We start from the raw sequence: 71,917 nt of genomic DNA on the forward strand, positions 1-71,917 counted from the left end.
ATAGATAGATAGATAGTCAGACAGACATACAGACAGACAGACAGACAGACAGATAGATAGTCAGACAGACAGACAGACAGACAGATAGATAGATAGATAGATAGATAGTCAGGCAGACAGACAGACAGACAGACAAATAGATAGTCAGACAGACAGACAGACAAATAGATAGTCAGACAGACAGACAGACACAGACAGACAGACAGACAGACAGACAGATAGACAGACAGACAGATAGATAGACAGACAGACAGACACAGACAGACAGTCTGACACAAACAGACAGACAAACAAACAGGTAGACAGACAGACAGACACAGACAGACAGACAGACAGACAGACAGACACAGACAGTCAGACAGACAGACAGACAGACAGACAGACAGACAGTCAGACAGACAGACAGACAGACACAGACAGACAGACAGACAGACAGACACAGACAGTCAGACAGACAGACAGACAGACAGACACAGACAGACAGTCTGACACAAACAGACAGACAAACAAACAGGTAGACAGACAGACAGACACAGACAGACAGACAGACAGACACAGACAGTCAGACAGACAGACAGACAGACAGACAGACAGTCAGACAGACAGACAGACAGACAAACAGACAGAAAGATAGACAGACAGACAGACAGACAGACAGACAGACAGTCAGACAGACAGACAGACAGACACAGACAGACAGACAAACAAACAGGTAGACAGACAGACAGACACAGACAGACAGACAGACACAGAAAGTCAGACAGACAGACAGACAGACAGACAGACAGTCAGACAGACAGACAGACAGACAGACAGACAGACAGACACAGACAGTCAGACAGACAGACAGACAGACAGTCAGACAGACAGACAGACAGACAGACACAGACAGACAGACAAACAAACAGGTAGACAGACAGACAGTCAGACAGACAGACAGACATACAGACAGATAGACAGACAGACAAATAGACACAGACAGACAGACAGACACAGACAGAAAGACAGATAGACAGACAGACTCATCTTTTTGGGGGAAATGTTTAACTATTCCTTTACAAATATCAACAAGGCGACTATATCTGTTACTGAAACTCAAACAGAAAGCTGTAACTCAGCTGAAGGACTTGAGTTCTTCCTGATGTCTCTCTCTGTGTTCAAGCGAGGGACAGACTTGTTAAACAAGGCTCAGTAAAGAGCCGAGGACTGCAGTGCTGAGTGCCGCTATTGTCTGGAGAGAGACTCAGTCTACAGGCCTGAATGCTGTGTAGTTTACCATAGTAACCGGGTTAACCAGGCGGTTATTTAGTGGACTGAGAAACCCATGTGTTCATGAGTGTGAATGTGCCTGTGTGTGGTGAAAAATGAGAGTACTGAGAGATGGGGTAAACATGGAAATCTGCTTTGAGCAAATGAGAAACAAGCTGATTAGCTTCAGTTGCTGAGGTTGAGAATTAGAAGCAAATTCTGTTATTATTTTTCTGGTTAAAATGTTAGTTTAATATGCAGAGAAAACTATAAATAAGTAATATGTAGGTTGATTTCCTGAAAAGTGTAAACACTGTGCCTCAAACATTGCTCTGTTCATTTGAGAGACCCAACATAACACTGGATGAAGACAGTCTGCTTGAACAATCTGGAAAAATTACACACTTCCCCTTTAATTGTATTTAAGTATCAAGAAATATTTAGTTTAAGGACTGTAAAGTTTAATAAGATGAATGAATTAGGGAAATCAAATTTTTATTGTGTTTTCACCATTTTTAGTTTATTAACAAAAATATATATTTATATACAGTATATATAATCGCTCATAAAAATGGAAAACTTCTCATGCTTTGTCTTGGTAAAAGGTATTATTGCATCTCACATTTTATATGTGATCCTGGACCAATATTTGGCCGAGATATAACTATTTGAAAATCTGGAATCTGAGGAGGTGGGGGGGGGGGGGGGGGGGTCTAAATATTGAGGAGATCACCTTTAAAGATGTCCAAATGAAGTTCTTAGCAATGCATAACACTATTAAAAAATTATGTTTCGATATATTTACAGATTTTTGACAGAGAAAAATATATAATTTTGACCCATACAATATTTTGCTATAAATATACCTGTGTTACTTATGACTGGTTTTGTGCTCCAGGGTCACAAATAAGTATTTATTTTCGTCTGAAAGTCGGGTTTGGAACAAAAGTAAAACAAAGATAGATAAATTAATGTCAGAGTCATTAAAGGCATGATGTGACTCCTTGACAAATTTGAATAGAAAACATATATCATAAATGTAAATGTAATGTAAATGCATAAAGTGGGCAAATTTGAAGAAATACATAAACAACCATTCAAAATTTTGGGGTTTGGTAATACTTTTAAATAACACCAAGGCTGTATTATACAATTATTATACAATAAAACAGTAATATTGTGAAATATTATTATTCAATATATTGTAAAATAGAATTTATTCCTGTGATGCAGATCTGAATATTCTGCATCATTACTCCAGTCTTCAGTGTTTTCATGATTTTGTCAGAAATCATTCTGATATACTGATTTGCTGCTCAAGAAACATTTCTGATTATTATCAATGCTGAAAACAAAACATGTTTCATATTTTTATGGGAACCATGTTTTTGATGCAAGCAAAGTTCAAAAGAACAGCATTTATTTGAAATATACTTTTTTTGTAACATTATAAACTTCTTTTCTGTCACTTTTGATAAATTAAATGCATCCTTGATGAATAAAGATATATAAAATTTTTCTTTAAAAATCAAATCCCACTGACCTCAATCTGGTAGTGTAATTGTGATCGGGTATAACTAATAATGCAGACAGAGGAGACAAACAATGGGAAGTATCAAAATGATTGTTTGTAAGCATGTCTAAGAGCTTTGTTACCAATGTAAACACAGTTAAAGAAAGACTGAGTTCTGGGTTTGGGACGGGGGTCTTGTGGGGGGCTGGATTCATAGCATGGGGTATCAACTTACATTTTCCCCCAGGGACGGCCGCATGACCCAGGAAAAGAGGGTAAAGGAGGGGGAAAAGCTGTAAGGTTATGGTCTGAGCTCTCTCAATGAGAACCACATGCAGGAAGAAAAAAAAAACAGAGGGAGGAGAGGAGGAGGGGACAAAGTGTGACTAAAGCCAGCCTGTGAAACCAGACCGAGTGCCGCGTGGATCTCTCCTCAAAAGCTCGAGTGTCCGAGGAAAGAGAACGTCAGCGTTTGTGAATCAGATTGCACGGAGTACAAAACTTCCAAGAATTCCGAGCTTGGAGAAGAAAGAACAATATCAAGTGCCATCATGAGACGAAGCTCCAGCAAGCAAGGCTTGCAGAACCTCCTGAGGTGAGGACTTTGTGTGCCAGACTTTAACATAAAAAAATAAAATGTAAAGCTTGCAGATGGGATCTCAGGTGTGATGAGGGACGAATGTTTGTTTTGTTTTTTTCACAATTGCTGATGTCTGTTTTATGGGTAAAGATGAAACAATGTTTATTCTTGTTTGAAATGAAAGTGATTCCCTTTGTGTTCTTTAAGAACCTGTCATCCTTTGTTATGGGAAGACCAAAACATTAAACATTTAGACTGTAGTTTCAACTTTGCACATACATGAAAGTAACTAGTAATCATTTCTTTCGTTAATTATGTTGTTGTGAAGTTTTATTATAATTATTTTATATACTTAATCATAAAATTGTTTAAAAGAGTTCAACCACATTTTTCTTTTTATTAGTTTCAAATGGGTTTGTGGAGAATCAATATGAATATATAAACTAAACAGTATAAATATTCCAACAATTCACTAGTAAACTAATAAACTTTAACATAAATGAACAAAAAAGAAATGGCAAGTAATACATTGGGATTTGTGAATATGGAAGCTTATTTCTGCCAAAGGATGAAAAAACTAACTAACAAACAAAAAACAGTAACTAGTCGCAATTACTACAAACTAGAAAAAAATCTGCGAGGAAAAATCTGGATTTTGAAGCAAAAAAAATGTATTTGTTTTTGCAGTGTACCTGTTTACACGTATATTCATGTTTACGTTCTTCATAGACATTTTTTAACAAGAAAACTTGAAATTGTTAGCATTGTGTTTGTTTTAATAGCTTATCAATTACCTAACAAAACGACCTAAAGAAGAAGACTGAAAAACCCCTGATAAAAAGTAGTAAGATCAATTTACATATATTCGAAAAAATACAATAATTAACTAATTAAAGCACATTTTACTACATCTTAACAATTTGTTGCACCTTCATGCGCTGTTGTCTTTATAGAGAAATAGTTCACTGGCACTTTTATAAGCTGGAAAGTTGTCAGGGGTCCAGATGAGAGTTTATTGTCTCTTCCAGAGGTGCTGTGGGATTGTGGATGGATGATGGGACAGGAAAGGGAGGAAGGAAGGGTTGAGGGCACCCTAATTAAACATGTGACCAGTTGACATTCATTGTGACACACAGTAATCTGACCGGTTATGTGTAAAGGTGCCGCAAACCAACTATAATTTAGGTCGAAAACTGCAGTTTGTTTACTGTAAACAATGAAGCAATATACCCATTCAAATACCAGAATCTAGCCGACTGCGTTTTTCCACAAACACAAGCGTGTCTGTTCAGAATTGGACTAAAACGCTTCCGGAAACAGCTTAGTTCAACTAAAAATGAACCTTCAGTCATTGTTTACCCATCACGTCAAACCCCTATAACTGTCTTTCTCCCGTGGAACACAAAGGGAGTGGTTTATTTTTAAAGATTTCAGTTTTAATAGCATATATAGCGAAAGACTAAACAAATAGCATTACCTCTGTGGATGTGTATGTTGTGTTCACATCTGGACAGAGAGGATTTGAGATGGATCAGGTGTGCTTTGTCAAACACAAACAGGTTGCATTAATGGCAGACAGGATTTATTTCCCCAAGGCTTTTCAGAGCTGCCAAAAACAGCCTTTTCTCACACTCAGCAAGCTGCTTTCTCTATTAAAACAGCCCAAATTCATCAGAACTATTGTGTGGTTTGCTTAGACACATACCGGATACATCAATTACGATGCTGCATATGCAATATTTTGTATACTGTACGCTTGTCGCAGTATTTTGAAAACCATCCCAATGCCTGCAGATTGTACAGTTCACATAGCATGTTAAACTGACACTGACCGCAAAACCAGCTGATGAAAATCTTTCTAAAAAAATAAATAAAACAAAAATAGTAAAAAAATAAAAAAATAAAAATAAAAAGCACTATAATGTAAACTCACAATTTTGAGAAGAAAAAAAAAACGTAAAAAATTGTGAGCTGTTCACTCATGATAAAAACTACAAAAATCTGCACAAATACGAGTAATAACAAAAAATGGTAATGCGAGTTTATATCTCACAACTGCAAATATAAAAAACTGCAGTTCTGAGAAGAAAAGTCTGAATTGTGAGATATAAACGTGCGATTTCTAAAAAAAAAAAAAAAAAAAGAGAGAATTGTGATAAAGAAATTCACTGTTTATTCTGAAGCCAAAGAGAGAGAGAGAATTGTGAGATATAAACTTTGAAAAAAATAATTCACACAATTCTGAGAAAAAAGTAAGAATTGTATGATATAAACTTGCAATTGTGAAAAAAAAATATATATACACCTATCCTTAGGTGGAAACGGGCTTTTATAATAGCAATTTCTGTCATTTTTCTCTCATTGTAGATTTGGCAGGCTCTCGGTTTTTAGTTTTGTGATGTTGATTCTGTAAGGTAAGAATCTCACACCATTGTTTTTTAAGTTGCTCGAGAAGTCTCTCTCTCATTGTGGACTAAGCCATGACTTCACGCGAGCCGCTCTTCTATTTACGATACTCTGATAAGAGCTGCTGGAATGCAGGGGTTTAGCCGTTTGACTGAAAGGGTGAATAAACTTTACCATCCCCGTGGCAGTGTGCTTTTCTAAAGCTTTTAGGCAGCAGAGTAGAATTAACACTGTGTTATGTTTAGTTAAGCATTACAAGAGCATTTAGAGAGGTATATCGGGGGGTGGGGGTAAGAGGAGCCACATAGCATAGTCATTATGCAGTGAGATAAAAATTGCAATGAGGTGAAATTAGGGCTAGTACATGTATTCTGTATATCAATCAGTTAACTGAAATGAGAACAAGTGTCTATTCCTGGGCCATAAAAATACAGAGAATCAATCATTTCATATTCAAATTCCTTTTGATAAAGTGATCATTTATTTGAATTTTATGCCATTTATGAACCCATCCTCTCTCTTTGAAGTGTGCCTGGAAATAAACCATTTTTAGAGCTCGACATAATTATTGATTTCGGTTCTCATGATTCATAACGCCACATTCTCCACAGCTTAGCTCAGTGCTTTGACATGTCGTCAGCCGCTCAGGGAACACTGGGAAATCTCTGGGAGGTTTGCAGTGATGCGACCACACACTGACAGCAGGAAGATACTAACATGCCTGGGAAAATAACCCTCCTTTGCTCTTTAAATCTGTCGTTAAGATGACATCATCGGACTCAATAAACCTCACAGCTGCCCTTCAATGCAGAAACAAAATGAGAGAGGAGCAAATAACAGCACCCATCAGTTAGATCTCAAAGCGCAGGATACACAAACACAAAACAAGGACTTGCTTCCCTGCGAACAAGAACACAATGGAACATTTAAACGGTTTCAATTAAGGACAATGAGTTGTTATTTCATACAAAGAAGATCAGAAAAGAGTAGAGTTAAGAAAAAGGTTGTACAGCAGGAACTTATAATAGGACTGAATGACTTCGCTGAGGTAACGTCGCATTTGGCGTAGGCGAGATTTTTAGACATTTAGACACTTTTTGGTGAATTAAAAGCAAGCAGTAATGTAACTGAAATTAAAACAACATTACAGAAGCTTAAATTTATTTGAAAGAAAATCAAGTAAAATTAAAAAACATTTCACAGTGTCAGTGTTGTCAGTTAGGATGTTCTAAAAAGGCTATTTCAAAATACTGCATAAACATCAAGGGCTAATACACAGTCATTAAAATGTTTACCTCTATATTGATATTTTTCTGCTCCTCTTTGCATCACTTACTGCCTTATATATATATATATGACACATTTCTCCCCCTAGTGGCATTCGCACAGAACTTTCATACCGGTCATGCAGCAACCGTTACCTCGGCATATATACCATGGTAAAATTAATGATTTCAATGAATTTAATTAATGTATGAATGCATCGACACATATCAAATAACTCCCAAAATAAAAACATAGTAGGTTTTACGCGGCTAATCAATGTAAATAATGATTTAATAATTATAAAATAATTATTCTAAAGCACCATTTTACAGAAATAGTGTTTAAAGAATAATGTTAAAATGAACGAAATATTGGTAATTGCAAATTGAATTAATTGCTTCGAAAAATTATTCGATGTTTCTTGAAACAGTAAATGCTGAGGACACCTGCTGGTGAAAACAATGTAAAAGCATCAAGAACTCAGACCAAACACAAATATTATTAAATATTAGTGCTTGTGTTACGAGTTTTATTTAAGTTTAATCAAACTCTTGACACACAATGAACTAAATTAATTATTAAATGCCATTCATATGCTCTTTCTCAAATAATATAGTTCTCCTCTTGCTTAATGACCCATAACATCGGGCCCTGAAATCTTTTTTCGTTTATAGTAAATTTTCATGCGATTTCATGTCACATGATTAACTGGGTAACCAGAAGTGGTTCATGGGTTCACTTTGAGATCGACACCCCCTAGTGGTGAACCATCGGGGTTTCGAAACAATCTGAAACAGTGTGACGTAACAAAGCTTTGTTTGCTAATATCACGTGACCTGGCCGGTTTGATACTCGCTCCGAAACGCTGATTCGATACAAAAGATTCACAAAAGTTTCGAAGCATCATGAAGCAGTGTTTCGAATGCGCCCATAACTACTTCTGTGTCTTCGACTGAACGAACGCTTCCAGTTGCTTTGTCAGTGTCAGTGTAAACTAGGGCTTAAAGGAATATTTTACCAAAAACGTATTAATCTCGGACTGCATCCAAATATCATATGTACTATAGTAGGCGAAAAACAAGTATTGTGGATTCTGGAGTGTAAAGGCACTGGACAGTTTACTATGAGGAGAGGTAGAGGTGTTGGTAGCGTGCAACACATCTGAAGTTGGTAGGTCACATTACAATGACAACTTGATGAATGTTGCTGGTGTAAACAGGGCTTAAAAGGAGTTCAATCAACAAACAAACAAACAAAAAATAGATTGTGATCATTTACTCACCTTCATGCCGTTTCAAACCTGTATGCATTTCTTTCTTCTGTGGAACATACAAATATTTACGTATATTACAAATATGTATTCAAAATATCTTGTTTTGTGTTCAGCAAAAGAATTAAAGTCATAGGTTTGGAACAAGGATAAATAAAGACAGTGTAAATAATGCAATTATTTTCATTTTTGGGTGAGCCATCAATTTTGGCCTTCCACCAGCAATAACAACACCCTGTCTGGAGATCATGTAGCAGACAATTGACATTTACTGAGCAGTTTCACTTTAATGATTAGGGTTAAGAGCTGGAAAGGGAAACTCAGTTCGGAGGTCAACTTCTATGTGACCCATTTGAGACTGACCAATCTAGATCAGCCCGTGCTCTTCAAGACCAGACTTGGTTGTGGAAAATTAGGGCAGGCAACAATGGCGAAAAACATTTCCCAATCTGTCAAGCCCTCCAAATCCTTTCAGCCTCAGGGCACCAGGCTGTGGAAGTTTAGTCAACACACTGTCAAGGGAGGTGTTACGTGCTGAATCTAAGCCAGGCTCTTGTTTTCTTTTCCCATTCCCATTCCCTCACTCTCACTTTATTGTTTCCATTTAATTCAGAAATGGGTCTCAGGAAACATTTTGTCAGTCTGCGTTTGACAATAAGCGCACCATGACTGAACTCTTGGAAAACGGTTTTTCCAGACGTGACGGAAAAAGAAAACCAGGCTACATAATCGGGCTGATAGTGGCAAATTAATCAGATATTGCATGACATCACTGGCAGGATTGACATCATTCACGTGGCTTCTGCCAAAAAAATGAAGTAATCCTGTCTGGGTGATTAACAGCCTATAATAATCAGAGGCACGGGAACTGAGTGTGACACATGAGATCTTGCCATAAGCCCTTTATGAAACTGTACGGTTGGTTTCAGATGTGTGTGTGTGTTTATTTTTTGTAGCTGGGTTATGAGTAGAGACTGCTTTATAAAAAAACACTATTGCTGCAGGACGAGAACTATAGGTAACTGCAGCTAGATTACAATGATGATAGCACTTTTCTACAGTGGTTCAATATATCATTGCCTCAGAACAAATTTAGCTAGTTAGATACCCAAGTCAAAGTGAAGTGACATTCAGCCAAGTATGGTGACCCCCTACTCAGAATTTGTGCGTATTTAACCCATCCGAAATGCACACACACAGAGCAGTGAACACACACACACACTGTGAACACACACCCGGAGCAGTGGGCAGCCATTTATGCTGTGGCGCCCGGGGAGCAGTTGGGGGTTCGATGCCTTGCTCAAGGGCACCCAAGTCGTGGTATTGAAGGTGGAGAGAGAACTGTGCATGAACTCCCCCCACCCACAATTCCATCCGGCCTGAGACTAGAACCCACAACCCTTCGATTGGGAGTCCAACACTCTAACCATTAGGCCACGACTTCCCCACAAAGGGATAGTTCACCCAATAAAGAAAATTCTGTCAGTAATTACAATAATATTATGAATATTATGAACAGTGGACTCATCTGCTAAATTTCTCCAAAATCTGTTCTGATGAAGAAACAAACTCATATACAAATTGAATCAAGAATCACCTTTAAAACAGTTCTTTACCCAAGAAGTTAACTGAAGGAGTTTTGTGGGGTTTGTAGGCTCTTCCGTTGCGATCTGCTCATTTATTAACTTAAAATATGTTTTTGGTGTTACATTATTGGTTCTTCATGTCAGTTTCACCACTATCATTAATAAAGAACTAAAAAAAAGTTGTAGAAGCTAAAAAGTGTTACCTATGATGTCATTAGTCTGAAAAACCTTTTAGTTTCTAACTGGAACTTTTTTCATGTTGATGAATGAGTATGCTTTTATGGCTAGCTGTAAAGTCATCATATCAACCTTTGACCTCAGCTTTAACCTGGCCTGAAATTCTTCTGAGGGTCACTGGTGACCTGTGTTCACCTTTAATTGACCACGGATCCCTAAAGTCCTAAAAATCATTCCTCAAACTCCTGTCCTTCCAAACCTGTGTGAAGATCTTGCTTCTACAAAGCACAAACTATCTTGGAAAATTTTGGGATCCAAATAACATTGGAGCCCATTGACTTCCACTCACAAAATATGAACAAAATATCTTATTTTATGCCCCACAGAAGAAAGAAAGTCATACATAACATAAGTTTGCAACAAAAATAAATAATTTTTGGTTGAACATACACTGAAAGTTAATGCTTGCTATCATAATCATTTAGCAAGATAGCATTAATAAGTAGCAACTGAAATTAGTAGTTTGGCCTACTTTTTCCAGCATAGAAGACATGAAGAGCATATCTGTGTTTCTGTAAGCTAGACAAACACAGAGATGCTTCAGTATCTTAAGGGTGAGTTTGCAGGGTCTAGGTCACTCATTGGTGGTGTCGAATGCCAGAGCAGATGTTCCACTGGCTCTGAATCTCAAGCAAGAGACTAAACAAAGAGGTCCATGTGTCATAGACAACAACACTCTTCTGGGCCCGGGGTCATTCATCATTCCACCACAGCTCTCACATATAGGTCAAGAAAGAGAAACGATTGTCTTCTGTTGTAACAAGGGGCTCGTTTTCGTTTCTCTTCCTGCAGAGTGACGGCTCAGCGGAGTATCGAAGATGCCGAGGAGATCGAGAGAGAAAGGAGGCGTCGTGCTCGGGAGGCTTTCCGCAATCAACAAAGCCTCTCTGGATCTGCCGGTTCCCTTCAGGACAGTGTGAACCCACCTGAGACCGGCCTGTAAGTGTGAACGCCGCTCTATTCTTTGCACTTCACCTGGTTTTTGTTAGGCTTGTTTTGTTGCCTGGCTGATTTCCTCGTGAAATATGGAAATACAGTCTTACAACATGTCTGGTTCTCATTGCCGCTTTTTCTGAACAAAGTCTGTCCACATCGAGAGAAGGAGACCGTCTGACTGACATGCAAAGCAACTAACCACACTTTGCTTAGTTTTAAGGTCAAATATACGAGTGTCCATGATAAAGTAAAGGAAAGTTTAAAAAATACATGTGCCAAGTTCTACGAAATGCACTCTTTGTATTCATGTTGGTTTCATTCTCAAGACAAGTACATTTAGTCATTTAGCAGATGCTTCCAAAGCGACTTACGAAGGAGAAAAAGATGGAAATGAAATGGATAAACATAAAAATGTAAAGTAACATTTTAGGAGTTACACCACATCACATTTTACAATCTTAACTAACCTTTGCTTGACATAAAAATGTGAATTATCTGATATTTTAAGAGACTTATAAATCTTGACATTAAATCATTAGTTCTCTTCATTACTCGATTTCAGTTTTTTCTAGTTTTGATTTGTTTTCTTCATGTTGGTCATGCCACTTGACATTGTTCGGCACGCAAATGTTTTGCAAATACTAATATTTCACTGCTTTATTATTATTATTTTTTAGAAAAAAATATTAAGGTGGTGTCCCAGGATACTTAATACGGTTTATTTTCAAGAACTGTTTGACAGTTTTGACTTTTTAACATTAACAACTGAATCAAAAATGAAAATAATGCTAAAATATATAAATACACAAGCAATTGTATGTATATGAATTGCATTTTTTATGTATTTTTGAACACAGATGTGGATGAAAAGAGAATTCATATTATGCGATTATTATCCCTATCACATGTCTTTAGTGTCAGGATTATGGTTTAATGTTAGGCTTAGTCTCTCTCTCTCAACCTTTCCTCTCAACTAAACAATACAATGGCACAGCTTTTCTTTCATCATTACCGAATCCCTGAAGAATTTTCAGCAAGCGTTCCTTTGGAGCAGGGTTTATGTCATACCCCACACCACAGCGCCTTGCTTTTAATCAGAGAAACATTACGGTCCTCACACCCCACATATTTTATACGTGTGAAGTTAAACACAGCTCTCCGAGTCGACCTGTTTAAAGCAGAAATAGGTCATCTAGGGCCACTTTGTAATTATCCTTGATCAGAGAAGATTAAAAAGGCGCGCTCTTGGCTTAGAGACACATGAATCATTTTCAAGACTTTTTAGATCGGTTCAACGCGGAAAGAGGTTTTTTAGTAAGGTTTTCAATAAGATCGGGTGAAGTAAATAAGCACTGAGATTTATAACTGTGCAGCTGAATTGTATTGACTGACTATTGATGTTCAGTCGTTACGCTTTGCTGAAAATCTGCTTAATAATCTTATGGAATGTGCTTTGCGTTCCTTTCTGGCCGCTCCTGGGCAGATGAAACCGTTTTTAATTCAACACTTTGCAATGAACAGGGTGAGAGGTGCAGTTTTTTGTCAGTAAAAACGGCCTCTGTTATCACTATTATGAGCTCTGTTGCATGGTGTGTGTGTTTAAACCTTGTGTGAACTCTTATACAAATGTACGATTGTAACAATAGTTAGTAGCGTATATGGGTCAGAGATGATGAAGTGATGTTCATTTAATCCAAACAAAAATACATTTCAATTGCAATTCATATATACAATGACATTATGTCAAAAAAAATTATTAGGACCGTCAAAATTAACGCGTAACAGCCTTATATTTAGGCGTGATTAATGCAGCGGGCCTTTTCTGTTTGACCCATGGCCTTGCCCATAGTTGGAGAAATGGAGATGCACAGTGTTGCCAACTTAGTGACTTTTTCTGCGCTAGATTTAGCTACTTTTCAGAGAGTCTAGCGTCTAGCGACAAATCTTTAGAGTTTGCCCAAACCTTATTTAGTATCTGAGACTCGCTGGTACTGTTGCATGAGCTTGAGGTCTCTCTTTCGCGCTGCACACACACTTAGGCTAAATGTATATTTTGCATGTTTCTTAGAAGTGAGCTGCCCTGTCCTGCGAAAAATGTAAACAGGCTTGTGTAAGTAAATTGTTCAGTGCAAAGTAATGGGAACCTGGTATTTCTCGGTTTAAGTTATTTGAAAAACATCTATGACATTTGAAAGATGTCTACTTTTCCTGCTCTATGTTGACTATGGTTTCACTAATAATAAAAAGTATATTTGCATAAAACATTTATATTTGTCCACGCCCATGTTGATTAGATCCTATTAAAAACTTGAAAAGTATTCAAAAGTATTTGAGGTACATTTAGAAAGGATAAAAATGTGCAATTAATCACGAGTTAACTTTTGAATCGATTGGCAGCCCTAATTTTATTATTAAAACATTTTTGTTTACCAAATCAGATTAGATCAGCCGACCAATCAGTGAAGTGGAACCTACCAAAATGCATAAAAAAAGGAAATGATGTCATAAAGAGTTTTACGATTTAATGCAAAGGACAATTTGTTTATTAAAATCAGACATCAAAGAATAATGGAACTGTTTTTTTAAATTTCTTTTACATTTCTGCGAATTAGCAACATTTTTTTGCAAATTTTCATAGGCAAAAAAGGTTTACTGTCAATAGTATGAAGCCTTGCACATGATATATGAAGTATGTTGTTCATTCCCAAAATTAATTAATTAATGAATTTTCTAATTTTAGTTAAATTGTGGCCTCAAATTTAGAGTTTGTTCCCTTGTTTTAGTCAATTGTGGCCAGCATACTGCCTATTTGATATATATAGGCTATATGTGTGTGTGTGTGTGTGCGTGTGTGTGTGCGTGTGTGTGTGTGTGTGTGTGTGTGTGTGTGAAATAGTTAGCATTATGCAACAACATTTCATGGCACTTCATCAAAATCCTCTGGTCGCCCCTGGCAAACGAAAGAACACAACAACAAACCAGCACCTGTTAGATCGTCACACACACCTCTGTTCACATCTGTTTTGCGAGGAGTGTTTGAAGTCTGACTCTGGTGTTAACAGGCTGGCACAGTGACTTCAGCTCATAGTTTCTCTCGTCAAAGTAAAACCATCACAGGTGTGTGACTGACTGACTGGCTGTTAGCTTGCACTGATTCTCTGTCAATGTAATTATAGGTCTGCCTCACATTGCTCTAAGAGTCTACATCATATATATATGTGTGTGTGTGTGTGTATTTATATATATATATATATATGGGGCCTAGATTAGATAGATTCCAGTCTATGTTGAAAGTGAGGAACAAATTAGGCAAAATTAATAAAGGCAAAAACAAGTATGTGAATATTATGTATTCGGCAACTAAAGGGCACTTGTGCAAACTTTTTTGTGTGTGTGTGTGCTTGTATATACCAGTAATTAAATATACCAGTAGTTTTTAAAAAATGCAAAGATATATTAATGAACGTGCAAATGAGCAACTGCTTTGTGATATTTATGTCACTAAAATGCATTTATTAATAATATACATGTTTTTCTAACCGTATTGTGGGCATTCTCTAGATGGAGTTGATGTGATTCTTCACATTATGTTAAAAAGATGTAAAGAGTGGAAATCATTCAGGATTTTTTGTGTGTGGGTATATGGACATTTTCGTATTCAATTATATATTTCATATTTCGGGAATTCTTATACTGTCACATTTATTTTTAAAAATATATGCAAGTATTTATGAAGGCGGTTCATTTTGGAAGGGCATGATTAAGTATATTTTACCTATTTTGCAAAATGAGTTCAAGTTAATTATATGTTTAATTACATTTTGAAATGATTGTAATTGTAATGATAAAGACTGTAAAGTTTTTTATAAAACATGTTCGTAAGTTGCCTTACTCTATAAAGGGAAAAAAACTGTAATGGATCTAATGGGATATTTCATGTAAACACTGTAAAATATTACATTTTTAGATGCATAAAAGAAAAAAGTAATCTTATAATTTAATGATAAAACATAAATTGACATTCCTTGAATTCTCTGTGAAAGGCTCAAATTTGATCGGTTTTCATCGAAACAACTGCATCTTTTTAGTCATTACTATTAGTTGTGTACATACATTAGGTTTTATGTTACATATTTTGCTGTAAAATTAATATTTATAGCATTGTTTTTGTGTCATGCATGTTATTACGATGGTCTTTTGCGCGTATGACACTGTTTACATTCTATATATACCCTCAGAATAGAATTTAACTCAATATAAAAAACTGCCTCAATTTTAGTAATGTGGCACATGAACATTATTTCAGTTAATGAAATACATTTTATACTGGAAACTTAAGTTTAGATCTGTAAAACTTGCAATGTTGCTACAGTAAAGGTCTGGCAAGCTTTAGATCATTTTATAGGGATTAAGAATAAACTTCTTCCTTTTTAGTTTAATTGTAAAAGCAAGATTCAAATCTTCATTTCCTACATGAGCACCACAGCTCAATGCACATGCACTAACTGCTAAGCCTTGGCTCACATACGATTGTTTTTACTGTACTTACAGTACTTATAATATGCTGTTGTTGTTTTATTCAGCTATGAAAGTGAATTCAAACCTAGCATCCCGACTGCTGTGGATGAGGATGAAGGTTTCAGCGACTGGACCCAAAAGCTGGAACGGAGAACAAGGTCCAGAATGGCTGAGAACGGCAGTGGAGAACAGTTACAACAGGCGGAGAAAGACGGGAATGAGAGATCTAGACAAAGTGACAGAAGCAGCTTCACCACTTCTATACAGCGTCAGCAAATACAGGACAGAGAGGACGAGGAGAAAAGACCAGAGAGGAGGAGGAGCGCCGAGAGACGAACGGAGATCAGTCCGAGGTCGGAGGAATGGCATGACGACAGCAAGAGAAGACTACAGGAAATAAAACCACTGATGGAGAACAAGGTGCCACGAGAATTAGTACAGTACGGTATTAGAACTACAGAACATCATATCATGTACGTTACTATGTCTAAATCAATACTATAACTCACAGATGAAAGAGGAGAGGAAGGAGGTGAAGGTGTCATACACGTCACAAGTATTCCTACAGAAAGACAGAGTGCCTAATGGCAATGGAGAGGCAGCTGCAGAGGAAATGACATCACATCTGGTCAAAACCAAAAGATCACCCAGGTAACCTGCTTATTCTGGCCGAGAACTATCAACTTCGCAGAGTCTGACTAAAAGGAAACTTACCAATCACAATTTGTTTTATTTTTATGTGCCATTTAACTTCGTCTGAGATAGATTCATAATAGACTATGAGAAAATCTGCTGGTCCAATAGTAATAATTACTGATTGTTTCATAGAAATGACCAACATGCTGTCCGAGACTAACCCCGTTTTCCTGTTCTCCACTTTTCTCCAGCAGGACTGTTGATGTCGATCAGATCTTCGAGACTAAGAAGGACGTGCACGCTGGTCTGGAGACCGAGCTGAAGCTGGAGAAGATCAGACGTAGTCACCAGGAGAAGGAGAGCAAGGAAATGGAGCAGCTACGGCAGCGTCAAGCCGAGGCTGAGCTGGAGCTGGAGGAACTGAAGAAGAAGAGAGAGGAACGACGCAAGGCTCGTGAAGAGGAGGAGCGGAAGAAAGAGGAAGAGGAACAGCAGAAACTAACCAAAAAAGAGGTGGCTGAGCTGATTTCTATCCGTCTAAATCCAAAGTTATGGCGTAGCAGATCTATTCCACCAAGACCAAACACATTAACATTGTCCTTTAAAGAACCATGCCAATCCCTCTGAGAGATGTCATGACAGAACTTTCTATTTTGGTGGGAATATTAAACTAAAGAACTGTATTTATTAAAGCTTGTATAAAACATAGTTTCATTTGTATTGATTACAGGAGGAAAAGAGACAGATGAAGGAAGACATTGAGCGGAGAAGAATAGAAGCAGCGGAGAAGAGAATGAAGAATCCTACAGATGGTGATGATCCATTTAACCCTCTAAACCCAATGAGTCCAACTTTCAAGGTAACTATACAAATCTGCATAAACATTCTCAACCTTTCCTTACAAACAAGAACCGTGGCACTACTGTAGTATAGTGATGGTATCAGTAATTAATGTCACTGAACTTCGCCGTGGTGCTAATTGATAACCATGCATATGGTTTTTCATGATACTCCAAGGTACCAAAAAAAAAAAGGTCATTATAGGTGCTTTCGCATCGCAGGAATCTAGATCTATTGGCGGAAGTTGCCACTTTTTGACGTGTTCGCTCCATAGGAACTAGTAACATATTTAGTTCTAGTAACGTTTGGGGGAGCTAATTTTCGGAATAAGAATAATAATAGGAACTCTGTAGGCCTCAAAGATGTCACTACAAGTTCTCATAGGAGATTTAGTCAGATTGTATGTTGACATTCCATCTCCATTTAAATGAAACCTACGACGCTCCAAACACAGCGTCCTTTATTCACTGGTTGTTAATGTTTGTAAATGCCACAAATAAAGATGTCACGGTCGGCCGCTTCAGAGTTCCTGCTGCCGGTGGTTCTCTAGGAATGACCCTGCTGGCTAGTTCCTAGAACCGAGTTCCTTAATGGTATTCTTTTAAAAATAAAGGTTCTTTACAATGGCATCAATGCTTCCATGAGGAACCTTTAACATGCATGGAAACGTACCATTCACAAAAGGTTCTTTTGATTAATTAAATGTACTTCACACTACACTCTTAAAAAATAAGGTTCCAAAAGTAGGTTTTAACAATGATGTCATAGAAGAATCATTTTTGGTTCTTTCAGCGAACAGTTCTTAAAAGAACATTTTAAAAATCTAAAGAACTCTTTTCACTATAATCAACATTTGTCCAGAGGAAAGGTTGCATAGATGTATGTTTAACCTTCTTTATGGAACCATCCATGCCAACTAGGGACCTTTATGTTTAATTAAAATTATTTGAAGGTTAAATGGTTCTTCTGTTGGATCACTATGAAACATCTAGTAACTTTTTATTTTTATACACAGGACCTTTTTTTGTACAACCTAGAAATCAATCACAACAAATGAACTTTTCTAGGACATTGAAGAATTATGACAAATAATCCTGCTCTGTTTTTGTTTTGTTTTTTGTTTTTTTACAGAATGCAAGCTCCATTTTATTTTGTAAGTTGCTTGTGCTGGCTGTGCTGTGAACAAACCCACATGTTTGCAGTGTATAAATGGTTGACCACATCAAGTAACAAGCATGTATATTCATCTATTGGTCTTCAGATAAGGATTACAGGAATATTCCAGGTTCAGAACAAATCAACATGTTTTGAATATTACATAAAGTTATTATGACCTGTATTTTAGTAAAAACAAACAAAATCAGATAAATAATAATATTAATAATAATAAATTGGTAAATAAATGCAATGCCATAAGAACCTCACTTTGCAACTTGGAATATTCCCTTACATTGATTTTATTTATTTTAGGGCATGTTTTTGTTTATTTATTTTAACGACCAAAACCGAATCACGACTACAATTAGTTTATCTGCTGCACTTGCTTTCCATTGTGTGAAAAGATCTGTGGTTTTATATATGCACTTATAGGACTTTCATTATTGTACATCTTGAAAATATTAGTTCTGACTAATTTTTCCATTTCTTGAAGACGTTCCACCACTCGTTTGAGTGATTACAGACAGCTGGCAAGTAACATGTCTTCATTTAATGGAAAAACACATGTTCAGAGGCCTTTGAATCAATTTTACGTGACATTCTGTGATTTTTAAGAATTCGCATAGACACATTCATTAACGAACTGCCAACATTTCCGAAAAACATAACATACATAAATGGAAACACCATAATGGTCGATTCATAACCAGTGGTGCTTAAGGCACAACAACAAATAAACCCCTAATCATAGAGACCAAAATATTGGAGAGTTGTGTAACCACCTAGTAACGGACCAAAACATCTTAACAACAGCTTAATCGATGCAATAGCAACTAACTACACAGCATTATGGTGTTTGCATGGTTTGCATGGTTCTGCAGACTCTTTAATGTCAAAGGGGATTAGTTTCTAGTCAAACATAACCAACATAAATAAAACAAATTACACAGGCCCTCAGTGACTCAGTCTAAACACAACCTGTAGGTCTCGAGCTAAGAAAATTTTGAATTCATAGCTAATCTGGCTTTTATCCACTGGTACCCAACGTCAATCCACAAAGATGCAAAGCATAGTATGAGGAGCATAAAACCTGGACACCTGTGCAAAAAACAAAAAAAAACAAAAAAAAAAAACAATCATCTTCCTACAAGATCTGAAGTGACCATGTCTGATCATCTTGAACATTTATGGAAAGGTCTTGAGGACAAAGCATATGTTCACATCCTAAAATGGCAAACAACAGGAGCTGTTTCTTTCTTGAATTGTGCAATTCCTCTCAAGAGTGCAAAGACTACAAATGAAGCCCCAGTCCCCCAGCTATTAAGTTTATTACACTATAAGGTTAGGCGTTTCTGTTATTGTCTCTATTCCTTGTGTTTATCCACTGATATATCTAAAAATATCTGAAATAGACCCTGTAATAGCTTAACCCTTGTGCATCAATTAAAAAAAGTTACACATAGGTTCATAGGGGACAAAAATGTCCATGTCCAAAAAATGTCATAAAAATATTATAGATTAATATTTTTTTCCACTTTCACTGACACCATTTTTTTAACCAGAATAAGCTCTAATCATAATAGCCAAACATTCATTAATTTTCAGGATTTTAACCCTTTAAATGCTGGTTTATTTACACAATGCCACTGTTGTTTTTTTATGAAAAAAATACAATTTTTAATTATTTTCAATTTACTGAATTCTAAGCAGATTATTTTTTCTTTGATTATTACAGCCTTGGATATGTCAATGATTAACAACAACATAAATTTTAATGCATTCATATTTTTTATGCAGTATCAGATAAAAAATAAAAGTACCTCTCAGGTCCATAAAGGACAAAAATGTCTGTGTCAAAAAAGTGTCATAAAAATATTATAGATTAATATTTGTCTCCACTTTCACTGACTTAGATTTTTTACTAGTGCCAGTTCTATTCATAATTACCAAACATTCATTAATTTTCAGAATTGTAACCCTTTAAATGCTGGTTTCTCTACATAATGCCACTTTTGTTTTAAATAAAAATAATAATTATTATTATTATTTTCCATAAAGTGAATTCTAAGCAGATTTTTTTTTCTTTGACTATTACAGTCTTTGATGTGTTAATTATTAACAACAATATTAATTTGGATGCATTTATATTATTTTTGCAGTGTCAGCTTAAAAATCAAACTACCACTCAGGCCCATAAAGGACAAAAATGTCCTTTTCAAAAAAGTGTCATAAAAATATTATAGATTAATTTTTTTTTCCATTTTCATTGACTTAGATTTTTTTCCAGCATCAGTTCTAATCATAATAACCAAACGTTCATTAATTTTCAGAAATTTAACACCTTAAACGTCGGTTTCTTTACATAATGCCACTGTTGATTTTTATAAAAAATATAATAATAATAAAACATTTCCATATACTAAATGCGTAGCAGTTTTTTTTTTTCTTTAAATATTACATCCTTGGATATGTAAATGGTTAACTACGACATTCATTTTTATGCTTTCATATTTTTATGCAGTATCAGATTTAAAATAAAAACTACCACTCAGGTCCAAAAGGACAAAAACGTGGGTATGTAAGACACAGCTGTGTACGTCTTAGTAAAAGCAAAGAGGGAGGACAGAAGTGCTCTATGCTTTATTTGCAGCAGCTTTGGGGGAAGCTCTGGCTTGTTCCTGCGAATTGTGCCAACTAGGGCCATCTTCCTCTTTAGAAGCTCCTCCACCAGTCCATAGGAGGTGAAAAAATCGTCACAGGTCACAGTGTTCCCCTGGAGCCCCTCCGTCATTTCCAGAATGACCCTTTTTCCTTGGTTCACCTCCGCAGGACTTCAAGGAGACTTCCCCGTGTAAATTTGCAACTTCCATGCATAGGATGTGGTGACATCACAGGTGACCCAAATTTTTCCGCCATACTTGGCAGGCTTGCTGAGCATGTACTGGCGAAATCTGCATCGGCCTTTGAAATCGAACCTCAGGGTGGAGCTCAGGAGCTTGAATTTATAGTGGGACATGGTGGCTCGCAAAATGGAACGTCCGTTTTCCACATTCCACAGGCTTCTTGTTGATTCATATCGGGACTTGTACATGCCGGCCAGAATCAGCAGCCCGATGTATGCCTGAATGTCAGTGGAATCGAAATCAATCCAATCCATCACAAAACGCATCCCGTGTAAATTAGTGTTCTCCAGAATAAGCTGAATGATTTCTTCGGTGATGAAGAGGTCGAAGCAGGACTGCAAAGTTGTGATGCGGGCAGTTGCATAGTGTGTGGGACCCGGGGTCATACCCTTGGCAGGATTGTAACGCAGCGTCTCAGTGTAAGTGGAAGACCAGAGAATCTGCCCATTTTTTGAATTCTACTGAAGATCTGCAGTCTCTTCTGTGTCCTCACTCTCAGTGCTGTCATCAGAGGAACAAGAGCTATCAGAGTCAGACTCTAATGCAAACTTGACTTCATCTTCTGAAGTCAACTCTTCATCCTCACTTACACATGTAGCTGGGTGCTCACTGTTGGTGGCCACAACTAGATCCAGAGCTTCCCTTGCTGTGAAACGTCTCTTCATCTTGCAAACTATGAAATGACAAGGCCCTCAAGCCACTGATATTTACAGGTTTGGCTGTGAAAGCACCCGTCTCAACTAAAATCTACCAGACAAAACAATCGCCATTTTCTCGAGGTGAAAACAAAAACAAGGTTTTGAGGGGCTTCTGAACTACTACATCAAAATCAAGCTCACATTTTTTCTTTGAACAAAAACAATAACAAATGAAAAAGTGCAAACAAGTAATAAGAAATGTGTTTGACTGAAAAAAATCTTCAAAGCGCAGTAACTTTTTCACCTTCACCTTGCATTCAGTTTCCACATGACAGGGTCTGTAACTCTGTATGACTAATTTACATGGGGTGGGATTTGTGATTTCCAGTACAATATATATATTTTTCATTCAAACTGTTCACACACACACACACATAAGATTTTCAGTACACACAAACCACACTCTGACATCCATAACCAACAGGCCCACACAATTATAGCTTCATAAAATATCTAATTGGCTCTATAATATGCATAATCCGAAAACAGCAGAAAACAACAATAAAGCGATAATTTGCTTTATATGCCAAAACTGAAAAAATGGCACCATCTGGTAAAATATAGTAAAAATGTAAATTTTGAAGCCTTGCCAACAGAATGAAAGCCTGTTGACAAAGATTGCATCATTTTATAGCTGAATGTCACCGGGATTAAAAATTGCAGTTTTAATGGGTTTCAATGGGGACATTTTTGTCCAAAAGGTCCTGAGGGGAAGTATTTTGTGTACCTAGTAGAAAATAGATTTATTAAAGGAAATGAAGGTGAAATATTAAAATTCCAATAAAAATACACACCTGTGGCAAATTTTATGCAGTTAGCATTAACACAGGCAAAGTTATCAAAAAAACAAAACTGAAAAAGCCAAAAATGTCCTCAAGGATGCACAAGGGTTAATCTGAAACGAATGGTACCACACAAAACTAAGGTTAGCAACATTGGGAGTTTTTTTTTTTTTGCCCTCAAACAAACAAACTTTCAATCGCACAGATTATTGTTTAAATTATTGTATGTTGACAACAAAACAACAAAAGCGTGACCTCATCTATAGACCGGCATGGTAGTTTTTCCTTTAAAACCCAATTTGACTTGATAAAGTGGGGATTTGCAGTCTGTGGTTTGGGGACCAATGCTTGGCTGTGTATTTACGTAAGAAACAGAAGTGATTGACAGCTGAAAGTACATTCTCAGTGAGTAGAGGTTAAAAAGCTAGTGGGCCCAACAGCAACACAAGGGATCCTTCTGGGAGCCTGAAACAGGAGCTTGTTAACATGTACAACATGGATTTCTCCCGTTATTACGCAGTTAACGCACTGGCTCCGCCCCCAGACCTGTACCTAATATTAAATTTCATACAGTTGACTGTTGCAGGGTAACAACTCCATAAATTAAGTTAAAATTCAAGATATTGGTGCAAAGAATGCCTCTGTATGAGTTTTTGTCATTCAGCTCATTGACTCGAGGTAACAGCTCACTGGAGGGGAAAACTATTATCTTTTGTTGCTAATAATAACACAACCTTTAATTAAATATGACATGGAATCCTCTCATCCTTTTTCAAACTCTGCTTATATCTTTTTTAAACGTCACTTTCTTTTAATTCCAGATCACAGCGAGAACAGAATCCTTGAATCAATCATTAAAGAAGAGGTGAGTTCATTCATCAACATAAAATTAATAAAATTAGTTATTAGCAATCTACTTGACATTCTTGGCCTCGGTGAGTTTGCAATAAATGGCAGATTCTTGACAAAAAATTACAAGTATGTTGTCAAAATGGCTGTTGTGTAAAAGTAAATATTGACATTGATGGTATTACTTTGTTAGTCCATTGCCTTGTCAGCAATGATTTATGGGTCGGCTAACTTTAACCAGATGTGGAGTTTACTCTTTAACCTGATTTCTGCTAAGATATTGTGTTGGACAAAAACACAAATTAGACTTATCTATACAAGCAAAACATTCAGGAAATACTACTACTACTACTACTACTACTACTAGCACTTTTTATTTGTTACTTTTTTGGTAAATGTCATGTCAGATGGTTGCAATTTTCTAGGCTTTTTTAAACGTAAATATGTGAATTGTTACGATATATGGTAGCCTTACAAATAATTATAAGATTATTTTATTATTTTTAATAATGCATTATTTTAATGCATTTTGCCTGTTCATTTTAGTATTATTACTATTATAGTATATATTTATATTTTGAATTAGCTTTTATTTTTAGATTTTCAATTTTCATGTTAAAGTTTGATTCATTTTTGTAACATGCTTTTGTCGTTTTTCTTATTTTTATATATTTCTGTAAACTATATATTGCCAAATACAATATGCTTTAATTTTATTTCAGTTTTTGTACTGTCAGTGCTTCTCATTTTTACGAATCTTATTATTTTATTAGTTTTTCAGCTAATAAGCTGAACTTTAAAATTTTACATATTTTTTTTCCTTTTTTTTCCTTTTTTTTTATTTTAGTTTTTTATTATCAAAACGACACTGGTTAATATGAATCTTTGTTTTGAAAACAGTAACAGTTTCAAGAAGACCCAGAGACCTGTACTTCTGCCCAAGATTGATGACAAACTGGAACAATACACTAATGCAATTGAGGTTAAGTTTACAGTCTTATATCTTGTTATGTCTTGGTATACTTTTTATGTATTACTGATCTTTATGTTAATCTGTAGTCAAACTGTGGACAGTAAATTCTTATTTTATTATATTATGCCTATTTAAAGAACGGTCTCTTAGTCAAACCATTATTTAAAGAAATCGGGCTTGTCTCTGGCAGCATTCGCAACCAATGGATCACATGGTTTATATTTAGAGTGATTAAATGAGATCATTACATTTGCGATATTTTCAATGAGCCTAACTGTCTTAATGTGTTGCAGATCTCCTCTAAAGATGCAAAATTGACTAAGTCAGCAACAGTAGACATGCCTAGTGTCTCTGCTCCGGTGGCCTCCAAAAAAAACTTATTCGAAGCAGGAGAGGTCAGGAGTCAAAGCAGCCCGAAAGGAACGCCTTTGAAGGTCAGAAATCAGATTTCATTTCATTCATTGACTCACACCAAAAAAAAAAAAACTAGGTCTTCACTCACTTATTTTTAAGGCTGTTTCAGAAAAGCTAACACTTTGAATATCGTACTGGTCGTTCATACAAAGGTGCTAAACCTTTCAAGCATGAAAAAGAAAGAATCATAAAAATGCTCTGTGTTCTGTACTTCAAGTCTTTATGGGAGTAATAGTGGAAGAAGCATTAAGGAACATGTCAAACTAATAAGAAACCAGCTGTTTCATATCACCCCTTAAATCTTATGAGGGAAAACAGTGATGTCAGGGCACTTCTATTAGTGCTTTGAATGAGTCTCAGATTGTGCAAGTTTGGAGGTCAAGAGGTGGCTTCAGCTTTGCAGCGTGAGATAGGTCATGTCGTCATGTAGTGTGGAACAACATCTGCTCTTTACACTTTCACATTCACACCCACACTCTTGGTTTGCCAGAGTCTGACGCACATGAACAGCCATCAATGGGAAGCTCTTGTGTAGGAATTCTTGGGAAATGTTTGCCAGATCAATCATAACCTCATGAATTGCACTTCACCATCAACATATGAAGCCAAAAACATACAAAAAGAAACTCATTTAGATTATTTGGAATGCAGTTTTCTTATACATGCAGTTCTGGAACGGTTTTATATTTTTAGGATACAGAATGTGTGAAAGTGGGTGTAGCAAACCTGATCAACCATTGGGTGAAAGGAAGTCCAGAAGGCGGGAACAGACAATCCCCTTCCACACCATCTGTAAGTCTATTAATGAACCTTGAAAATCTTTAGATGGTAACCAATGTGCTGGGGAGAGATACGTGTATTTGTCCCATGGTACAATAGTATAATATAGTATAATAACAAAGGTACATTTAAGTTCCCCCCTTGTGGTAGAATGAGCTACTGCAACTTCACTTATTTTCCCAAAATCCAGATAATCAATCATCATGTCCAGTAAACCCCAATGTTCTTTGATGTGAGCATGTGGTTTATAATTCTAGCGGTTAAAGTCTGAAGAAAAAATCCTTGGATCATTACATCCAGATGTAATAAACATTGTTTCGAAGAAACGTAAGCTTTTGAAGACGATAAAAAAGGCTGTATGACTGAATTTTATCTTTGAATAATTGAGTGATAGTAGATTATGACATCTGGTTTATGTCAAATCAATAGTCCACCCAAAGTCATTTACTCACCCTCATGTTGTTCCAAATCTTTTTGATTTTCTTTTTTTGGAAAACAAAAGGAGTAATTCTGAAGTCTGTGATGGTTTCTTGCAATGAATGGGGTCTGAAGCTTTCGAGTTTCTAAAAGGACAAAAAAAGCACCACTTCTACACCATATTCCAAGTCTTCTGAAGTGATTCAATAACTTTTTTTTTTTTTTGTGAGAAACTTAGAATTTTCAATGAATTCAAGAAGTCTGTTAATCCGGTTCACAATGAGTTCAACTCAATGGTCTAGTCAGTTAATCAGTGAAAAATTACTTGGATTTCAGGTCAGCATAAAAGGACATTGGGGTACAACAGCTGATTTAGGAAAATACAGTCATTCTTAACAAATGCTTTCTAATGCTCATTTCCAGGACGTTAAACCTGGAGATGTTTTGCAGAAAAAGAACATGTGGGAAATTATTGGAGAAGGTTCTGCAGGAGAGAGGTCAGGACTGGGAGGAAAGGTAAATATTCAGATGAAATCTTGTACTGATAAATTTTACAATTATACAATTATACAATTATTTTTGTTTTTGTTTTTGTTTTTTAAGCTGAATGAATCTCTTGCCTAATGCCACTTTCACTATTTCTTATACTCACCTTTTTATATTTTAGGGCTCCTCCTCGGGTAAACGGTACAAGTTTGTTGTGACAGGCCATGGAAAATACGAGAAGATTTCCACTGATGGTGATCATTACAGTGTCTACCCGAATGGAAAAACAAGTGAGGCACTTTCTTCTAATTGACATAATTTGAAGCTAATAAAACAGTTCACATGTACATTAGTTTGTTTAACGAGTAAAAGAGCTTAAAATATGTTTCTTTAGATAAAAATGGCAAAACAATACAATATGGATGCATGGTCTTGATGCCTTTTTGCAGGCCAACAAAGGCATGCTAGGTAATGTTATGTCATATTAACTAGCTACATAGCAAGCTAGCCAAGATTAGTTTTAAAATACTGACTGTTGTAGCATTAGAGCATAAAATATGCTTTTAGAATACTTTGAAAAGACACAAAAAATCTAATTTCCAGTGCCTTATGGTATGATATCCATTTACCCCAAGTCCATAAAGGATAGCTCTAAAAAGTCATATTAATCATGTCTTTGTTCTAATTCAAAACATTCTTGAAATAAGAATATCACATAAAAAGTGAAGATGCCATCAAAAGTAAACCTTGGAGAGCTAATATAATTCATTTTAAAATAGACTGAAAACACCTGAAAATGTTTAGATTTTGGAATCTCGCTGTCTAAAGATTTTTCATACACCTGTTTGATAAGACATTGATAATATATCCCAAACCAATCACAGCAAGCTTCTAACACAATGCAATTTGTTTCATTCAATGGCTAGTGTCATAAAAGTAGTAATACAAAATACCCTCTCTCAAAACAGGTATTTTATTAAAAAATATATATAAAATAACATTAAATCTAGTACAGTGCACCTCAGAATGCAAAGCATTATACACATCAGCATCAGTAAAGAGAAAGTATTCTCATTCTGATGGTTTCTGCAACAAAAGACCAACATGCAAAAAAGGCCAAGCCTACAAACTTAACATTACCTAAGGCTGAAATAAGAACATGCATGAGTTTGAGTTGACAATCAGCATTCACTGTTATTCACTTAATCATAGTGAAGCAACGGGAGAGTTTATATTAAAGGTTTGGAAAGCCCCTTTTGAGGCTCCATCAGTGAAAGCTCTTTGTCAACATTAAGCACCAAGCAGAGTGCGCCATACCTTGCTTTCTGTACAAATAAGGCTTAGAACAAATTCCCAAAACTTACTGCATACTTACTGTATACATCTCTTACTTATACGATCTCTTAATTCTTTCTTCCGCAGTTAACTGTTTGCACTTGCCCTCCCACCTAAAACTCACTCTCAATTGTCCCTACACCTTAAAAAAACATACAATAGCAATTTGTCCCTTAACACCATGTAATCAAATATATCTCTCTTATCTTATCCTCACAAATACTTTTTATGCCTCATTAAGCACCATATAATATTGCTGAGAGAAAGGTGTGATGTATTTCATTTTAAATGTTAAAAAAGAATATTGTCGGGTAACTAAAGATTTTCAATATCTAAATCCTGGATTATATTTTACATGCTCGTACCCCAAAAAACTTAGATTTTGTCTCTTGTGGCAGGCAGGAGTGATATTTCAGTATTATTAAATAATTTAAATTATTATTACTATTATTATTTTTGATAAAGGTGTTCAGGGATGTTAGTATTACAAAAATGATTACCATATTTAACATGCTCAAAAAAATGATGAGCTTTTAAAGTCTTAAGCAATAAACTCTTTAATTTAAAAGATTCAAAACAATATGATTTTTCTTTATTCAATATTGTAATTAGCTTAAATGGCTAATGCCAGTTCACAAGTGGGCAATTACTTATTGCAAATAAGTTATTGTGTATTTGAGAGATAGTATTTTTTCTTTAGTTTACTTGCCAGTTGACCTGGTTTAAAGTTATAAAAGCATATGTAAATAATTGGACTGGATAATAAACAGAACTCTACTATCGCAATGAAAGCTAACAACATCCTTGCCCACTATTTATATGTTATCCAGTTAGACGTCAGTGGTTTAAGAAGTACTGAAGCCTTTGGCTGTTCTATTAAAGTCTTTTGGTTCTTCCTCTTTATTTTTGCGGCCTATGAGTCCCATTTCAAAAACTGTTGCAATCTTTGTTGCTGGACGCGAAGTTGCCTCTCTTAGTCGTCTGGCATCAAACCGCGGGCTGTATAGGAGAACTGGCAAACGATGCGCAAATGTGGGAATCTCTTTTGGCATTTTCTGTTCTGACTCCATCTTCTTTTGCTCCTCGGTTTTATTGGCTTCAATTTGTTGCATTATATTCTCTTTAGTGGAGAACATTTGGAAGAGGACAGCATCCCACATTTTGGCTGCCCTTGGGGAGTCTCTACTGTCCTGGCTGTCTGTAGGCGTAGCTTCGGCTTCAGACTTATTTTGCATTTCACTTACATTTTGATCAGTGCTGGCAGGGACATCTTTGTTTGATGCAGGCTCTGCCTCTGGAAACTTGGGCTCCTCTGCTTCAACCACCATGTGTTTCTTAAGGCGAGACCAGCCACTGAGTTTTGACTTCATGCCTTTTGGTTTCTGCATCACCTTTAGGAGAGGCTCTGCAGTTAGGGAGGAACCTTCCTCAACCTCCTCCTTTTCCACTGCAGACCTGATCTCCTGTTGTGAGCTAGCTTTTGTCTCAACCTTTTCAGGTTCATTGTCCTTTGTTTCAAGGTTCTTTTGGTCTTCTTTTGGTTTAGCCAGTGGCTTAACCACATCTGTAACCTCTCCTTTTTCAGGAGTTTTTTCAGAAGAAGCAGCTTCAATCTTCTGCTTCTTAATTTTCTCTAACAAAGACATTTTTGCCTCTGTTGGCTTCTCTGTTACTTTGGTTGTTTCAGCATTAACTTTACCTTCTGACACCTTTGGAAGAGCTGGCTTTCCCACATCTTTGTCAGATAACAGCACAGCCTTACTATCAGATTTCGGAGTTACCTTCACAATGGGAGGGGTCGGTGTCATTTGGGAAAGTCTGGGAGATCCATAGGTTGGAGTTCTGACTCTTGGTTTCACTGTACTTATTGGTTCTGCTTTTGCTTCTGATGGTAGTGTGTCAGCTACAGATACCACAATAGTTGGAATTTTAACATCAGAATTTGTTGCTTTTAATTCTGGCACAGTTGACTTGGGAATGTCCCTTATAGAGTTTGCTTCCGGCTCAGATACTAACTTCGAAACCTCTGGAGGTGGAGCCACCACAACAACACCAGCCTGAGGTGGCGGGACTTCAACGTTTTCTTTACGCTCTACCTCAGACTTGTCATTCATCAAGGTCACATTTGCACCAGGTTGAGGTACTACTGGTTCCTGTTTTGGAAGATGAGTTGTCTCTGCACTTGGTAGTGCAGCTGGTGTAGAAATGCTAAAACTGGGCGTGTAACTCTTTATTCCTCCATGGGCAACATATTCAGAAGGAGTCAATCCATAATATGTTGGTTTGGATTTAGGTGCTGTTGGTGTTTTGGGTCTTTGACCTGCAAATGAAGGGACTGTAGATAACGTTTTTTGATACCCAGCTGATAAAGCAGGCTGTGCAGGTTCAATCTTGGGTGTTGTTGGGGTTTTAGGCTTTGGCTCCTCATTTTGGCTTTCCTGAATTTTGTTCTTTGATGACTCAAGTTCTGACAGGTTTTCTGTGGCCTTATCAAGCTTTTCTCGTAATGGTTCAGTTGTTTTGACATCTGTGTCCCCATTTTGTAATATTTCTGAATGACTGGTGTCATTCACCTGATCTGATATTTTATGCATTTCATCATGTGGACCTGTCAAACTTGAGGTTGGGGTTTTGGATCTTCTGCCCTCCATGTGCACAGGAGACACAGCAAATAAAAGAGGATTTGGTCTTGAAATCTCAATCACAGGTACTCTAACACGTAACACATGATTTGAAGGTGTCTTGGGATGCCCTGAAGGTATTTTTGTTGGAATAAAGTCAAATGTTGGCGTCTTTACTCTTGTTGGTGTTGTAGCCCCCTTTGCCGTCAGCGTTGGAGTTGTGCCACATTTTGTCTCAGGAGTCAGTGTTGCATTTTGTTTCATCTCTGAAGCAGCAGTACTGACCCTATTCATTTCAGAAGATGGAATTGTCTCTTTCTTGACTTCAGAAATTGGAGTTTGGCTTTTCTTAATTTCTGAAGTTGGGGTTGTAACCCTCTTGACTTCAAATGTTGGTGTTGTAACCCTTCTGATCTCTCTGGTTGGTGTTCTGTCTCTTCTTATTTCAGATGTTGGTGTCACTATCCTTCTAACCTCAAATGTTGGCGTCGGGCCTCTCAGTAACTCTGCAGTGGGTGTTTTACTCCTTGTTGGCGATGCATGAGGTGTTCTCACACCTACTGACTTTGCTGTGTAATTGGTGATTTGAGGAACTTCAAACAATGGTTTTGCTGTTCTAGAAACATTTAAAGTGGCAGGCTGAGGGCTTGGAGATTTCGAGGTTACATGAGTGGTAAGATTTGAGCTGACTTCCACTCTTTTTGAAGTTTGTAGAATGGTGACTGGAACAGGTTCATGTGTATCAAGTCCTGGTACTGGTGAGGCTGTGTATGTAAATGCTGGAGACAGGCGTTGGGGAGCTGCATATGGTTGTGGTGAAAACCTTGCCGTCTTGCCATAAGTGAATTCTCTGTGATGAGGATAAGGAGACGACACATGCTGATACAGTGGTCGGACGTTGAAGCGTGGGTGTACCGTGCCAATGTAGTAAGGTGTCTCTGGAGTCTTAGGAGGAGTTGAGTGATCACTGTGCTCCAGGTCAGGGCTTGCTTCATTTACTGGAGAGAGGCTTGAGCGGAAGGGGACCGACGGTTGGGAGGCCTGGGCTGCAGCTTTTTTCTTTGCTGTCTTTTTGAGTAGTTTTTGGAGCCGGACATTTTCTTTCCCAGGTTTGGGAAACAAAGGTGGGGGGTACTGCTGGGAAAGCAGGCCTGCCTGGGCAGCAGTGCCAATATTGACAGCCATTAAATCTTCAGCCCCCTGAAACCAATTAATAACAGTTATTTTGTACTCTGAACATAACAATGAATGTTTTTGCTAATAATGGTAAAAAGGTGCAAACCATTCCAAAAATAGGCATCGTAAAATAAATTTGCAAAAAGTATTGCTCTCTAATACTGTTTTTTTTTCTCTCTCTCTCTCTCTTTTTCAGGTGAATTTTCCAGCGATCGCTTGTGAGGAATTTACTTCAGCAATAACATCCTTCCTGATTCACCAAGAACACATTAATTGGCATATATGTAGTACAATCTTTCAATCAACTTTTCAAAATGGAAGAAACAATCACACTACATTATATGTGTTTTTATTTTTTATTTTTATGATTGTTCCATTTATGACTGTTCTAATGGCATGGCTTTGAAATTTTTTCTACAATCAATTTGTCACATAAATATATATAATGTAAAATTATTCTCAGACCTGTTGACTTATTCTGACTGCAACAGAATCTTTTCTTTTTTCCTTAGTATCATCTGCAGTATTTGTGCCGATATTATGGCCACTTCTAACAACGTATAAGTATGAAGTGAATGTTAATGTCAAATAGATCAAAAGTCATGACTCTTGCCAACTGTTTTTACATTGATTATCTATGCTTTTTTTATACTATGGCACATTGTTTCATTTATATATACTTGAATAGTTGAACAGTAGAATAATCTAAAAACATATTCCAAAATTCCTGCTGCTGATTCGTATGCATTTTAAACCACAACCAATCTTTTACAGTTATACTTTATTTCAAATATGACATTGATTTTCATTTTGGTTTTCATGAAAACACTGGAATAACTCCATTTATCATATTTATAATATTAAAATAAACATTTTTGTTTAGGTATGAGCATTTTGCTACCCAATGGTATTGAGAAAATAAGAATTTCATTTATAGGCAATTACAGCTTTTATTTTCAATAAATTTGATATTTTGTATGATTCTTAATTTGGATTTTGTCTGCTTATTCTCAATGTAAGATGAAAATATCAAAATAGTTTTAACTTGATACAATGTCTCGGTTAATGGCATGTTCACATGCATTGAACTTCCACAACACATCTAGGATAGCTCCTTGGCCTAATTTTAGGGTGAAAGCAAATGAGCAAGTCATCTGCTCCATGTCACAGAGTGTGGGGCCACTTTCCACTCTCACTGTAAACCAATGCCAAGCAGTCACTGCTTCAGCCATAGGTGGAGCAGCTACATTAAATTACATAATAAATCACTGAAAATGTACTCCCTAACAGATTCAGTGGTTTCTTTTGACGCACAACCGAAGATCACATATCACAGAGCTGCTTTTAAGTTTTTCATAATGTATTGATATGTTTTCTAAACTACCTTACTATAAAACATTAAGACAATAATTCGCTTTTAGACTGGACTATTCATAAATGATACTCATGAAACACTCATGGACCTTTCCAGGCTCATTTATGCAATAATTTAGATAATACCTAATTATATATAAAGGTTTTGAATCTCTGGGTTCATAATAATTTTTTAGAAAGCATAAAAGTAAGAATCTATTATAAAAAAAAGGAATCCATGGCACTGCTTACGGTACAAAAGAAGAATACGGGTATATATTGATATAATAATAAATTACACTAAATTTTGCTATATTTGAGCTTGGAATAAGTTTAAAAACAAGCCATTAGGGAAGAACAAGTGATTTTATTCTCCCAAAACAGGTTTTAGTATAAGCAATTGCTTAATCTTATTTTAGGGATGTGTAGATATTTGACTCCCAATGAAATCCAGTGGACTTAGGAACATTTTTAAAGATAAAATACTGAGCAAAATCAATTATTTTGTGTATGTATATAACACATAATCTTTTTGCAATAGTGCAAATGTAGGCCACCTGTAAAAGCTAGAGTGACACGAAGAACCATTTGAGAGGAGGTCGTCCTTTTAAGGCCCTGGTAGGCTGGGCAGTTTGGAACATTTCCAAGATCCAAGTTCAAAAGAGGAAAGGGCAAGAATAGCAAAGCAGTAAAATCATGTCCAGCATAATTGCTTCTTAGCAACCACCTGGTGAAAAAAGTAATCGTCGTACATGTAAAAATATATGCTCTGTGATAATATGTGCATTTGTAAGCATGTGCTTAAAAAATATAACTTACCAAGAGATGACTGTAACAGAAGACAGTTGAAGACACTTCAGACGAGGTCCCCTGTAAATATAAACATTATTTATTTTACATGTCCTTTACAATAAGCAACTGATTTTTAATAAAGACGTAATATATGGTGACAAGGAAACCAATATCAGTATTATTAATCTCAGATTTATAGTGCTATATTACAGTGCCTATTGCAAAAACCTATCAAGTTAGCCTGAAACAAAGTGCTGAAGCATTTTCCCAAAGGACAGACATGGCATGCACTTCCACACTAGGCATTCATTTAATAATAGCCAGAAGACAAAAATATCAAATTTCAAGCCGATTTTTTCTGGTTTTATACCTGTTCGTCTGCTGTTCAGGTGTGTCCGGCGGCTGCCTGCTTGTCCCAGCTTGGACTGTCAGAACTGGAGACTCATGTTGAGTTCAACTATCTCCCCTTCCTTCAAATGGAAAGCACAGGCTCCATAGCGGTCCAAAAATAAAACCCTGAGTCCGTTACTCAGAATGCATGGCGAGTGGTGACGGTGTAGAGGGAACCGTCAGCGAAGCAGGGGGGATCCAGGTCACCTTAGATATCATCAAGTGTCCCCCCTCCCCCATGACACCAGATGCACACCCTCATTTACACAATCTATAAGCACAGTGCCCCCTACAGTTAAGAAGGAGTAGTTGGTTCTTTAGGAGCTATATTGTGGGCCAAATCTGTGCAGTAGTCCACTATGAATTGTCTTTGCAAGACTTTTATTCAGAAACGCCAAACACAACGTTAAACAAGAAATTAAAGTGATTTTTCTTTTTTCATCTTGATTGCCAATGTTGCAGCTGAACTTTGAGTAGTTGTTGTGTAAAGGAACAGTAAGTGTGAATAAACTTAGTTTAAAATTTAATTCTGTGAACTAACTTAATATTTATGGAAGCCTCTGACAAGGAGTAACAATTGGAATAAAAAGCCATCTGATTTGATTTCACTAAAGAGCTCAAAGTGTTACATTACAATCATCAATCTTCCAGGCATATATGATGAAGCTGATATTTATACTTTTCACATTATAAAAGAGAAGAGCATGAAACTCAAATTAATGGTACATGAGCACAATGTAACTGGTGAATTCATTAATCTGTTGTGTGTAAATTTATGTAAAAGGTTTCACCACTCCCTGATTTATGTAATGTATTATTTCAAATATACTATTTGATGTAATCAATGATTATATATGCATTGTTGCTGACAGTAGAGTCACTGAAATTTGTACTTGAATGAATGTGCATTAACAATGTAAAATAAAGTTTAGAGTTACTAACTCGCATCTAATTATTTAATGACATTCAAATTTAGTTGTAGAAATGTATTGCTATATTAGTGACCTCTAGACATTTACACTGAAAAAAATGAAAAAGTGTCTGTAGGAAACACTTACACCAGCTGGAGTAAGTTGGAGTAGAACTCATATCATTTCACAGTTTCATATCGCTGAGGACTTCTTAACACAACATATGCAGACTTGGGAGCGAGCCATGGGGAACACCCCAAAACTCTGTTTGAAGAATCTATCCATTATTTTGAAAATAACACCAAAAGGCAAGCTGATCACACTCACATGCATCCCATTCAGAAAATGTGCTAATTGTGCTTATGTAGTACCACAGTAAATATAGCAACAGCGTCTCGGCCCACTCCTCCAAACTTATGCCTCTGTTACATTTCCTCAAACCCTCGTCCATCTCCTTATTCAGTGCCTGGGCCAAGATCTGGACCTTCCCACTACAGAATCTCCACCAATGGGATATTTTCACAGATCAAGTGTCACTATAACAGAAAGACTTTTTCATGCCTGCACGTTTGCTGAACTTTACAACCAGTCTCTGCCAGCAGGGAATTCACTTCTTTCATCTTTTCTGAGGTAAGAGTGCAAGAGGGCACAAGTGCAGCGGGTGAGGAAATAGTGAGAGTGGTAAATATTGTGTGTAGTTTTGTGTGAGTTTAAGACCATGGTGTGACCATGGATGTATGAACGCAGTTTTTACACAAACTTAGGGTTCATATAGTCTAATGCATTTAGTTGCATCAAAAGCTTGGTCAATTATTGACTCCTCAAATGTAACATATATAATACAGTTACATTCACATTTATGTTGTGTGAATGACAATGTATTCAGCCTATATTATCTATATTTACTATGTCCAAATATAGAAAAAAAAAAAAAAACTTGAGCTGGAACTTGGAAACTGGATCCTGAAAAATGTTTGGGCCTATTAAGTGCAGCTGTCTTGTCAAAGTCCAATTCTTTTTGACTTGAGATGTCTAGGGATTGCTTACATATATTTCCTGCCTGTTATTCAGAAGTTAACAATTAATTGTTTTTCTATTTTAATTAACCCTTTAATTATTTATGATTGTGTAGTATTTAGTATCAGAGCCTTGCAATATATACATAAATATTACATATAAAATTGTGAAACAACATTTTATCCACTAAAGATGTTCTAAAGGAAAGTGTCTGTCTTTTGATTAATTCAATGTTCCTGACAAGACCATTTCCCAAATTGGAAAACAGACTTCCATATGAGCAAGGGCACTTCTCATTTTTCATGTGTCAGCCAGTTCATAGGTCAGCTAATAATACTATTCAGTCAATGCTTGGCCAAAATTACTTCAAACATCTTGTGAGAAACTGAAAAAAGTGAAAAAACATAGCAGACTACTATAAACCAAAACTGAATTGTTGCATTAAAATGTAATACCTATTCTGGTATATGTCAACATAAGTATTTGTCATCACTAACAATCTTGATATATTAATTAGGCAAAAAGCCCATTAGTTCAGCATGAAGGGGTCAGCAGGGGAAAGGGAAGAGATAGTTTCATGACAGTTTTATGAATCACTATATATGTGTTCATTAGACTCTTTGCAGTCTTGCCTTTGAAAATCTGATTTGTGCGTCATTCTTTCATTTTCTTTTAGTCTCAAAGTCCACTATCACCATGTCAGACACAGAGGAAGTGTAAGTATCATAAAGTTTGTCATTTCGTAGTCCAACTGAACTTTAATCATGCTTTTCTCTGCATATTGAACTGAATTTGTGTGACGTACACTGACCGAGTATAATCAGATTTCTGTTTATTACTTGTTTTTTACAGCGAGCATTTTGAGGGTGAGTACAGGTTTTCAATGTTTTATTTTTTTATTTTTTATTCTAAACAATATAAATATTTGGGCTGTATACATTCATCATTTCGCCCTACTGTATGTTCATTGTTCTTTGAAGAAAACAATGAAAGTAGGCAATCACAACGAGTTATTGTGTAGACTTTAATGTAATAACCGTGCAATCCGTGATACTGCTGCACTGGTGATAAAATAATTTCTAAAATTATTATTGTATGAATGCATCTGTTAGTAAAAAGTTATATTGCTGTATATGCCTACAAGCAGTACAACATCCTGTTCTCCATTCTCCCTCTGAAATTTTATTTTTACATTCTATTTTATCAATTTTATTACACAATACGGTATATAAAATGTTTTTTTTTTTTTTACTTATACTGAATTTGTAGCGGATACATCAAAAATGTGATGAATATTATTTTACGAGCATAAAGTATAGAAAAATAAATGTGCAAATAGATTTATGTGAAATAAATGTATAAATAAATACAATAAAAAGGCAGGTATTTCTTTTTAAAAATGTTTCTGTTGGCGAAAAATGCCGTTGTTGGCAGACTCTGTCCCTTATTATTACAGTTGCTAATAGCATCTATTCTGTTCTTGCTTTCTGTTCTTGTTTAATGCTTGCTGTCATTGAAGGGGAAGGTATGTTGATTACAGATGTATTCCACTTTATTTTGTTGAAGGGACAGCTGTGTCTCCTCCCAGTGGACAACATATATAACGCTGTCCCTTCTAGTCTAGTCTAGCTAATTGGAGCAAGATTGCCTATAATCCAAAAATATACACAAGCTAACCATATTCTAAATCTGGGCAATAATCAGACTAGGCTAAGTAATGAGTTTCAAATAATAACAACCGTGCAGTGATCTGTTGTTTGAGTTTGCTTTGCATGGCTCGTACTGAAAGCTAAACCATTCATTTCAAAGACAAGCTAATATTTTAAATGTCAGAAGAAAACATACACCATGACAGGGACATGAGAGGGGGAGAAATTAAGTATATGTTAAGCCTTTAATGGTCAACTTTCAATATTTTAATGTTTTAACACAAATTAAATGTTTAAAAATATTATAATAATTTTATATCTTATTTAATTAGTTTTACATTTCTAGAATGCATATTCATTATATTTTATTTAAAATATTATTTATTATTTTTAATAAATGATCTACATTATAATTCAATTTTTTTTTCGTTATATATAAAAATCCAGTACATTTTAACTATTTAATTTAATTTCAAAATGAAAGAAGGATATATTTATTTTTATCTTAGTATATCTACCAAATAATAATAAATTTTCATTCCTTCTAAAAAATACTAATTCTGTGGCAGTGCTATGCCGATGTTTGAATACTGCTGCGTATCGTTACATGTGTGGATCTCCCAATAACACAATTAACATGTACTTGTCTCCTCTTACTCCTAATACAGAAGAGAAGCCAAAGTTCAAGTAAGTAGCCGGAATTTGCGCATTACAGCAAACTATTTGAAAAGATTTCCAGACTCATTTGAATTCTTTAACTACAGGCCTTCGGCACCTAAGATCCCAGATGGTGAGAAAGTGGACTTTGATGTAAGAGTTCATGTATCCTTGGGAGTATATAAATTACAAATATCCATGTATGTATTTGTCACTGTGCTGACAACTTTGTTTCTCGCGTGTCTCAACGCAGGACATTCAGAAGAAACGTCACAACAAGGATACTCTTGAGCTGCAGGGCCTCATCGATACTCACTTCGAGCAGAGGAAGAAGGAGGAGCAGGAACTGATCGCCCTCAAGGAGAGAATGGTAAGGAAATAAGATTTTAGCCTAACCTATTCTTCTTCAAAAGAAGTCGTAAATGAAAACGTGTTTTCTGTCTCCAAACAGGAGAAGCGCAGAGCTGAGAGGGCCGAGCAGCAGAGGATCCGAACTGAAAAGGATAAGGAGCGCCAGGCCAGACGTGAGGTGTGTATCACCGACCCTGCGGATGTAGAAGTTCATTCATTTCCAAAAAATAAAAAACAAATGTTCATTGACGACTCTTTCCCCAATAATGTACTCAAGATGACCCTTTAACACAAACTTTGCCTTTTTTAACATGGGAGACTAAGATGTAGTTTAAAAATAAAAATTAAAAAATTTAAAAAATCTATATTCTCTTAATAAAAAATAAATAAATAAAATAAAATAAAAAGAGAAGAGAAGAAAAGTCATTTTTAAAAGCCCTCCATATGTTTTTATACTTGGGGTTGCCAAATGTCAACAATTAGAGCTTGTTTCTTAAAAGAACACATTTCTTCTGTGTGTTTTACTTTATCTTAGCAACCTGGCAACCATGAGTACACACACACACACACACACACACACACACACACACACACACACACACACACACACACACACATATATATATATATATATATATATATATATATATATATATAAACAACCTGGGAACCATAAGAAGACAGAAAAATATTATTATTATTATTATTATTAATACATAAATGTTGTTGTTTTAATAGACAAAAAAAGACAATTTGGAATTAACTGAATTAATATTAGGAATTTCACCATTTTAGCATCTGGAAGAAGCTTTTGAGCTTTACCATATGTCATAATGTACAGTGTGTTAACTTATCTAGTTTCCTGATTTATTAAAGTATCATATTAGTAAATAAGTTTAATTCTGAAATGATTTGGCAACCAAAATTTGAAGGGGAAAAAAAAATCAGGATAAGTTGAGCACTATGATGAAACTAAACAACAGCTGGCAAAATCTAGAAAGTGTCCATCTTCTGTGAAAACCCTGACTCTGACGACTCCTTCAGGAGGAGAGGCGAAGGAAAGAGGAGGAGGATGCCAAGAAGAAGGCAGAGGAGGACGCAAAGAAGAAGTCAGCTCTGTCTGGTATGGGCTCCAACTACAGCAGCCATCTGCAGAAGGTCAGCTCCACTTCAAAACATTTAAAATCAGTGAAAGAGCACGGCTTGAAACAACTGTGACTGAAACCCCGCATTCTGTTGTCCTTCAGGCCGACGCCAAGAAAGGTGGCAAGAAACAAACAGAGAGAGAGAAGAAGAAAAAGATCCTGGCTGACAGACGCAAACCACTCAACGTCGACCATCTCAACGAGGACAAACTGAGGTGAGTTACACCCCAAACAGTTGAAGTGGCCATGCAAACAGTCCAGTCTTGCTCACTTCTGTCTCGTGGACTTCAGGGACAAAGCACTGGAGCTGTTTGAATGGATTAAGACCCTGGAGGCTGAGAAGTTTGAGCACATGGAGAGGCTGAAGAGACAGAAGTATGAGGTGAGAGAACGAATAGTGGATAGTGACAAGAGGACAAGACACATTTACGCACCTGTGCATGCCGCTGTCCCAACCAGTATCTGATTCTTTGAGGTTCGTTTAGAGATCACTGATAAATCTCTGATGTTCTCCAGGTCACTACACTGCGCAGGAGAGTGGAGGAGCTCAGCAAATTGTAAGTCGCAGGTTTCATGAATGTTATGGCACCCCCTGCTGTGCATGGCCTTCATGTGGCTGCTTGACAACTGTGTTGTGTTGGTGAAAACTTAATAAGCAAGAACACTGCACTCACTTTCTGAGAACAGTAATAGAGACAGATTCCAGGAAGTTCCATGGAGAATCCCAGACAGCAAGCAGTTTCGGCCCAGAACCGGCCCACATCTGGCCCGCTTAAAATCCAAAAGTGGGCCAAATGTGGGCCAGATCTGGGCCGAAACTTCTTGCTGTCTGGGAACCTTCCAAAAATGTTAAGGATTTAATTACATTTGTTATTAACTTATCAACATGCAGTTCAAAACCAGTGAATATGACAGAAAATAACGTGTTTTAGTTGACTTCAATAAAAGTCTAATTTGCTCACCTGTTATCTTCGAATTCCTGTATTGCAGCAGCAAGAAGGGCGCCGCCGCTCGTCGCAGAAAGTAAGTGCGTCGTCCTGCAGGCCAAGACCACCACAATGATGAAGGACAAGATACACCCCTCGATCTGTGCGGACCACACAGGGCTCCGTAGTTGTTGATCAACCAACTCTTTCTCGTCTTGGACTGTTTGGCTATTTAGTTCCCTTTTTATGTCATGTAAATAAAGTGTGACTTAAAGCCTTTGTCAGTAGCTACTTGTCATTGAAACGTCAATAAAATAGTTGTTTTTAGATATTGCAAGACCGTTTTTGTTTAAAAGTTCACTAGTGGATAAACATGTTTCAAGTTCAGGATAAATTAAGCTGTATTGATACTACATCTGAAATAGATGTTTTAGTAGGCCTAGATTACCACTGATAACCGCAAACCGTATTCGCGGTTTTTACTGATTCAGGATAAATACACTGTTCCGCGATATATTAACACCCGTAATCACAAGATTTAATCATGGTAAGTGATGTAACTCGTGAGACAAAATCACATTCTTACCATAGCCTATATTTTGCAAATTGTGTTTCATAATAAAATTCTGTAACGCCGGTAAATTGTAACTTTCGAGTGACAGGCGGAAGGATACAGATTTGCCACTTTAGTGAAATCTCAACCTACCGTGTCACGAGCAATCAGAAGTTCATCCGCCTTCGATGATTCTCCAACAATTTTTTATTTTTTTTGGAAGTAAGAATCAATATAAGCATTTTAACAAATTCGTGAACTCCACATAAATTATTCAAACCATTAATCCGTAGACTGTGTTTTAGCGTTTTGTCAGCCTGGGGAAACTATTAACTATCGAAAATATTTTGTGGTAACCGATAGTAACAGATAGGCTACTGCCTATAAGTTTTTTTTTTTTTTTTTTTTTTTTATAAATGTGGCAGAAAGTTCCTAGATCCGCCACATTAATTTCTTCTTAATGAATTTATGAAATATCTTTACAACCTGCACATTAAACATGCATCTTGCGTGGGTAACCTACAGCAGCATATGATAGATATGATAATGCACAATTTGATGATCAGTTAGATAAAATATAAAACGTTAACATTGTGCAAATATATGTTTGCCGTATGTGACGTTTTATTAAAGATGTGTGAAGGGAAGTACACAAGATGGTGCTGTTGCTAGCCTATATCATGTCTGTCTTCTAATAGAGCTCCTTTTTTTAAAGCAAAAATAAAATAATACAATAAATAAAATACAAATAAAATGATCTTCCCTGGAATATTCGATGCTAAATAATAGCCTATAATAGCATATCTAAAAAAATAAATAAATAAACAAAAATTAAAAAAGATAGTAGGCTATAACTCGTGTTTTCATTAACATCACCGAACATTTTCCTGTAGATTTAATTGAACTAAATCATTCGATATTTGGATGCATTCATATTGTAGCCTACATGAATGAAAGTTTATAGATTATGGATCAAAATGTTATCGAATCGCCATAATGTGTAGCGTTTTACTTCATTTCATAAACGGCTATTTGCTTTTAGCTATTTCGATTGAGATGGTCCACTAGACTAGAACCAAATAATTTGGGGAAGCTTCGAGAAAAACATTGTTTCATCAACTGTAAGCTGCCAGAGTTCGTTGGCAATGGACAAAATGTAAACACCTAAAATATTATTTCATAAACTAATTTGGTAATTTGTTTTGAAAACTTTGTGTTGAACGAGTTTTACCATGATTAAATTTTAAGAACAACGACCTTGACTTTCATCATTGTTTTCAGTCCCGCTAAAACCGTTTCGTCTTCGATTAATATTCCATTGTGTCATTATTTAGGCCAATTCATGGAACAGCTAAATCAAAACATTCGAGTATAAATATTCACATATTTTTTTATTAATCCGACATTCACTCGTTTAAGAAGTATAAATATAAAGTTTAACACAAGACACAACAAGCAAGTGTTTCAAACAGGCATCATTAAATACAATAATATGTTTGTTCGTTTCCATCGCTTTAACAAAACACATCTTATTTACACATGTACAAAAGTGGTCCTACTTTTCCTATCTGGATTACGACTCTCTCGTAAACAATTAGGAAATAAAAGCTGACGGTGACAGAAAATATATTCACAAAGGGGGGAAAGAAAATATGGTCACATTTTCACGTGGATGCGATAATATAAATAAGCGTAGTTAAGAAACTCACTTCTGCGGATCTGCTGAGCCCTTTTCAGAATGGAATTCGTTTTCCACAGCATAGAAAGAAAGAAAGAAAGAAAGAAAGAAAGAAAGAAAGAACATTCGTTCCTATAGTTCCCAGCTGTGGATCGAAATAGTCTTTCTTTTGTCGTTCAGATCGGATTTCCTGCTGAATGTTTCCCAATAGTCTTTTTCAATTCGTTTTGGAGTGCAGTGGATCTTTAAAGCACTTGATAGACGGGGTCCTGAGCCTGCTGTTGAGGGCAGTTGGTCGGGGACGGTGCGGGGGCCCCGGTCTCACTCAGGACAGACCCCTCCTGCGGAGAACACGGGCTCCCCTCGTGCCCCTCCGGTACCGACAGCACGGGGCACGCGGGGGTCTCTGTGGAGATGCGCTCCACGATGCTGGACAGACAATCCAAACTCGACACCACCGAGCTTTTAGTATTCCGTGCGTCAGCTGGAAAATATTTTTAATACAATTTTAGATTTAAGATTTATTTGAAATATTTCATTTGAACTCAATTGCGATTTGAACTTTAACGCCCATATCTGTAGAGCTGTGTAAGATCGTTCGAGCTGTGACTCAGTGTTTGTTTGTTTATTTAGAGCAATGACGCGTGGCCATACCGTTTGGAGCATCGCTGAAGTAAGAGCTGTCATATCTGCTCCGTCTTCTCGACTGACATGTAGGACCCATGAAATCCATCTGGAAAATACAAGAAGAAAATTCGTTAAAGGACGCGCATTTAAAGCACAGCCTAATTTACAAATAACTATTAAAATCATATTAATGCTTAATATTGTTCAGCTTAATTTTTTGATGTGACATTATCATTCTACAAAGATAGAATAGGCCTACTTCAAAGTTATAATCCGGTGGTCTATAATAATAATTCTTATTTACCCAAATAAACCAAGTTTTAACGTATAAAACCTTTTGAAACCAAGTAAAGCGTTATTAAATTTAAATTAAATTTAAATTAAATTAATGCATTTAGCAGACGCTTTTATCCAAAGCGACCTACAGTGCATTCAGGCCATCAATTTTTACATATCATGTGTTCCCGGGGAATCGAACCCACAACCTTGAGTTATTGAATGAACGAACGAATGAATGAACGAGAAAATAAATATAAACTAAATCAAGTAATATAGTTACGATATTAATCTCTAGCTAGAGTAGCTGTAGGTCTATAGAATGAGCCTCTCTCTCACCATGCCGTCCGAGCAGTTGGATCTCGGGCTGGACGCGTCGGAGTCTCCGCTGTAATGTTCCAGGACGGGGTAGTAGTTTTCCTCTTGTCCTCTGAGCAGCGCCTGCAGAGACTCGATGTAACTGATGGCGTTTCTCAGGATCTCCACTTTGGGCAGCCTCTGGTTGGGGTTGGTGGACGTGCATCTCTTGAGGGTCTCGAAGGCGTCGTTGACTTTGCTCAGTCTTCTCCTCTCCCTCATGGTGGCGGCTTTGCGGCGGTCCGCGTTGGTGGTTTTTCTCTTGCAGGCTTTGCATGCCCACAGCAGGCACCTGCCGGCCTGGTGATGCCCGCTGGGCGCCCTCACGTGCTCGTCCTCGAGGTGATGCTCGTCGGGCTTCAGCAGGCTCACGTGGACGAGCCTCGGGTCCAGGTCTTCAAAGAAGTGCATGTCATTAGTGTTGAAGCAAGGGTCGTCGTAGAAATCATCAGCTGACGGGATGGGGAAAGGAATATCCGACAACTCCATCTTTATGTGTTAAGGTAAAACTAATAAATGTATAGGCATATACTTGAATGCTTCCAAAGTGGTTTTTGAGGATTTAGGAATATTAAGACAAATTCCTTCCGATCCTGAAACAACGTGTTGCTCGAGACAACCTTTAAAAATCTCAGATCCTACAAAGGTTACTTTGCTTGTACCCCTCAGGTACTTGTTGCTGGTGAGAGAGCAGGGCCTGTTTATATACAGCCCAGCCGGTCAAGGGCGTGTCCTGCAGAAGACAGATGGACCAATGAACGTGCGCTTAGAAAGAGGGCGTGGTTTTGAAGGCCTGGCACTTCAGCTAATGACGGGGCCATAAAAATGTTAAAATGATGAATTCATTTATAAATAATGCTAAAAGTTGCTTTACTGCGTCGTTTCGCATGTGTATTGAGTTGAAATCACATTGATTTGTTTATTTGTCCTCAAGTCACAGATCTTAGCTTACAATTTTCCTGAATTTTCCCAGGAAACATTCGAGGCAGAACTTCCCTTTTATCTTTTCTAAGGGAATCGTTCAACCATCATTTGTCACTTAGTAAATATATAAGTTTGTAGCCTACTATTGCATTAGATAAGATGACAAACAATCAGTAATAACTGAACAGAATAGAACAAAAAATGAAGCTGTTAACATATTGGGTTTTCAGTGCTCCATGTATAGCCTAAAGATGTATCTCCATAGTATGCTTATTCAAAAAACGAGTGATAAATAACTCAAAATATTGTTAAAATACATCGAAATACATGCACATGTGTATAGCAGTTAAGGCTTAAATATAGGCCTACTGAAAGTTATGGATCCTTACCTGTGTTTAATAATAATAATAATAATAATAATAATAATAATAATAATAATAATAATAATAATAAACTAGGCCTACCCTGAATCGTTTTTGGTTTGGATCAATTGTTTAATGAAACACTGTAGCACATCTACACTCCTGTATTAATACACTTATATAGTAAACATGCTTTAAAAAATAAAATAAAACACACACACACGCACAAACACCAGCACAATAGATTACAGATGCTTTTTTCCAATGTGCACTTTATTTTTATTATTAAATTTTTTTTTATCTACAAGGTAAAGCTAATTCATTTCATGATCTGTTTATGATGTTGCCAAGTTTACTTTGCGTTTCTTACAATAGCTGCCAGACGTACAACAGTACAACAATAGAGGGCGTTAAAGAGCCAGATGAGAGTTAAAAACTACTTTTGCTTGAAAACCCCCAAGTGTGTGTGTGTTATACAGAGAGAGAGAGAGAGAGAGAGCGTTTTTGTGACATATCAGGACACAGATTTGTATAATGACAAGGGTATGACATAGGTATTACAAGGAGAAGGTGACTTTTCAGGACATTGCCCCATATCCCCACTTTCAAAACACATATAAATCACTCAGAATGGAGTGTACTAAAAAATCTGCAATAGCACAAAGTTTCCTGTTAGGGCTAGGGTTATGTGTAGAGCCATAGAATATACAGTTTGTACAGTATAAAACCATTACACCTATGGAATGTCCCCACTTTTCACAAAAACAAACCTGCATGTGTGTGTGTGTGTGTGTGTGTGTGTGTGAGAGAGAGAGAGAGAGAGAGAGAGAGAGAGTTCCTCTGTCTCTCCTATGAGTAAGTTTCACCTGAATACAGTCCGCTGGAGTTAAAATCCTATTGTAAACTGTGTTAACATATATCCTTAGATTTTGTTAAAAATGTTTTATGTTAAACTCATTTGTCACAAAACCAGACTACTGTATGACACAATCATATTTTACTGTAATATATATGCATATATATGTTGTGTTTATTAAAAACAGTGCAGGACAACATTCACAGGGTAAAATATTCTAAAATAAACGAAAATATTTAATTTTTAAAAAAAATACAGATGACATTTTCACTTGAAATAATGCTTACCAAACAAAGACTACTTAAAAAAGAAAAAAAGAAATCCAAATAAACTTCTCACACACAGGATTAACAGAGCAATGCAGTGTTCCATATATATTTGTGAAGCACTACAAAATAATAAAAATGATCAAATAAAATGAGAAAGAGAGAGAGAATACACTGATTTTACTGGAATGACATTAAAATACCTCCAACTGGAGAGACATACAAAACTGGCATTATGGTGAGTGCATTTACGCACTTTAGTTTTTGGACGAATATGTAATCTGTCTCAGACAGGTGTAATATATAATCTTATTAAGAGCCAAAGACACACACAAAAGAAAATCAGGTGTTGGGTTTACTTTGAAACATTATTAGGCTAGTCAGTTTCACAAATAATCACAAAGAAATGGCAAGTAACATTGAATTATACACTAAATTATTAAGTTGAAATGAAATAAGGTGAAATATTAAGATGAAATAGGCTATTCTTGTAGTTTTTTTTTACTTTACTACTTTGAATAATCACTTTTTGCAGTGCGACCATCCTAAATGATTAACAAAGAGGAAGTCTAAGCGGTCTCTTGCAGCCGGTCGATGAGGTACTCCGCTGCAGCCCACTCTGCGAGCGCTGGTCAAGAGGTCACCGACGAGTTTGACCTTTGGGACGAGGGGCTGAATGAACTGACTCTTGACTACGCAGCTCCAGCATGACGCTCATCTCCTCCTTCCACTGGGTAAGCATGACATCCAGAGCTGGGAGGACGGCACACACCTCTCCAGTGCCTGGCCTCTGTAGGTGTTACATATTGTAGGTTAGAGATAAAAGGAATGGGTTCTGGGTGCTGATTGGTGAATGCAGCGTTCCAGCACCCTTCCGAAACCTAATAGTGCTTCAGTCTCTTGGACTTCACAGACGCTTGTGAGGAAGTCTGTGTCAAGTGTGCCATTTGGGCCGGGGCTGATGTAGCTTGGCCTTGAGTGCTATTGTTAGGTATTCATCATGGTAAAATCACTGCAGGTCACAATTGGGCCAGAGAAAAATAAAAGTGGCTATGATAAAAAAAAAAAAATACAAATAATTAATAAATTAAAACTTTTACACAAAGTAATTTGAAATGTACCATTGGTTTTTATGTTGGTTTCATATGGTTTTAAAAAACCATAACGCTTTAAAGAAAAGTTTCACTTGAATCACTATAAGAATGTCATGCGGTGTTACCATCAAGTGAATAGTAACATTTTCCTGACACTTTGGAAACATGTGAGTGGGCTTAATCATTATGTTTAGTACATTTTTAAATATAGATTTTTTTTTAAGGTTAAAAGGTTTTACAAATATCATTGATTACTTATTCAAAATACGTTTTTTGAGAGTTGCACCACATGACATTCCACAAATCGGAAAAAATATGTAATATAAAGATTTTTTTTCAATACTACTACTACTATTACTACTACTACTACTAATAATAATAATAAATATTTAATTAAACAATATTTCCTAATAAAATATTATGCCAAAATACGTAAAAAATATATTTTTATTTTATTTTATTTTTTAAGAATTTAAGTCTTTTAATCGCGTCTTTCTTCATAATATAACAGGACAGCACTATGTAGCACTATGTTGCAAAAGATATCAAACTTTAATTCAGAAATTTAAAAACTGGCTCATAATTAAAAATAGGTTAATGCTTTTATTCTGTAAGGGCGTATTAAACCGATTAAAGGTGACCATAAAAACATTAATAATGTTACAGAAGACTTGTGAGTAAAATAAAAGCGGTTCTTTTGAACTTTCAGTTCATGTCCGAATTTTTCACAAAAACATTAAGCAGTTTTCAAAACTAATCTTAATAAGCAATTTCAGCATAATCGGCATTTCATAATGATTTCTGAAGGATCATGTGACACTGAAGACTGAGTAAAGCTTCAGCTTTGTTCACAGGAACAAATAACAATATATTCAGATAGGAAACAGTTATTGTAAATTGCAATAATATTTCACAAATATTTACTGTATATGCAGTCTTAGTGAACATAAATAACAAATCTGTATCTTTGAATAAATAATCATTGAAATAATGTAAATAACTCTTCTATGCTGTAAAAATGCAGCAAATTAAACCACTCATAAACCATCTCCACGGATCAGTCCATGTATGGGTCAACTTTCACCCAGCACGGATGAGCGGATAACAAGGTGTTCAAAATCGCTGCTGATGGACGCTCACCAGTCCCAGCCCGGATCGATTTTACACGAATCATAAAATCGGGGAAGGCTGGAAAGTAAAAAAAAAAATAGAGAGAAGAGAAAGAAGAAGAGAGGACTCTAAAGTGACAGCAGTGCGAGTGCCACAGAATCCAGCTGGACCTACAATTAATGCACTGTCCTTCCGCCTTCACATTAATCTCAGCACTTTTCCGGAACTCGGGGGAAACGTATACCCTAACAGGCATTAAAGGGGAGATCTCTGCTAAACCCCCCGCTGGTTTACCCCCATTGCTCTCGTTCCCTCCCTTCAGAGCTGCTGCTGCCCCATACAGACAAGAGTATGAAGACAAAATAGGCACTTTGAGTAAACGTGAGTTTAAACGAATGAGATATACCTTCTTTGTTCCATATCTAGGCGCTATTTCTTTTAAGAAGAAATAGAGGGCACTTGGGACAAGTCTTGTGCTGGTTAACTGGTTAGACGGGTGAGTTAGCTGGATGTTCTTCCTGCAGTATTTTCCTCCGCTCTAGCTCCTTCACTGACTCCTGCTGAAAGTACACAGACACTCTGGGAAGAGTCAGATCACTCTGCTCAAAGACTCTGGCCTGAAACAGAACAGAACAAAACCAAGTCCAAAATGACTTCGCTAACCACAGTTTCCTGTAATGTTTCCTGCAAGAGAAGAAACTGGTATTTTTGTTTTGTTTATAAGATTGTTTTTATTATTTATTATTTATATTAAACATAATAATGATAATAATAATAATCATCATCATCATATTAGCCCCTTCTATTTCAGCCTTCACTAAATGCATATCATTTTATTATTATTATTTTAATTTATAAATAAACACTAAATCTGTTACTTTCACACTGAAATTTGGCAAAAGAAGTGGTAAGATACTTTATCATTGATAATAATATATATTTTTAAAAAGTGTCAGGTCATGTGACAAGAAGACATTTTGATGCCATGTGAACAGAAGTAACAGTGAGGACCACTTTAGACCCCCTCGACTGTGTTGAGATCAGGAAGTCTTTGATATTCATGATTTGTTATCTTTGTAACAACAACAACAACAAAAAGTAAATGTTAATACATACAAAAAAAAAAAACATAGCCTAAAGTGTTTAGTAAAGTGTAAAGTGTTTTAGTTGGCCAACTTTGGATATAACTCAATTCAACTTGAATTCAAATTTGACATTTCTAAGTATTTTTTCTAAAAGTACATTTTTTTAAGATTCCTTACAGTATGTTTATCATCTCAGACATATTTTGTTGTTCTTTTACCCTGTGAAGTTTTAATAAAACAGCGATCCAGTGTTTTTATGGGCTAGAGGGCGTCTTTGGATGGCTCAGGTTGGGTGGGGGTTAATACAGAAAGCTGACAAAAATCTGATAAACCTTTGGCATACATCTCTATAAATATAGATCTTTATAAAACAGTGTGGCAAATAAAAGCAGTCAACTGATGATTTGGGGAGCGTGATATTTTACAGTAAAGCTCTTACCAGCGCTTCAGTCTGTAAGAGACCTCCAGAAGCAAAGTGGAAACCCCACACAGACTTTCCTCCACCACAGTCGGGAAGTTTTGCCCTCGCTAGACTCCCAGCAGAAGATATTTGAGTTTTACAGAGGGGAAGGCAAGTTTTTTATTCGTTTTACTCTCGGTTCCGACATGTTTGCTGTAACGGACATCAATAGTCTGTCCTCGGTGATTTCACGTGTTTCGTAGGAGATGTCCTCACATGACTCCGTATGTCGTATTTCCGTATTGTGAAGAAATCAATGAACTAATGATGAAACCAAGGGGCAAGGAACTCGACCGGAAGTTGAAGTCGGGCGGGGGCTGCCATCTTTTAGCAGAACTTCACTTGCGTTAGCATTCCCATTGACTCCCATTCATTTTGGCGTCACTTTGACAGCGAATAACTTTACATCTGAGGCGTTTAAAGACTCTGTTTGTCCATTATTTATTTCTAAAGATACACGACAATGTATAAAGGGCTCCATTACCTTCTATGTTACATTATGGCCCCGTATAAACAGTTTTTGTAAAAAATAGGCTAACGATTGCGTCATAACCACTCGGCTCTCTGTCGCATTACCGTACAGACAGGAGGAGAAGCTCGCAGGCAATTAACTTAATATGGCATACTGGCGTTACATTTTAAAATACTATACAAAATAATTAATCAGATAACTTACTCCTGCTCACTCACGCCAAAGAACTCCCCGCTCAAGCTCGCCGTCTCTGCAAGATTAACGATGGCAGTTTTCACGCACAGCCACTTAGAAGATTTACATCTGGCAGACAGGTTGCTGACGTCGTCAAGCTTCGTTTGAGTCTGCGCGTCAGAAACGGAAGTGCTAAAAAACGCTAAAACTGGGCTTCATTTGTCTCAATTGAGTTCCAATGGGGTCGCTGTGTCCATTTCTTTTACTGTCTATGGATGAAACAGTGATGAAATAAAATTCAAAGTCATGGCTTCAGCAGGAGGACGAGACTTGCAAACGTTTCCCGCTCATTCGGTCAAGTTCATCCGGTATTATGCAAGTGGGGTGTACAATAAAGGTGTACTTAAGTTCAGTTTAAGTGGATCCAAAAAAAACACTCCTCAACATATAGTATACGTTACAATTATAATACATTTTATTTTACGAATTTAATTGTGAATAATATGCAATAAAGTGCCCTAATACACATTCAGTATTTCCATAAGAAGTCCTCTTTTTAAAACTGTATAAAAATCATTTTCTAAGGCTGGTTTAAGATCGTCTCCATTGCCTGGCCAAGCTGATGCTCAGCTGCTCAAAAGTCTCTTAGAAAACCTGCCAAAAGACTAACTATCCATGGTTTTACACTGTGTTTTGGTATTATCTAATTAAAAAAAGAAAAGAAAAGAAAAGAAGTGCTAAATGACTAAATGTATTCTAAAAAGAATATATTCCAGTGACGTTTCATCTGCAGATGTTCACTTCATTAGGTTTGACTGGCTTGTATACTTGATTAATATTAAGTAGACAAGCTGCTTTAAATGCTCAAGCTCTATGATCTGCTCATTATGAAGAATTACAACTTAGTTACTGTTATAGTTATCATCCTTTACTCATTCATCCATTCAAATCATTGGCCATGCATCCAATCATTAAGTTTTTTTTTTTTTTTTTTTTTTTTTGCCACTTTAACTATCTTCTTATTAGTTGGCAATGTCAGATGTATTTTTTCTTCTTCTTCTAAACTGTCTAGAAGCAAGCAAACAGCAGTCTTCTCTGATAACAACAGATGCATTTAAAGAAATTGTCTCTCTTTGGCCATTTAAAAAAAATTAAAATAAAAAATGGACTTGTATGTGAAGTGATTTGCACGAAAGACATATTTGTATAGACAGGCCTGCAGGTCACTATTTAATACTTGTGCAAACACTGGCACATAGAAGTCGGCATTAAGAGTCATGTAGATGTGATAACATGCTCCTTTTCGGTTGTCTTTTGGTCTTCACTGTGCCCCCCGTCCTCTTGCCTGGTGGACCCGTCTCTTGTTTCATCAGTGCGGATGACTGACACGAGGGACTGGGAGATCCCCGGGGGCCTGTTGGGTCTGGATGGAAGAAAGGGGAACACTCAGCGTACGTCCAGCATCGGGTGAGCAGGACCCGCACTCTTGACTTGACCTCTGCACCTCTCAGACACATATACGATGACCTGAGCTGAACTAAAGTGTAACAAATTACACACACTCACTCTGGAGGAACAGGCCCGGATCTGGTTCAATTTCAGTTTGAATTCAGATTTGAGGTTGCGAGCGTGACCCTCATTTCAGGTCACAGCCTGTGGCTCTTGTACATCGTGGTGGGTATGTGCCCTGAGATAACGATGCTGTCATACATTTGGGCGGCTCGCTGTAGACCTCCTTCAAGAATACCACCTGCCTTTTGTCCATGTTTTGTCTTTGTCTGTGAGTTTCTTAGTGCAGCTGTCCAAAAACATTCAAGACTTTCAGTCTTGTTCCTGGTTTTGTTTCTCGTCTCACCTGAAATGTTCTCCAAACATTCTTCAAATGTTGTTTGTGTTGACTACTCTTAATACACTTCTAAATCCAGTCACAACAATGTCTGACTTGATATATATATATATATATATATATATATATATATATATTCTTTGACTTTTTATCATTTGTTGTAGGTTTTATCATGTGTGTGCAGAAATGTAATATATATATATATATATATATATATATATATATATATATATATATATATATATATATATATATATATATAGAGAGAGAGAGAGAGAGATAGAGATAGAGATAGAGAGAGAGAGAGAGAGAGAGAAGGGGGGGGTCTAGTGATATTATATATATATATATATATATATATATATATATATATATATATATATATATATATATATATATATATATATATATATATATATATATATATATATATACACCTCTCTTATTAAAGTTCTTATGGCTTTCTCTTATGGCTTTCTCTTTTCTGCATTAAAAAGAAAAACCGTAATATTGTGAATTATTAATAAAACTGAAATATTTCTATAAAAATATAATATTCTATAAAAAGTAATATTATGAAATGTGATTACCAATTTTGTTTTCTATTTTAAAATGTATTTTATTCCTGTGATAGCAACTTCTGGGAATTTGTACACTTTTTTTTGTTTCATGTATACAAAGTTCAAAATGACACTTTATTTGAAATAGAACAGAAATCAAATAGAACTAGAATGTTAGAATAGAATTGGAACATATATTGAATCTCGTACAAGATGTTAAACGTCTTTAGTACCACCTTTGATCAATTTAAAGTTTTCTTGCTAAATAAAAGTAGCAATTTTGTAAAAAAAAAAAAAATATATATATATATATATATATATATATATATATATATATATATATATATTAAATAAATAAATAAATATTTTTATTATTCTTAATGAGATTATTCGAATCCCATTAGGTATTTCATTATTTATTTATTTCAAGAAGTACCTTTAATAAATACTACCTTCATTTGTAAATACTTATCTTTACAAATGCATGCCAGAAATTGAAGAATTGGTGGTTCACGTTCTTTATGCTATTTTAATATATTTATTTTTAAAGTGATTTACATTTCTTTCTTTTGCTTTTTTAGGTGAAATGTGACCAGTTCTTGATATTTTTTGTGGTTTATGTTTGCTCTTTACTGTGTATTCTCAGTACTTATTTCATATGTTTCCATGTGTAGGCACACAAAATCAGCTCTGATGCATGTTGGTGATGGGACGAGTGCTTCTCACACCTGCTCTGAGCTGTAAAGATGGTGAAGTGCCCTGACGAGACATTTTTACAACAGCCCTCACTCTGTGTTTGGACAGGCCCAGTGCTAGATTACATTTCCAATGGATTACACTATGGACAATGAGTGGACAGAGGCTTCTGCTGGACATGTGGGCTCGACCGTGTTGCAGGATTAAGGGGCCAATAGCCCCAAAAACAGATTTATGAATATGACATTTAGGAGCCAGTCATAGTCGCTGTTTCTCTTCAGCTCTGTATAGGCTTAAAGGGACGAGGTTCTTTATTAAAGACCAGTAGTATTGTCTTTACTTATTAATAGTCTTGGGTGGCTCATGCTGGCTAGACGTCTCCCCCTTCATGTTACCCAAACGCGGCAGAGGCTTAACTGTTTAACCCAAAGAGATCCACACACCCTTAAATGAACGTTTGTGGAGCTAAATTATTTTAAAGCTTCTTTTGTGGGGCTTGGGATGTCAGTTACAGTATCTTCCAGTTGTGATTATTCAGTATTTATTTGTAACCAAGGAAATATGTGTTGTATTTTTATTGTATTATGTGTGTGTGCGTGTGTGTGTGTGTGTGTGTGCATATTTACTATCAATGTAATAATAAATGTTGTTGCTTTGTGAAAACAGTAATACACTATCATTAAAAAAAAATTAAAAAACATTCTTCCATTCAATGAGTATGCATTAAATGTGTCAAAAGTAACAGTAAAGATATTTATATTGTTACAAAAGTTACAATAGTAAATAGTTTATGAACTTTCTATTCATCAAAGAAGCCAAACAAGTCACACTTTCTTAAATATTAGACAGCAAAAACTGTTTTCATCGTTGATGATAATAAGAAGAACCTTTATTAATAACTGAGCAGCTAATCAGCATGTAAGAATGATTTTTGAAAGATCCTGCAACACTGAAGACTGGAGTAATAATGCAAAAAATTCAGCTTTTTATCACAGGTATAAATGACACTTTAACATATATTTATATAGTAAAAAGTTAATTTATTTTATAATAATATTTCACAATTTTCCAGTATTTTTCATCAAATAAAAGGAGCCTTGGTGAGCATAAGAGTCTTCTTTTTAAAACATTAATACTTTTAAAAATCAGATTTTATTCCAAACTTATATATATTTTATGCATAAACATACAGTGTATATTCTTATGCACCAAGCCTTACTTAGCTTGAAAAATACAGCTAGTTTCTACCATCCCACAGTAATTAAGGGATGTCCTCTCCGAAGTATTCCTCTTTAGATGTCTGGAAGGACTGCCCAGTTGGGTCATTACACCAGCTATGTAAATCCGACCCCATTTATCAATTACAGTCTAAACTGTTAAAGGATATTGTCTCATATTTCTAATACATTCTTAAAAAGTCACCCGAGTGTTTTCTTTCAGATTAATGAGGGTGTCTCCTCCTTTATAGTTTACCATCTCATTTGTGGAGCTATTTTTGTGGTTGTTGATCCTGGACATCAGGGAGTGTGTGTGTAAATTCATTCCACATCAGCACTGGAATGTGGCCTTTTGCTTTTAATGCCCGTCTTTCATCGCACGACTCAAAATATAAGAAGTAACTCGCACTCATCTGAGACTTAGGAATTTATTGCAGTGCCTTGGCACTTGTTTTTAACAGAGAAGACGCATTAACACTCTGAAAGCGACGTATATTTATAGGTTTATTTTGTTTAGGGCTGCATTCATAATGTGGAAGTGTGGAAATGCAGATTTGTTGTTACATTATTGGCTTTATTTAAACCTTTCTGGTCCCACTTTATATTAGGTTTCTTGAGAAACTGTATATTTAAAAATAAAATAATGAAAAATTAGGTACAATGTGCCTATTGTGTTCATGTTAAATTGCAAAACACTTCATCTGCATATATATATATATAAAATATATAATCTATATAAACATAGATTAACATTAAGGAAGGCCTCACCTATATCCAGTAACCAAAATATCAATAAAACTATGGCAACTGATTACACGTAATGTGGATTATGTCATCAGATTCCACAAATCAAGCACATTTTAATATACTCATAATCCAACTATAGTTACTTTTTTCTGGATTATATGATAACATATTATTCACACATTAGCAATAAATTAATTCTAATTTACTGAATCTCTATAATGATTTATTTTTACCTTTTAAATTTTTTCCTTTTAAATATGCTTACTGATTATGTATTTTCAGAAAGTATTCAAATTTTGTGGACTATTTATTTATTCATTCATTCATTCATTTATTTAAGTTTTTATTTGTAACTTAAATTTGGTCAATATTTTGTCAATTACGTTAATGAATGATATTAATAATTAATTATTAATATTATTATTAATAATAGTTACTATTAATTGTTTGAACACAAAATATTCATAATTCTTAGACATTTAAGAAGAGGCTGGTATGTATTAATTAAAACGGTTTAATTATCAGGATGCACATTTTTGGTCTTTGATGTTGTTAACTTTCTTTTTTGTAGAAATCTTGTCTACAAAAAGCAAGCAGCTAGCATTCCCTGGAAACCGCCCATAACATTTCAACATCTTGTTTGCTAGCTTTGCATAGTAGCGTACAAATAATACACTCTCTGAAAAAAAGGTACAATAACTGTAACTGGAGCGTTACCCTTTCAAATTGTACTAATATGTATCATTTAGCTACTAATTTATACCTTTAAGCTTCTTATATGCATCCTATTGTGACAAATAAAGTACAAAGGTGTATCATTTGAAAAGGTAGCACGTACCGCCCTGTGACTGTTTTTAATCAGTGTACGCACACCGCGATACATACTGTGTCCATTTTGCACTCAAAACGAACAGACGAACTGTCAGTGCGAGCTATACGAGGGGTCACTCTTCAGGTTGGGCAGCTCTTGACAGAGTATTGGAGGCAGCCTGTAGCTTACAAGCACAGCTGGTAAATACATCAATGGACCTTAGCTTTTATCGGGGCCAGCAGCTGTCTATAAACAATACTCAGTAACGTCACCAGCACAAGTCGACCCAAGCTGGCAGCTCACTAATTGCCATCTAAACAGGGTGGAAAGAAGGGCAAAGAAAAATACAATGGTGGATCATAACACTCGAAAGCTAATCCTTCGGTCGGCATGCGCTTTCATAGCTGGCATTTGACACCGTCCCTAAAGTCATCCCTGTTGGAAAGACTCTGTTATGGGATCCTTTACGGTTGTGTAAGGGGGTTTCGGAGTGTGCGTAACCAACTGGTGGCTGTCGTTTGTAGCACTGGTAAAGGTGTAGTTAAAAGCACTGTGAGTCAGATGCATGCCGTATTGTTGACGATATGGGTTCGAATGAGGGGGTGTCCAGGCGTAGTTGCCCTAGACACAATGATTAGGCTGAAAGCTCTGCGGAATGCTGGGCCCTCATTAAAGAGATAAATATAGAGAAGTGCATTTTGTTGCATGTAATGAAATCCTCCACGTTATGTGCCATGAATGAAGAAATGAGAAATGCTGACGGTAGATCTGCGGGGGAGCTCCGGTCATCAGATGCCTGGTTGTTTTCAGCATTATCTGTTACAACTAGGTAAACACTTTATATAAAACTCCCTGTCACATGAGACACTGCCTTTAATATGTGCAAGAAGTGTACCTTTTGCTTGTTATCTTACCTCTTATCTATTCTTAATTGTTTGATGTGACATGTGGCCCAGGATGGTGACCCATACCTGGAATTAGTGCTCCGCATTTATCCCATACAAAGTGCACACACACAGCAATGAACACACACCTGGAGCAGTGGGCAGCCATTTTATTCGGAGGCGCCCAGGAAGCAGTTACGGGTTCAGTGCCTTGCTCTAGGGCACCTCAATCGTGGTATTGAAGGTGGGAGAAAGCCCTGTACATTCACTCCCCCAAATACAAACCCTGTCGGTACGAGACTCGAACCCGCAAACTTTAAGTTATAAGTCCGACTCTCTAAGCATTAGGCCACAACTTTCCCCAATGTAACAGCATACCACCCTTTAGTGGTAGAGCAAGCAGGTACAAAGATGTACTTCTGATGGTTCTTGCCTAGTGACAAGCTGTTGTACCTCTGAATGTACAATTTTACACTACTTTTTCTGGCAGTTTAGGGTAGTGGTGCTGTTCCAATTTCTGGGCCCCCTGAACAGCGTATTGACTCGGGCCCGCTTGGTGGGTGTCTGCGTCGGGCTCCCTCTCTGATCAGGGCCCTTGAAATCATCCTAACCTTCCAACCTGTTATGATGCACCTCGTTTAGGGTGTTATAGGTGTCTACGTTTTGTACCAAGTTGAAAGATCCCACCTCTTTGAAGATCCAAGTCTCTACAGGGGCTTCCGGACCAGAGGAACCTTTTTATAATTCCCATCATTTCATAAGTACCTTTTTGGCATGTTCGCACTGCAGGAACTAGGAACAGTTTTCATTCTTGGGGAAACTAAATTAGCTTTTAATTCAGAGTAGGGACTAAAACAGTTCTACAGGAACCACCAGTGACGTAAGTGTATGCTGATTATGGAAATTAAGAGTTAAATTTAATAACCAAGAATCACTGGTGTTGGACATCCAAGTTTGCATGTTAGACTTGGATGTTCTCTTGGCTGTAAAGTTGGTTGGAGGCTCCAGCTCTCTGACGTTGAGTAGAAAGTGAGTAATGTCGAAGGTTGTGATGGCATGAGTTGGTCCGGGGAAAATATTTGGGAAGGTAGAGCTCTGGCACTGCTGCTCTGACCACAGGCTCATGTTTCAGGAGATTCTGTGAATAGTGATGATGACGCCTGTACCATATGAAAGTCATCTTGGCCTCATAACTGTTCCATCGACATCGTATTGTTGGGCTGGCTACTTCCTACTCAAAAGTTTAATTATACCTTGCCTATTAGTGACCATATAGGCACTAGCTTAAAATGAGATATGCCTTTTCAAAATTGAGACCCCTGAACAAGAGTACAACATACTTCAACAAATGTTTTCCTTCTGGCAACAATAATTTGTCAGTACCCAAAACTTGTTTCTTATGTCTATTAGCCACTAAAGTAGTTGGGCAATGGGGATGACACATGATAATGAATGGATTAAAGGTGTATAAAGTGTCATGGTGTGGATGTTTGTTTTTCAGATGGCCAAGGACTTGAACGAGGTGGGGGAAGGGGAACTCAGTAGGGCTTTAAATCTAAACGCAACTCTATGAGATACAGGGATGAAACTGAATACTTGGGGATTGAATACTTGAATAGCTAGAAACGTGGATTGGGAACGGGGTCCATAGCTGCCCTACTTAACTCTCTCTCTCTGTGTGTGTGTCCCTGGTGTCAGAATCCCTGGTGTTCTGTGCCCAATTTCTGGCACCCCTGTAAACATGTGCTTTGAAGAGGAGTCCTATAAAAACAACACTAGTGGTCATCAAGGTACACCTTCAGTTTGGCCCACCCAAAGACAAGTTCTGCTGGGAACTTTCTTGGGTTATTTTTGTTGCTGTGTTCCTGTTCATCGAGTTTAGATAAATGAGTCCAAGTTGTTGACACAAACATCATGTGCATCAGATGATTGTCAATGTACATCTATGACATCAGTGGTCTAGTCTTGGGTTCACTTATCTGGCCAGAGAGAATACCTTCATGATGTCCTCTGTAATGAGGTATGTCCGTCATGCCAATCTTGATCAGTGGAGTGGACAAGGCTAGAGGGACTTTGTTCTATATACACCCTCATGATCACTCCAAATAATCCAGAATATTTTAATGAGAGTTATGTTACATTACAGGTTAGGCATGAAGTCATTCCAAAGTGTGGTACGTGTGAAAGAGACAGGGGGCTTTCTGTGAGGTCTTTCACCTCTAAGTGGTTCCAAAGTGCTCTTAGAAATATTTTAAGAACAGTGATGAGGCACATCTTCTTCATTTTACCTTTAATACCAGTACATTATGGCGATACAAATCACAAAGCAGGATGGCATCTTCTTGTTTTCATGTTCATCTTCATATATCCTTGCTAGCATATTGAAAAATGTGGTTTAAGTTTGAGATATCTGCATGAACAAGAATATAAAAGAACTGCTCGACCTTTCCGTCTTTCGATTCTCTCGTAAGATGTTTCTAGCAGTAACGGCCCTCTGCTGGGGCCACTGTGTATCCTTCAACAGTCTGACCAAGATCAGAGAAATTCAATATTTTCATAGTGTCCTCTCTTTGATCTCCCTGTGTTAGCTTGCATCCCATGGTGAGAGTCCTGGGGAACACACACAGTGACTTTGCCCTGCGACAACAGGACATTAAAACGTAAGCTCAGGGTTTGGGACATGGATGGTGACGGGGTGACAGGTGTGAAAACCAGCCTGAAGACACACCGACTTTTGCCAAATTTAGCTACTGGAGGCCAAGAATAAGGAGGTGATGGCCCGGAGTGATGTCTCTGTTGTAGTTAGCTGCTGTCACCTCCATGGCTTTGTTGCTTTTGTCTTGGTGGTCCATTTTGCAACATTTTTGTCACATGCAAATGGTGGAAGGGTTTGAGATGCATGGTGGCCCAAATGTAGGCTTTAGGTGATATGAGGAATGTGTACTGCTACCAGTGGCAATTTCACTCAGCGAGATTCACACCTTTGAGTGTCTTAATTGTTTGTAGATGGAATGGAATGCAACGAATGGTGTTGAATGAGTAATTTACTGTATTTTTAAATGAAAACTTTTGCTTGGTCTTTAAAAAAAAAAATAGAATGCCAAGGAATGCTTGTCAAGTCAATTAGACCAAAACTGAAAATTTACAGTAACCTTTTCAAAAATGGTTCGCACCTTTAGCTTTAAAAGGCTAATTTAAGTATTAACAGTCTGATGCTAAATGGATGCCACATGCATACTGGGAAGAGATTGTGTGAAACAGAAGGTGCTTCTTGCTAATTACTCTAATTTACAGTAATTAGTGAGGTGGGCATATCTCTCTCTGGTTCAACCTGTTAACACTGGGTGTGTCCTTAAAGAGACAAGCACCATAGTGTGTAAATTACATAAATTATTTTGGGGGCTTTTTTTTCTGAAAGGAAATCAAACTTTAATGTTTAACATTGTTCGTTGATTCTAAATAAGTTCTGTTTTTAAAATAATAATTTCTTATTTGGTGGTGTGTCAACAATTCACACAAAATGTCACATTCTAAAAAAATCGTTAATTCTATTTTCATTTTGAAGTGAAGAAATAAATCTCAGACTTTCAGATACCCAAACTTTTTTCAAATAATGAAATAAATTCAGCTATTGTAAAACGTTTTGCATTTGTTGAACATTTTTAGTCGAGTTTTCTGTTCTTTTGTTTAGTTGCATCAGATTTGTTTCCTTTAGTTTAATTTCACAGATACGTCTTCTTGAAATTTTACTGAAAATATGACAATAAAAACATACAATTTAGCAGATTTTGTGTCAGTAAATAATATTATATACAAATATAATTTTTGTTTAAATATTTTAAAATAAAATAAGACTGACAAATTTCTTAATGATAACTGACAATAATAATTATCATTATCAATGATAAATGCATTGCATCTGGCATTTTTAATAGGCAATGCATAAAGATTGCAAACCTAATTTTCTCTCAATTCACAATGACCTAAATAATGAACTTTTTACGTCTTAATTCCCTGAGTTCCTGTTATTACTCTCTCAGCATTCAAGGGACTTAGTTACTGCTAAAATAATTTAATGCTAATCTGAAGCATGGCTGTGACAAAAGCTCTGGAATGTGCTTGGTGTGGACAGTTATGAGTCCACCTTGGTGTTTACAGCCAGAGAGATGCAGTTCCCCTCCTAATGCGAGGTGTTGGGACCCCTATAATACTGCTATCTTAGGTTACACGAGCATGAGGGTGAACTTCACAATAGCCAGTGGGTGCTTTCAGGTTTTGGGGCCTAAAGCCTAAAAATCTACACAAAGTGTTTGACATTGCTCATTATTACTGTTATATTTTGACTGAAGTCTAATTCAAAGTTGGTGTGAAATTTGTAATTGTTTGTATTTAGCAGACATCAAATGCTAACTATGAAACAAGCTATAATCTAAAAACATGTTGTCTCATAAAATACTATTTAACATAATACATGACACTGTTGTGGAAATGAGATTTGTTGATTCAGAAAATGGCATAATCCGTCTGTGACCTATGACTATTGACCACTGGACAATATTGGAAGACAAAGTTTTAAGTCCAGTCTAAATTTTAAGTTTTATACAGGAACAAAAGTGCAGATAGTGGAAGAAAAACTCTTAAATGAGACCTGAATTCAAGATCAACACCAACTCTAGAATGCAGTTCACCGTAAATGGCCAGTTCAACCCAAAATTAAACTTCTTTCATCATTTACTCACCTTCATCTGTACAGATCTGTAAAATTGGTTAATCTTCGAAACCCAAATTAAGTTTCTGTCTCCCCATTTAAAGTCAAAGCGACCAAAATTAAGGGGGCATTTACTTTGCACCCTTTTCAACTAAAAATGTCAAACTTTGTGTGGTTTTTTTTATGTTCATTTACATGACAACTGTGTTTTGGGGTCTTGAAAATGCAATTTTTTTTCTTCTTCCAAGCTTTATAATGGCAGTGGATGGATGTTGAGACTTTGCAGGTCAATGAAGTGCATCCATCCATCGTAAAAAGTGCTCCACACAGCTCCAGAGAGTTAGTAAAGGCCTCCTGATGCAAATCGATGCATTTTTGTAAGATACACATCCATATTAAAAACTTTATAAACTGTAATCTTTACCTTTCGTTAACTACCATATGCGCGTTCATGAGAGACTGGTGTTCCAGCAGATGACATAGGTTGTGCCCACTCAAGTTTAATTAAAAATATCATAATTTGTGTAAAAGAAAATGAACCAAAGCTTTATTGGTTTGGAACAATGTGAATGTGAGTAAACAATGACAGAATTTTCATTTTTGTATGAACTGTCCCTTTAAATGTGTAGGTCATATATTACACTACAGCTTGAATTCAGTACCTTTGGTATGCTGAGATCTAATATCCCCCATGTCCAAAATGCTAGTTCCCCTCTGGCAAACTCTCAGCTACGCCATCCCCTCATAATTCTCTTTTTGTCAGTGCTGCCATTACTGAAAACTTTGGCGTGCGTGTGCAACATTATGGACTTTGTCCTATCAGCACTTGCGCCCTCTGCCAAATCTCCCCAACTGGCCTCGGTCAAACGGAGCAAAAGTGTCTGAAACCAAGTGGCACATTAAAGCCCAGAGCTGAACTCTGGAGGCCCTACTAAGGTTCCAAGAAGTGAAACAGGAGCTTTTCGCTTTTTCAAAACAAAAGCGTACAGACAAAATGGGAATGGAAATGATGTGATTAATGTCCTGAGTAGAACATGCAATGGGTGGACATCACTTTAGGGGATTTTGAGTGCATTGGCAAAACTACTGCATTTCTGACAGCGCCATTTGGATTCTGTAACGCTTCCATTGTTTCTCCTTAAATGCCATGCTGAGTGTCTCATCTAAGGAGCTTCCCGACCCAATCCAGACTTCCAAATCCCCCCTCCTTTTATTTATTATCATTTCATACACAGCCATTGTGGCCAATGGGCCACATTCGGTTAGATGAAGGTTTGGTAGAACCAGGAGCATTTTATAAAGGGAAGATTTTTTTCAGACACATATGATTGGAGTTATATTAAAGCAGGGGTCTCCAACCTTTTTTACACCACGGATGTTACATTTGGAAAATATTCTTGCAGATCAGCTGGACGCGAGGGAATGGGGCGGAAACACGTCTCTATACGCTTGTGCGCACTTTGACTGAGTGTGAGAACAGCGTGTTAGTATCGAATTGAGCTCTCTTTCGTTTCTTATTTTCTTGGTTTAAAATTGCTTGAATGGGTAAATTGGCAAATTAATCTGCGAATCATGTGCGTGTTGAACAGTATAGGGCCTCGTCCGTAAGTTACTTAAGGATCAACTGCAATCTGTTTGACCCCTTATATCGGACACATCAGAGCAATCTTTCATTTACTTATTTAACATGAAATCATCAAACTGCTACTCCATATCAACCGCATACAACGAAAATACTGAACAATAACAGCAATCATTAAAACACAATAAATAACAGAGTGTCATATCTATACACATTTTTCCCAGAATGCTCTCCCGGTAGCAATTCTTCCATGACCCGGTAGTGGGTTGCGACGCGGTGGTTGGGAACCTCCGTATTAAATAATGTTGTGGCTCTTCCAAGCTTTATCATTAATGTGAATGGGTCTTGACATTTTGAGGCCCAAAAAAGAGCATCCATCCATCATAAAAAAGTACTCTGCACAGCTCTGTGGGGTAAATAAAGGCCTTCTGAAGCAAATCAACGCATGTGTGTAAGAAAAATATCCTTATTAAAACTTTCTAAAGTAAGTAAGTAATCTCTAGCTTCCACTAACTGTCATACATGTGTTTACGAGAGATCCAAGTATCCTGCAACACACTTGCTCGGAAGTTCTAGTGAGTCTGAAGACCTTGATTCCTTGATCCTGCAGGACAGTGTCTCTCCAGGAGCAGGACTGAATGCCTCATAAAGGCATCATAAAACCGAACCATATGAAATGAACCGTTTAATCCAAGTCTTGTGAAGAGATACGATTGCCTCATATGATGAACAGATTGAAATGTGTGTTTTGAAGATTAACCAACGATTCTGTAGTGCTCCTGTCATTTCTCATTGAATGCCAAACCAGTTGTCTCAAAGGGGCACTCTGACCAAATCCAGACTCTCAAATCCCCCTTCCTTCCCAAACAAGGTTTTATTACCATTTCTGAAGTGGTTTTGAAAATGTTAACGCAATGGGCCGCATTCGGTTAGATCAAATGTCAGGCGGCACTGGGAAAGGCTTTTATTGGTCATTTCATGCCCATGCCAGGTGCAGGTGTAGCCCTCCAGATCTGGATCCTTTCCCCAACCGTGCCCTTGTGTACCGAGGCAAAAAAGCAGCATGCTGATTGTTTCCCGCACTGCAGGCTTTAAAGTATGCGGAGTGTAATCCTGACTCCTACAGCCTTGTGAAACATTAAATGTTTCTTTAAGCGCCAGTGGCGCCGTCCAGCCTGTTCTGCACTTAATGCTGGCACCATGCCAGCCTCAGGGTGGGGGGTCTGTGCTGCTGGCACTGAGCTCGGAAAATGGGAACGCGTTTTGCCGGGAGAGAGAGGAATGTCAACGAAGTGGCAATCGGGTCCAAACGATGAGAGATGTCGAGGAGCTGTGGTCATGGCCTTCCACCAACCCCTGTCCCAGTAGGGCCGGACACAAAGAAAAGAGCTTTGATGCCACGGAAGAGATACGGCTGTGTTCATACTTGTTTACACAGAGACCAAAAGCTTGATCCACTTTAAAGAAACAGTTCAGCCATAAATGAGAATTATTTTCTCAATGCTGTTTCTGTGGAACACAAGTTAAAAAATTTTTTTTACTAATACCTTTATGGTTGTTTTAGTTAATTGATATGTTTAAATTGAAATTAAATTTGAGGAAATTTTAAATGAAATGATTTTTCTATTAAATTGTGCATATGTAACAAAATGAGTAAATATCAACTGAATTTAAATTCTTTATTCATTTTCTGTTCCGTTAAAAAGCTTTTATTTGAACTTAATTTAAAAGTGTAAAATCCAACATGTGATTTTTTTGTTTTCAGCAAAAGGAGAACAGCTCTGATAGTTGATCTAGTCCGCAGTTCTGGGCACAATGCGTCTCAATGGCTTAACTCTTTAACTGCTCTAGTGGGGTGGCATGGAAAGGCTCTGCGAGGTGTTGACAGTGGACGTTCTGCTAGGGTCCTTGCCATGCCCAATCCCATCGTCCACGCTGCATTCACACGGCCCATTAACATGCGATCACCTCCTGAACGTCTGCTCCTGCACACTTGAAGCAAGAGACACAGAAAGCCCACTGCCATACATTCTGATTTACTTAATCTCTCACAGCAATAAATTTTCATGTATGACTTGGGAAAATTCTCATGTTCGGATCCTTGTGTAAAATGTCTTGTGGTCCAGTTTAGTTTAGTATGATTTTTTTTGGTAACACTATAATATATATATATATATATATATATATATATATATATATATATATATATATATATATATATATATATATATATGATTTTCAAATGTTTAAATAGACTTAAATTATAAATAAAATAAAATATATTAATAAATTTAAATATATAATGTAATATAATATACTATTAATACATACAATTAAAGTGAAAATTCATTATAACAAGCTATATATATATATATATATATATGTGTGTGTTTTTTACTTTTATTCAGGGAATTCTATAAAAGATCTATACATATATATATATACGTGTGTGTGTGTTTGTATGCAACATTAAAAAATACAAATATAATGATTTTTAAAATATAATGCTATGTTTTTAATATACAGTACGATGTAATGAAAAATGTCAATTATTTATAGTAAGTTATACATTTTTTCAAACATTTATTAAAGAACTTGTATTACAATTCATAGGTTCAGTATCCTAAGTGAGTTTCATGTCAGCTTCATTACTTCACAGATTTGTTGTGATCGGTGCCATTACAGAGTTAATTAAGTTGAAACACAACCCGTTCTCAAGCTCAGGACTAAACAGGCTGAACCTCGCCTTTCTCACAGTCTCGTACTGTGTGTAGTTAAAGCCCAATGTGTTTTACCGCTTTGGATTGCCCTGTCTGGCAGGATAAACACCACTGGGTATCAGATTTAATATCAACCTGTATGTCTGTATGCTCTGTGCTCCTAAAGAGCGTGGTAAAGCGCTTGTGCCCCATGTATGCTGGAACGTGAGCGAGTGTGAATAATCGCGCCACATCCAGGTGTATTTAGTCTGGGTGGCAGACAGGGTTGTAAATTGGTTGGTCTGGACTTTTGGATATAGTTGTGTTGCTGTAATCCATTTAAAAATCCAGATGTGACATGTTTTGACACTCAAGGCCTGTGGGAAACATTGCCGTTAGTAGAGAGTTTTCTCTCTTTTGACTGTATACAAACTCTGATTCGCTCATCTCTTCAGTTTGGGTCTCTCTGGCAGGTTTGTCATTTGAGAGGATTCTTTCAAGGCTTTAGAAATGTTCTAGGCTCAATATTACATCTTTGAATACACACAAAATATACTAAACTAGCACTAGTGATGTTTGTAAAAGAACTGTTCACCCCAAAAATACAAATAAAAAATGGTGGAAATTAAACACACTCAGGCCATCTACGATGTAGATGAGTTTGTTTCTTCATCAGAACAGATTTGGTGAAGTTTAGCATTTCATCACTTGCTCACCAGAGTGGATCCTCTGCAGTGAATGGGTGCCGTCAGAAAAAGAGTCCAAACAGCTGATAAAAACATCACAATAATCCTCAAGTAACCCACACCACTTCAGAGCATCAGTTAACATCTTGTAAAGCCAGAAGCTGCATGTTTGTAAGAAACAAACCCATCATTCAAATATTTTTACGTATTTTATAAATTTAAATCATTACTTCTGGACAAAACATCTATAATCCATGATTAAAACCCTTCTTCTAGTGAGAAAGTCCATCTCTTGTCCTCTCACATCAAAACCCACCACACATATTTGTTAAGAGTTGTTTTGGACTGTTTTTGCTCGTAAACAGTGTCTGATCTGTGCATATTTCTCTCCTGATTCAGACAGGATGATTTATTTTTCTTTTCTTTTTCTTTTTCTTTTTTTTTTTTTTTACAGGAGAAAACAAGATTATGGATAGGGAACTTGTATTTTAGTCAAAAGCAATGATTTGAAGTAAAAAAATTAAAATAATAATAATAAATAAATCCTTCACAATGTATTTGTTGGAGTGGTGTGGATTATTGAGGTTGCAGTGCATTGGTTGTTTACATCACTTTGCCGTACTTTCATAGCACTTTTTTTTCCCACCAGATTTAGTAATTTTAAGAACTGCCTGACGATAAAAAAAATCTAAAATCTAACTTAAGAACTATTTACACTCTCTAAAGCTTCTAATCAAACTTTGTTTTAGGCATTTTAAGTTAAAAGTGTCATAGACGTTTTGGCGTTGAAGGATTTGAAAAAAGTTTGAGACCACTAGAAAAATGAATCTACTTTGGACAAATCATGTCAATAGCACAATCATATTATTAACAATTTGAGTAAAAGGTTGAATTTTAAAACTTCACTTTCTTGGCAGCAGCAGGCAAGCTAACACGATCTCCACGCACTAGAGCAAAATCTGATAATCCTTGATATATTTTGGCGTTATCAGCTTTGAAAATCTCCAGATCTGAGGATTTAACTGTCAGATGAGTTGTCCCACTTCTCAACTCTCAGAGCTTCTGATTCAGTGCTTTCTCATGAGTTTGCTCTGAATTAGTCCACCACATTGCGCTCCTCTGCATACAAATCTTTGACCCTAATTAGGGCGCCCTCGGTAGCTTTGACAGGTTGGGTTCTGTGGGACCAACACTTCCAGCTTCTTCCCAATCACTGGAGCACTGACTTGAGAAGCGCTTGTCCCAACGCTCCCTTCCTCTCTGACCTGAGCTCAGCGTCTTCAGTCACACGCTTTACCAAACAGACTAGAAGCTGATCTCAGATCAGCGTTTCCGTCAAAGGGAGGGATCCCTGGAAGGGACATGTTCCAACATGCTGTTCCCGCCTGGGTGTTAATCACGCTGGACTGTCCCCAACCTGCCCTGCCCCTGCAGGGGGTCTTTAGAGGGGCGTCTGAATGAGGGGTCTTTACTGAGGTGACTTCAGATGAACTTTCCATATGAGCGCTGGGATTTTCCCCAAGTACTGCTTTGTTTATGTTAGTTTTTGCTGTGTTTTTGTTTTGTTTATGTCTTCTCTGTTATAATGCACAGATGACTCTATGATTTATGTATTGATGATCTGGAATTGTAGTGATGTTATCGTGCTCTGTGTCTACAGATCCTGTCCTCACCCTTGACCTGAGCACTATTGTGCTTTGTTGTTCACTGGAAAGCACAATGACCTTCCTGGACAGGTTACTCTGAAACAGGAAATCCAAACAGGTGGTCTGAACTCTGACTGGACATCTGCAAAACACATAAACCAGAAATATTCAAAAGAAACACTGCACAGTGAGGCCTGTCAGTTTAACATGTTCATTTAGTACAATTTATCATTTGAAAAGTTTTGAAAAATAGGCATGCTTTATTACAACAAATACTGGTAACACTTTACTCACTACACTTTTATTAAAAGGTGCATAAGCACGTCTACCCCTAAAAGAGACCCCTTGATAGCATTGCATTCTGTATTAGTCTGTCGATCTCGAATTCTTTGAGCATTCATGGAGGGAAATCCTCATTTCATAAAGCAGATCAAATATTATACATAACATTCTCATATATTTTGGTTTTTAGAGTGTGTCTGGCCAACAGTAACTACACATCATCTAAACAGACATCGACTTCGATCAGATTCTTTGTGGATAAAGTGCTCAGAGAGCAGCAATATCGGCACATTAAACGTTTCTTTCATAGTTCATAGCACACATCAGACAAGCCCAACTCATTAATCTCAATAGAAATGACGAGAGACATGCCAGCATAGCGAAAATGAATTGTTATGAATTATTCATTGATTATGTTTAGTCTTTGCCTGACAAGGCTCTAGTTAACAGGTGGACTTCGTGGAGGGGGTTGTGGGTATGAAATTGGCACTGGCTGCCTCTAAATTACACTTCAGCTTCCTGTGCCTCGACCTCCAGGTCCCCGACCTACAACTGCAGTGTATTTCGTGTGACTAACAGCTGTAATTCTCCAATTATCATGCTGTGTTGTCCAACTGTGCTGTAGTTTCAGTTACCAGGAGTCTGTGGCCCCCGACTGGGGATGAGAGGTTTAAGGTGGGCTTCTGCACTGGGCTTTTGTTCATTAAAAATATCTTTGGGGAGCCAACTTTTTTTTTTTTCTATATGGCTTTGGAGCGATTCCTTTTGGAATGTTTATTTTCAAGAATGAGCATTGAGTAAATGAGTTTTGAAAATGAGAACACTACATTTATCTTATTTTATTTTATTTTATTTTGAAGCAATAAGCCCCAAGAAGTTGTGGTTTACACGAAGCAGAGTGCCTAAAACCTCTTTAGCTGTTATAAATTCGCTGTAAACCACGGCTTCATGGGGCTTATTGCTTTTATAAAACGGTTATTTCATATACGTAGTAAGGTTTCAAAAATTAAAACAGAGCAAATAAAGTGTAATGATGTTAATAAAAAGAGTATTTTTCTACCAAACAATGTAGTTCCTCAGAAACAGTTGTGGTTGCAATAAAGTGGTTGCAAAGCGACACAAAAATGTAAACAAAGGGCCCGTTCACATCAAGGACGATAACTATAAAGATAACGATAAAGATATAGTTATAAAAATTATTCTCAATATTAAAGAATAGCAGAGTCTACACAACAACTTTAACCATAAAGGAGAAACAATATCGTCGGAATAACTTTCAGTACTATTTTTTCCCTGCTGATGAACAATAAAAATATTGACAGCCAATCAGAATCTATACCACTATCACAAGCTTGAGAATGTAAAGCGGCAGACGCGCCTGCGCTAAGGTTAAACAGACAATATCGTTCGCTGGTGTGGACGATAATAGCGTCATCTTTATGGTGATCTTTATAGTAATCTTTCTTGGTGTGAACAGGCCTTAATTTACAACAGCTTCGAACATGGCTCAACCAATTCAGAATCAAGGACCAGAACCATCCATTTTATCATTTTTAATTGAACAGTTATTTATTATTATTGTTATTATTTAATCCAGATCTCCGTATGGTTTTTGTTACCTCTGCATCCTTTTATTTATCATTCGTGAAGAATGGAGGCTGTGTTGGAGTGTTTTGATTGTATTTTGGGTGCTGGGTCATATCGCTATTGAGAGTGAGGAGTTGTTATCATGTCGTCATAACACAAAGCCCCTCCCTCGATATCACAGTCTCCGCCATGTTGTCTTCACAGTGCACCTGAGACCCATCGACCCGGGAACCGTGTGGGTTCGGGTCTATATTTTAAATGATCAGCCGGGTCGGGGTCAGGTCCGAATCTAGTACCTCTGGTCCCGGGTCTGTTTAACATTATGTGTAATACCCGTGCGATCGGAGTCATCAGACTCGGAGAACAACCGGCCGTGATCAAACACTGATTGTGTTTTTTATAACTTGCAACTTGTAAAATTAGGAAAATGAGGCAAAAAAAAAAAGCAATCTCTCTCTCTCTTTCTGCCGTTAGAAGCAGAGCACGCAGACTCAGAGTTAATCCAAGTTAAGCAACAGGTTTATCGACTTGTCATAGCAATTTAAGGTGGCATATGTGACAATTGGGTCCAGTTGGGTCTGTGTCTTCCCGGTGGGTTCGGGTCCAGCTTTCAAATAATAGACGGGTCCGGGTCGGGTAAGCATTTCTCGGATCTACACGGGTCCAGGTCCAGCTTTTGAAACATTAGACGGGTCCGGGTCAGTTCGGTGTAGTACATTACGGGTCTCTTTTGGGTTCGGGCACAAATTTTTGGACCCGTGAAGACCTCTATACATTTTGCTGAAAGAGAAACCTGAAAACTATCAGAAGAGCGAAAACAAAAGAATGATTAGATGGAGATGGATGGCATGTA

General features: G+C 36.8%; 4 protein-coding genes and 2 long non-coding RNA genes across 9 annotated transcripts; 2 read left to right on the top strand and 4 right to left on the bottom strand.

Moving 5' to 3' along the window:
* Nucleotides 1–3,149: 3,149 nt before the first annotated feature.
* On the top strand, nt 3,150–32,919 carry LOC113043566 (non-muscle caldesmon-like). 2 transcript variants are annotated; one of them, XM_026203027.1, is made up of 13 exons: nt 3,150–3,356; nt 10,899–11,045; nt 15,626–15,980; nt 16,072–16,211; nt 16,451–16,709; nt 16,927–17,055; nt 23,399–23,442; nt 24,327–24,408; nt 24,693–24,833; nt 25,507–25,605; nt 26,434–26,526; nt 26,678–26,786; nt 31,825–32,919. In XM_026203027.1, the coding sequence occupies exons 1-13, from the start codon at nt 3,313–3,315 to the stop codon at nt 31,848–31,850; spliced, it is 1,668 nt and encodes a 555-aa protein (XP_026058812.1). In that variant the 5' UTR covers nt 3,150–3,312; the 3' UTR covers nt 31,851–32,919. The 2 variants fall into 2 exon arrangements, with proteins under 2 accessions (XP_026058812.1, XP_026058813.1); XM_026203028.1 differs by lacking the exon at nt 25,507–25,605 and having other exon boundaries at nt 3,153–3,356; nt 16,448–16,709.
* LOC113043567 (uncharacterized) lies at nt 25,019–26,560 on the bottom strand. Its single transcript, XR_003275748.1, has 2 exons — nt 25,540–26,560; nt 25,019–25,397 (listed from the first exon to the last, which is right to left on the bottom strand). It is a non-coding gene; the product is annotated as an uncharacterized LOC113043567 (long non-coding RNA).
* On the bottom strand, nt 28,372–34,457 carry LOC113043565 (proteoglycan 4-like). 2 transcript variants are annotated; one of them, XM_026203025.1, is made up of 4 exons: nt 34,144–34,457; nt 33,801–33,851; nt 33,539–33,708; nt 28,372–31,652 (listed from the first exon to the last, which is right to left on the bottom strand). In XM_026203025.1, the coding sequence occupies exon 4, from the start codon at nt 31,635–31,637 to the stop codon at nt 28,677–28,679; it is 2,961 nt and encodes a 986-aa protein (XP_026058810.1). In that variant the 5' UTR covers nt 31,638–31,652; nt 33,539–33,708; nt 33,801–33,851; nt 34,144–34,457; the 3' UTR covers nt 28,372–28,676. The 2 variants fall into 2 exon arrangements, with proteins under 2 accessions (XP_026058810.1, XP_026058809.1); XM_026203024.1 differs by lacking the exon at nt 33,539–33,708 and having other exon boundaries at nt 34,144–34,452.
* Nucleotides 34,458–35,635: 1,178 nt separating this feature from the next.
* tnnt3a (troponin T type 3a (skeletal, fast)) lies at nt 35,636–41,098 on the top strand. 2 transcript variants are annotated; one of them, XM_026203029.1, is made up of 13 exons: nt 35,645–35,704; nt 36,768–36,807; nt 36,944–36,957; nt 37,611–37,616; nt 38,409–38,427; nt 38,505–38,550; nt 38,651–38,767; nt 38,849–38,926; nt 39,793–39,906; nt 39,996–40,108; nt 40,185–40,275; nt 40,410–40,450; nt 40,884–41,098. In XM_026203029.1, exons 2-13 carry the CDS (start codon nt 36,788–36,790, stop codon nt 40,918–40,920), a joined length of 696 nt encoding a protein of 231 aa, XP_026058814.1. In that variant the 5' UTR covers nt 35,645–35,704; nt 36,768–36,787; the 3' UTR covers nt 40,921–41,098. The 2 variants fall into 2 exon arrangements, with proteins under 2 accessions (XP_026058815.1, XP_026058814.1); XM_026203030.1 differs by lacking the exon at nt 37,611–37,616 and having other exon boundaries at nt 35,636–35,704.
* A 1,638-nt stretch (nt 41,099–42,736) lies between these two features.
* LOC113043569 (myoblast determination protein 1 homolog) lies at nt 42,737–44,996 on the bottom strand. The gene is made up of 3 exons (XM_026203031.1): nt 44,293–44,996; nt 43,705–43,783; nt 42,737–43,534 (listed from the first exon to the last, which is right to left on the bottom strand). Exons 1-3 carry the CDS (start codon nt 44,797–44,799, stop codon nt 43,296–43,298), a joined length of 825 nt encoding a protein of 274 aa, XP_026058816.1. The 5' UTR covers nt 44,800–44,996; the 3' UTR covers nt 42,737–43,295.
* A 2,010-nt stretch (nt 44,997–47,006) lies between these two features.
* On the bottom strand, nt 47,007–50,728 carry LOC113043904 (uncharacterized). Its single transcript, XR_003275816.1, has 3 exons — nt 50,447–50,728; nt 49,329–49,539; nt 47,007–47,508 (listed from the first exon to the last, which is right to left on the bottom strand). It is a non-coding gene; the product is annotated as an uncharacterized LOC113043904 (long non-coding RNA).
* Nucleotides 50,729–71,917: the final 21,189 nt, after the last annotated feature.

The sequence above is a fragment of the Carassius auratus genome, chromosome 25 (genome assembly GCF_003368295.1).
Source record: "Carassius auratus strain Wakin chromosome 25, ASM336829v1, whole genome shotgun sequence".
NCBI classification, from domain to species: domain Eukaryota; kingdom Metazoa; phylum Chordata; class Actinopteri; order Cypriniformes; family Cyprinidae; genus Carassius; species Carassius auratus.

Bases quoted from the DNA above. Each gene is read 5' to 3' on its own strand.
- LOC113043566 (XM_026203027.1), top strand. From the start codon at position 3,313: ATGAGACGAAGCTCCAGCAAGCAAGGCTTGCAGAACCTCCTGAG. The intron at 15,981-16,071 runs GTGCCACGAGAA...TATAACTCACAG, and splicing joins AACCACTGATGGAGAACAAG to ATGAAAGAGGAGAGGAAGGA. The intron at 24,409-24,692 runs GTTAAGTTTACA...AATGTGTTGCAG, and splicing joins AATACACTAATGCAATTGAG to ATCTCCTCTAAAGATGCAAA.
- LOC113043565 (XM_026203025.1), bottom strand. From the start codon at position 31,637: ATGGCTGTCAATATTGGCACTGCTGCCCAGGCAGGCCTGCTTTCCCAG.
- tnnt3a (XM_026203029.1), top strand. From the start codon at position 36,788: ATGTCAGACACAGAGGAAGT. The intron at 38,551-38,650 runs GTAAGAGTTCAT...GTCTCAACGCAG, and splicing joins GTGAGAAAGTGGACTTTGAT to GACATTCAGAAGAAACGTCA. The intron at 40,109-40,184 runs GTGAGTTACACC...CGTGGACTTCAG, and splicing joins CTCAACGAGGACAAACTGAG to GGACAAAGCACTGGAGCTGT.
- LOC113043569 (XM_026203031.1), bottom strand. From the start codon at position 44,799: ATGGAGTTGTCGGATATTCCTTTCCCCATCCCGTCAGCTGATGATTTC. The intron at 43,784-44,292 runs GTGAGAGAGAGG...TGTATTTTCCAG, and splicing joins CCAACTGCTCGGACGGCATG to ATGGATTTCATGGGTCCTAC. The intron at 43,535-43,704 runs GTATGGCCACGC...AATATTTTCCAG, and splicing joins CTTCAGCGATGCTCCAAACG to CTGACGCACGGAATACTAAA.